The sequence below is a fragment of the Salvia miltiorrhiza genome, chromosome 6 (assembly GCF_028751815.1).
Source record: "Salvia miltiorrhiza cultivar Shanhuang (shh) chromosome 6, IMPLAD_Smil_shh, whole genome shotgun sequence".
Lineage (NCBI taxonomy): Eukaryota > Viridiplantae > Streptophyta > Magnoliopsida > Lamiales > Lamiaceae > Salvia > Salvia miltiorrhiza.
In genome coordinates, this window is record NC_080392.1 from 11,560,434 (window position 1) to 11,632,522 (window position 72,089).

General features: G+C 36.1%; 1 protein-coding gene, 3 long non-coding RNA genes and 1 pseudogene across 9 annotated transcripts; 1 reads left to right on the forward strand and 4 right to left on the reverse strand.

Moving 5' to 3' along the window:
- The first annotated feature begins 2,149 nt into the window (after positions 1-2,149).
- On the forward strand, positions 2,150-23,583 carry LOC130988663 (uncharacterized). Of its 3 annotated transcripts, XM_057912573.1 has the most exons (19): positions 2,160-2,467; positions 2,599-2,775; positions 3,483-3,699; positions 4,154-4,272; positions 5,975-6,020; positions 7,027-7,099; positions 7,266-7,323; positions 8,889-8,984; positions 10,362-10,479; positions 10,552-10,818; positions 12,385-12,486; positions 12,624-12,978; positions 13,093-13,206; positions 15,507-16,132; positions 16,249-16,445; positions 16,674-16,896; positions 18,324-18,443; positions 18,923-19,696; positions 20,072-23,583. In XM_057912573.1, the coding sequence occupies exons 3-19, from the start codon at positions 3,604-3,606 to the stop codon at positions 23,144-23,146; spliced, it is 6,459 nt and encodes a 2,152-aa protein (XP_057768556.1). In that variant the 5' UTR covers positions 2,160-2,467; positions 2,599-2,775; positions 3,483-3,603; the 3' UTR covers positions 23,147-23,583. The 3 variants fall into 3 exon arrangements, with proteins under 3 accessions (XP_057768555.1, XP_057768557.1, XP_057768556.1); XM_057912572.1 differs by lacking the exon at positions 2,599-2,775 and having other exon boundaries at positions 2,150-2,467; XM_057912574.1 differs by lacking the exon at positions 2,599-2,775 and having other exon boundaries at positions 2,159-2,467; positions 16,249-16,303; positions 16,674-16,819.
- LOC130988664 (uncharacterized) lies at positions 13,431-15,011 on the reverse strand. The gene is made up of 2 exons (XR_009090160.1): positions 13,961-15,011; positions 13,431-13,616 (listed from the first exon to the last, which is right to left on the reverse strand). It is a non-coding gene; the product is annotated as an uncharacterized LOC130988664 (long non-coding RNA).
- Positions 23,584-58,991: 35,408 nt separating the features above from the next.
- LOC130988665 (acetyl-coenzyme A carboxylase carboxyl transferase subunit alpha, chloroplastic-like) lies at positions 58,992-64,536 on the reverse strand (annotated as a pseudogene).
- Positions 64,537-67,535: 2,999 nt separating this feature from the next.
- Positions 67,536-69,999, reverse strand: LOC130988666 (uncharacterized). Of its 4 annotated transcripts, none has more exons than XR_009090163.1 (4): positions 69,654-69,999; positions 68,058-69,351; positions 67,886-67,962; positions 67,536-67,804 (listed from the first exon to the last, which is right to left on the reverse strand). It is a non-coding gene; the product is annotated as an uncharacterized LOC130988666 (long non-coding RNA). The 4 variants fall into 4 exon arrangements; XR_009090162.1 differs by having other exon boundaries at positions 67,886-68,170; positions 69,239-69,351; positions 69,654-69,996; XR_009090164.1 differs by having other exon boundaries at positions 69,239-69,351; positions 69,654-69,991.
- A 364-nt stretch (positions 70,000-70,363) lies between these two features.
- On the reverse strand, positions 70,364-71,589 carry LOC130988669 (uncharacterized). The gene is made up of 2 exons (XR_009090166.1): positions 70,970-71,589; positions 70,364-70,602 (listed from the first exon to the last, which is right to left on the reverse strand). It is a non-coding gene; the product is annotated as an uncharacterized LOC130988669 (long non-coding RNA).
- Positions 71,590-72,089: the final 500 nt, after the last annotated feature.

Consider the following 72,089-nt stretch of genomic DNA (forward strand, 5'->3'; position numbering starts at 1 on the left):
AAAAATATAGTTCTCATTAAAATCACACCCTATATATATATTTATTATCTATTTATATATGTATATTAATTTCACATTTAAAATGAATCATAACATAATTAAATTATATTACTATCTTCTTTTTTTCAGAGGGAAAAAAATTATATTAAATCACGATGGACAATATTTATAAGCCAGGACGAGAAACTCGACTTCCAAATCATTACATCATTAGAATAGACAATGAAATTCGTTAGACAACGGGCAACACAATTAGCCTCCCTACGAATGTTGCGAAATTCAACGATAATATTCCCTCTTGCATGCACAAACGTCGCGTAAAGATCGTCACCCAAAGAATTCATACCCTTAAGCTGCTCATGGATGACGTGATTCGCCAACAAAGAGTTCGAATACACCACGAGAGGAGCAAAGTCATGCTCGAGATAGAAACCAATTCCCAAGAGCAAAGCACAAAGCTCCCCCATTAGAGTTGCATTTGTCCGTCCCACACGATGTGCAACAGCAGCCACCACACCACCTTACCTTCAAAGTCTTTGATGATAAAGCCAACCCCCGACAACTCCTCCTCCATCATGTATAGATACATCCACATCTAACCGATAAACACCTCTGCAGGAAGGAATCCACCGACGATCACCTTCTTTCGGAAAATTGTTAAGAAACATCTGTTGCTGGACTGCGACACAATAAAGAGCCTCCTGAAAATTGTTAAGAAACTACTCACTCCCTTCAATCATGTCCAATTTCTCGTGCATCATATTTCCATACTTAACATTACACAACCATTTACACATCCACCATAAACTTACACAAAAGAGCTCAAAGTTTTCCTTGCCAAACTCATCAAAGATAGTCCTGCATAAATTTTCCAAAGACAAAAGGCGTCGGCTCTTAAGACGAGGCCACCAAATTGAAAATTTTTGTGCCTCTTTCACGACATCACAAAAGATGAGGCAGTGTTCCGTCGTACATGAATCTTCTTTTAAATTAAAAAATGTGAAGATTGAGATTCATACATGAATCTTTTGTCTTCGGAGACGAAGGAATGCTACTAAATTTACGTTATTTGTACTTGACATATATTACCATTAATATTTATGAAAAAAGAACTCGTGCATCATTTAAAAAATTTAATTACAAATTAGCATTTGTACTCTTTACAATGCACGTGAAACAATTTTATATTTTTATATTTATTAAGATTGATAGCAATTCAATTATTATATTTGTAAATATAATACAAAATAATTTTAACTGAATATATTTGAGTTGAATATTGAAAAAATTAAATAACAAAGAAGAATTCACAATAATAAAAATTGATATAATAAAAAGGCAAAAAAATAAGTTAAAAATAAAATATAATTAAAAAATAGATTTATTAAAAAAAAAAGATGAAAGAGAGGGAATTTTTTAAAATTTTAATCTTTAAATAATATAAATTTTATATTTTTAATAAAATATTTACATAAAATATATCGAATTAAAGCTCTTATCGTGATCTTAATTTGATATGCATATTAAATATTTTATAATTGGTCAAATTTCAAATTTTTAGAAAAAAAAATTAAATAAAACAATATAAAGAAAAAAGAAATAAAAACAAAAAACATAATTTACAAATAAACTTTCAATTTCATTATAACTACAATATTGCCACTCAATTTTGAAATCAATTTAAAATTAATTTCAAATTAAATCTTAATTTTTTAATATAGTATTAGATGCATCTAAGTTGAATCAAAATATTCTAGGGCCAACATGAATTAATACCCCTCGATCTATAAAAGAACTTCTTAGAAGGGAGTGATACAAGTTTCAAGAAAATATTATTGAGTATTTTGAGAGTGAAGAAAAAGTTATTGAGTGTATTGAAAATGGTAAAAATATGTTGTAACTAATATTGAAGTTGTGAAAAAGTGAAAAGTAAGATAAATAGAATAATATTCCTAAAAAAAAAAGATAAAAAGAATATTTTAAATGGTGTGGTATAGTTAATAAGTAAAATAAAAAAATTTGTAGACTTCTCGGACATTAAAAGATAGGAAGTTTTTTTTTTGGAAGTTTAGTGGACTTAACTAACTAATTTATAGTTAGTGGGGGTTAATCTATTTAAGCTGAGGTTTACCGGGACTCAATAGCAATTGACAACAAATCAACTGAAGAATAGAATACCCCAATTCCGTGAATTCCCAAATTCAATTTCATACCTGTCAACCCCATTTCTTGAGCTCCCAAATTCCATTTATTCCCGTCCTTTGCTCACTCACGATTTCACGTACCTCACACACACATGTTGAGCTCCAGAGAGAGAAATTCAGGGTGACACAAAAGTTAGGTTCGGGCCGGGTCCGGGTTGAGGGGAAGAGAGTTCAAAATGGGGTGTGGGTCCGCGGATTTGGGTGCTGATGGGTTGATTTCGGGCGAGAAGAACGCGGTTTCAGACGGATGAATCCTGACAGAGGTTCGGACATTCGAGTTCTTCTTCTTCTTCTTCTTCTTCTTCTTGTTATTGTTTGTCATTATTTTGTTGTTGTTATTGGATACATCCTATTCAAGAGCTGACGTTTCGGTCGAAAATTTCACCTGATAAAGGATTTGAGATTGGAAATTTTTGGAATTGGGCCGTCGGTCATTTTATTACCAAAATGAGCTGCTGTAGAAGACGATATGAAGATTTGGTTTTTAGTCTGTTGTAGACACAGACTGGAGCATAACTGGATCTTGAACTATGAAGTTAGCTGAATTTGTCAATTTTCCTTGTTTTTGGAAGTGAGTACTAAATAACTGGTTGCGGATATTTTAAATGTGAGTTTGAGCAAGTTGGAATTAAAATAGTCGACTTTAGTTTAGTAGTGGTGAGAGAGGTGGTCTTTGTATGTGAGGCAGGAAGGTAGATTTTTTGGGCGAAATCTTTGTTGAGATTTATAATGTTAGCTGATATATATTTTGTTTGAGTATTAGTTTTATGCTAAGGTCTTCATTATGATTTGTAGTTTAGTCAGGATTTCATTCACCTTTAGGAGAAGATCTTTAACAAAAGATTGCATGAATCTGGCAGTTTTGTTTCACGTGGAATTTGATGGAAACACATTATTATTGTGATAAGTATATTGGACACTGCTACTGGGCTTAAGAACTGGTTTAGGCTTCAAATAAGTTTTTAGCTTGGATGATATATTTTGTTGGGCTTGCAAACCGATTGTTCGGGCTCAACATTTTTTGGAGCTTAACTTTCCCCATTTAAGAAATTACTCAAGTATTTATTATACTTACTCTGCTAGAAGATGCTCTAAAACTTCTAAATTAACAAAACTTGGTGACTGTAGCTATGAGACTAAATAATCTAATGTAAAATAACGTAGTGGTGAAATATATGAGTAGAGTCCATACAATGAATGTAATGTAGGAGTAGGACTTGAATCATAAATTCTGCCTTTTCAGCTAATGTAGCTGAATCTTGCTTTCATATTTTATAGGCGATTTCTGTGAAGTTGCATTTGATTGGGATCATTGATGGGGATGAACACAATGAATGTAGCTATGATGAATTTGTGAAGTTGGGAGCTGTTTTCATTTTGGTATTCAAGTCAGGGAAGAATGAAGGCTGGGAGTGCGGCAAAACTGATTGTCGATGCACTGCTGCAGCGTTTCCTTCCTCTTGCTAGGCGACGCATTGAAACTGCTCAAGTTCAGGTGAGTTTCTTTGTGTTCGTCTATGATAATTTAGTGATTGGTCTCTTCTATTGACAGTATGGTTCTGTCGTTCATTGTATTAAATTGTAATCTTTATATTGGATTATGATGCAAAATACCATTTAAACCATTCAGATTCTACTACAGGTCTTAGATTGGTGAAGGATCTATGATTCACTGTTGGTGTGATATACTTACTACATATAAGGAGGCTTATTTTGGTTTGGCTGAATAAATGAGAGCAAGGGATGAGCTAATTTATGTAAGGAAGTGGTTGGGAAATCCTAGAGAAAAAGATATAATTAGATAAAAAGGCTATCTATAAAATTAATGGTAATTGAGTTATTCGTGAGATCACTATTTGGGGGCCTTTGTGTGTCAGATTACTGCTTCTTGACGCTATATATTTCTTAGCAGTGCTAGCTCAAGTAATTACGGCTCAAACCTTTTGCAGGATGGACAGTACCTTCGGCCATCAGATCCAGCTTATGAACAAGTATTGGATTCTTTAGCAATGGTGGCTCGACATACCCCTGTACCTTTACTGGAGGCTCTTTTAAGATGGAGAGAAAGGTTTCACTTTCCCAATTTTTTTTCTTGTATCAGGCCAACCAACTAAAATAATTATTTCCTTTTATGAGTTTATTGTTAAATGTAAAGTGTAGTCCCACGTAACTATGTTATCTCTTGAATACATAATCCAAATTAACTCCACAAACAAACAAGAAGATGTTAGGAATATTTCAACCATTGAGTAGTTGACTTGCTCATTAGCAGGCCTTTTTTCCTTCCCGTGCTAACTCATTAGATAGCTTCACGTTTAGGGTTTGAACTTGCTTAAAAAAAAAAACATAGCTAATATTGTCCTTGCTATTCTTAATTATATTAGTCTGGCCTAGTGAGCCCTTAAACAATGTGGGGCTACTATAATTTTTCTTTTTGTATCTATATGCATGCAAGCAAATATAGTAGCCCTTGACTAAACAATTATAGCGTTAGATAAGTGGTCTTGTACTCTACTTAAGTTTTTAATATTGTTTGATTATCTATCGAATTACCATAGCTGATGTGAAGTGTTCAACTACTGCCTAATTTCGTCTGTCTCACAAAGAAAGTTTGTCAGTTGCAGACTTCAGTGCATTGTCAGTTTTTACCAGTTTAAGTCCTAAATTCCGGTTGAAACATTTTCTAAGCTCGATAATGTTATTCAGCTAACCAAAGTAACTGTTGAGTGCACCACGGAAAGGAACTTTACTAAACAGGCCAGGGTTCTTTATACAAGATCACATAAAACTATAAAAGGCTCCTCCAGGGCGATGATTTGGATGGTCAATCTTGATAACTGACTTTTCTCTTCTTTACCTCCTTCTGAAGTTTGATTTGAATGAACATTTATATGTTTTGTGAGGTTTCAAATGCACACGTCTAGAAACAGTGGTATAGCAAACACACACTATAGTGATGCTTGATAGATGTCATGCCACCCAACTGTTCACTCTTTATTTATTTTTTCAAAAAAAAATTGTCAATGAGAAAAGAATATCAATTAGGTTGGAAGCCTAACTAAGCCACTGCAATTTTTTTTTCCCTTCTTTATTGGGTTGGCAGAAGGTGTTAATTGCTTGACTGATTAACTTTTCCTGGTACCAGGTCTACATTACTTTCTTGCTAGATCGCCAAACAAAATTCCAAATCATTATGTAACTTCCCTAGGGTTTCCGAAGATTTTAATCTTCCTCTTGGTATTCTAACCTGTTCAACATAATTATATGATATATCTTGGCTGTTTCAGATGATCAAATCTCAATTATCAGTTTGATATGAGAGTATAGAGGCTTGATTAAATTTTCCGATATTAACATGCAAGCTTGACTCGAATATATGTATATGATTATAACACCTTCTTTTACAGTGCCTTTGGCTTGTTATACTCCCTCCATCCACAAAAAATAGTCCCTTTTTGCCATTTTGGGATGTCCACAAAAATTAGCCCCTTTCTATTTTTGAAAAGTTTCTCATATTGTGGGCCCCTTTTTCTCCACTCACAATACAATTAATTATTATTATTAATACTACTTTTTAAGTGGGACCCTTCCTCCACTTACAATACATTAACAATTTTCATTAAAACTTGTGCCGTCCCCTTTTGGGACTATTTTTAGTGGACGGAGGGAGTATGTTTAAATAGTCTAAGGTAGTTGTGATATTGTTATTTCTATTTGACCTTAATAGATTTTCATTTGTATTTAAGAAGGCCTTTTGGGTTACTATGCAGTGAATCTCCAAAAGGTGCAAATGATGCTTCAACATTTCAGAGGAAGGTTAGTCTCTCTTCATTCTTATGAATAATCACTTTCACCTTCTACCACACCCTGAGGGTAGTTGTATCTTGTTATTACTTATTGTTTGTTACTTTGTTTGTTAGTTTTTATTTCCTCCTTTTTTTCTCTTTCCATTTTCCATGTGTTAATACCGATGCGCTGTTCTAGGAAATAGTAAGATGATGCTGAGTGGAATACAAGATTTGAAAAATGATTAGTCATAAGATTACCAGTGAATAACATAAGGATGAATACACTGTGATGAAAGTGGATTAGTTGCATATTGATGCACTTGAAACACAACAAAGCAATTTCAACTGGACCATGCATCTAGTTTTTTATAGTCTAGCCCGAGAGGATACAGCTATCTCATCATGGGAATTTTCTTAGTAAAGGATATGGCATAAAACTTCTGAAGCTCTGGTCTTTTTAGGCTTCTATCTCGTAGGTTCTTCTCAACATAATCTTGAGAAGAGCTTGTAGCTATTCGGAAAGCATCCGAGCAGAAGTCTTTTGTTCTGTAACTGCATGTTGTAACACTTGTGTGCTGGGAATGATTTTGACTTGTGAGAATGCTGGTTTCCTTTGCTACCTTTTGTTGCTGTAACCAATTGTATTTGTTGGTTTGATGCATGTTGGATAGATTGATAATCTTTAAAAAATACATCATGCATGGGTCCATTAAAAATAAGTAAACAATTTGACCAATGGTTAAATTTTATCATGTTGGATAGATTGATAATCTTAAAACAATACATCATGCATGGGTCCATTAAAAATAAGTAAACAATTTGACTAATGGTTAAATTTTATCATTCTATGACAATAATATTGGATTGACAGTATTGTGCTTAAGTGGTATTTTCTTAACTGATATAATATTAATGGTCCTAAGAGAACCATTTTAATTTTTATCTTCTCTTTCTTAAAGCAATAGATTTCAAGAGTTTTCTAGTACACTTAATTCATGATAACTTGAGTTTTCTTATGATGTTTAATCCTTCAGCTTGCAGTTGAGTGTATTTTTTGCTCTGCGTGTATTCGCTTTGTTGAGTGCTGTCCACAAGAAGGACTGACAGGTATGTTCATGCAGTTATGGTCCCTTATATTTATCATGCCAAAGAGAATCCCATTCAAAATACTTCCGTAGTTATGTTTGTCATCTATCTTCCCCTCGCTGGGACTCCCCCTCTGAATGTGGAAAGATGATTTTTGAAAATTCTAATGGGCTTCCTCTATTGGCAGAAAAACTTTGGATTGGGCTTGAAAATTTTGTCTTCGACTGGTTGATTAATGCAGACAGGTAATCACAACTTAAATGTCTAGAAAATGATGGATGATTGCAAATTCCAATCAAACTATCCACTAGGTTCCACACCTGACTCCTACTACATTTATGACTTCTTTGGCTGGTGTATCTTCCCTGGTTGATGTGCATGACGTCTATAAAGCTACATAATTGAGTTAAACTTTTCTGTTGGCTAAAGAAGCTTTCACGGCATGCGCACATAAAAATGCCATCATTATTGTTGATATATATATATATGTATATATATATATACATAGGGAGAAGATCCATGGAGAATGCTAAATATTTTGAGAATGGAGAATGCGTGCGAATAAGTCTATAATTTTGATGAAAAAATCAATGTATCGTATGAACAAGATTTTGATCTAGGTTCGAATCCTGAGAGGGGCGAGATTTTCACTATATTTTACTGTATTTACTGAATTTACTGAATACATCTGATCATTAGTTATGCTGATCTATTCATAAAATTTATTCGTTATTCTCCATTCTCTCGAAAAATATGATTCTTTATGGATCCTACCCGGCTACCCCTATATATATATATGTATAGGGTTAAGTTATACTGAGAAGGACTATTTCGTGATAAATGAGAATAACGAATAAGCCAATATATAGTATTGAATATGCTGTTTGTAATGCATGAATAGCCGCAATTCACTTAATTGGTGAAATTTCAGCCCCCTCTAGGATTCGAACCCAAGTTTGAATGTTTATTCATATGTTACCAACAACTTATTCAACTCTATATATTGCTTTATTCATAAATTACATGAAACTTATTCATAGATTTTATTGACTTATTCATATAAATTCTCATTCTCACATAAGATGACATTCTCACTGGATCCTTTCTCTACACACACACACACACACACACACACATATATATATATATATATATATATATATATATATGGGTAGGTTCTAGTGAGATTGCTATTTTTCGTGAGATCGTGAGACTAATGAATAAGGCAATATATAGTGTTGAATAACTATTAAAAAAATTAGTAAAATTTTCGCTCCCTCCAGGATTCAAACTCAAGTAAAATTCCCCCCCCCCCTCCAGATAAATAGTAGCCATAGGATACATTAAATCAACACTTGCAAATCAATCTAAGATCTCATCACATATAGGGATCTCATATATATATATATAGGGTTAGGTTCAATGAAAAAGGCCTAAATGTAAGAAAGAAGAGAGAAGTAATCTCATCCGTTGATCTTATCTAATCTAACGGGCATGATTTATTCTCATGTCCGTTAGATTAGATAAGATCAACGGATGAGATTATTTCTCTCTTCTTTCTTACATTTAGGCATTCTTCATTGAACCTTGGCATATATATATATATATATATATATATATATATCTTCTTTCTCCAGGCTAAAATGAGAACTTTTGAACTTTCTGCAGGTTAAAATGATACTACTTGCTCAGTGGCTAATACAACTGCCAAACTTTTCTTTTGTCGATGCATCTTAGCTTGATTGCATTTGAATAGCACCCTCAGATATTTTTATTTTTTAATTTTATTTCGATTCTTTGCGAATGTCAGGGTTGTCAGTCAAGTCGAATATCCTTCTCTTGTTGACTTAAGGGGACTTCTACTGGACCTAGTCGCACAGCTCCTTGGTGCTTTATCACGTATCAGGTAATAATATGATAGTATATTGGTCATTGGTGAGGTTCATGTGCACTGCCCGCTATGTTAATGTGACCAAGGAAAAGCTTAGCATAATTTATAGCTGGGGTATCTGCTGATCATTTTCCCAAAAGATGTGAATTTATATTTTCTCTGCTCCTCACTTGGTTTCCTTTTTTTGTATTCTCTCATCTGCCACACAAGTTAAGTTACCATTAAGTATTGAAAATTAAGAAAATGCTTTTAAGCAGGGAGTGAGGTCAGGGCTTCTAGAAATGAGAGATATTTATTCTTTTGTTCTTGTTAATGTTTTTTGTTGTTATAATTTTATGTTTATGATGTGAATTGCAGCACATTTACACTTTGGATATGTCAATATACTTGTCACATAATAAAAAGTGTAAGTATTATGACCTGGGTTTTAAAAAGCGCGCCTAGGCGCGGGCTTTAGGCTGGGCGCAGGGTTGGGGTGTTTTGTAGTGCGAGGCGCACGCACCTAAAAGAGGCGCACAGAAGCGCAGGGAGGCGCGCTTAGGTGCAAATCCTCCAGGCGCGTGCCTTCAGTATTTTTTGAGGGTTTGAAATTGCCTTTTCAGGCGGCGCAGCCTAATTAAAAGGTTGTGTTCAGCCGCAACTTTTACTTTGCCATTAAGTAATATATGGAGGTAAATTTATTATTAATTTATTACCCATTCAGCCGCAACTTTCACACAAATACACAAAGTATTTGCCTCTTAAGTAATATATGGAGGTATAAACTCATAATGTGTATATATTTTTTTATTTTTATATGGTGTTATTTATTGTTCTAAATTAAGTATTGTATGTTTTAAGTATTTTAAGTAGAAAATATATTATAGATAAATATATTAGAATTTTTATATTTTAGGTGCGCCTCGCCTACGAAAAGCCCTGCGCCTAGGCTCCGGGGCATGTTTGCGCCTCATGCGCCTTGGGTTTTTTTAAACCCAGATTATGACATTCCAAATTTATAAAAAGTGGATGATGTCATTCCAAGTTTATATAGTTTTTGTTTCTTGTATATGAGGACTCGGTTAACGCCGTGATTAGCACAGATGGATTATCCTTAAGGAAACATTGGATGAACACTTTTTACACAAAAAAATATTTATGATCATGTATAACCACAAGCTGTTATAACTTCATGCTTAGAAGATAGCTCCATAAATATCTTTGTTATGTGACTGCAAGACTTGAGACAGTCTGTGTCATTGCCATTTATTGGAGCTTGTAGCTTCACTATTAAAATTTCTTCAGTTTCATCATCAGTCAATAAGTTTAATATTGATAATGTGCTTTTGAAGTGTTTATGTTGTGCTGCAATCTGGTTCAGTATTTGCATGCTCTTACTGTTGTTCTCTACAGATTTAGTTCTGTGACTGAACGCTTTTTCATGGAGCTCAATACTCGCCGAATTGATACTAGTGTTGCAAGGAGCGAAACACTTAGTATTATCAATGGGATGCGTTACCTCAAACTTGGGGTATGTCTAAATTATTCTCACTGATCATTAAGCTGTTACAAAACATGTGCATGATGAAGAGATGGTATTCAGGTTAAAACAGAGGGAGGTCTGAATGCATCTGCCTCCTTTGTAGCAAAAGCCAACCCCCTAAACCGTGCTCCTCACAAGCGTAAAAGTGAACTTCACCATGCACTATGCAACATGCTTTCAAATATACTAGCACCACTTGCTGATGGTGGAAAAGGTCAGTGGCCTCCTACTGGCGTTGAACCTGCATTGACCTTTTGGTATGATGCTGTTGCGCGAATAAGAGGGCAGTTGATGCATTGGATGGACAAACAAAGTAAACATATAGCTGTAAGTTCAGTGTTCCAGATTGCCGGTCTCTATTACAAGTCACTTTGATGATATTGTTCGTTTAATAACTTGGAGGATTGAAACTTCATGCCTGACTTGTTTCATCTTTTCAAAGCTTCAATACCGTAAAATACTAATGCTCGTTCAATAAACTCTCTCTGCGTCTAAGAGTAGATCCAATACTGCCTTAGTATCATTATTCTTGAAATTGGGAAATGAAATCCCTGGTCACATTCTTTGTGTTGCAGTTGCTTGGCTTCACTTATAGTAGACAAGTTTTATTAAGTTCTTTTACTATGTGTTTTGTGTCATAATTAAACACTCATTTTCCCTTCTTTTTTGATATGAATTATAATTTCCTTATGAAGAAAATGATTTATATGTACTGGAAAGTCTCTTGCTTCTTGGATTATTTATTATCTACTTCTTTGTTGTCTGATATAATTTTGTATTAAGCGCAACTCACGTGGTAAGACACTTCCCCTCCAACCAATAGATCGGAGATTTGAGTCACCAAGGATGGGGAATCATTGTTGATTCTCTTTAGAAAAAAAAAATATATATATATGTAGGGTTAGGTTCCGTTGAGAAATTAAATATTTTACGAAATTTAGAATCGTTGAACATATCAATAATTTTGATGAACATACCAATAATGTTATTGAACAAGCATTTTGGTTTGGAGTTTGAATCCTGGAGTGCGAGATTTTCAACAAATACGTCCGTTCATCAAAATTATTGACATGTTCATCAAAATTTGGACATTGGATTTAGGATTGATCATATACCGTTAGATTATGTTAATTGAGTGGATGAGACTGTTTCTCCTTTTTACAACATTTACATTTCTCCATTGAACCTTTTCCTATATATATATATTACTCAATCTTAACTATTGCTATTCGGTAGTACCCAATCTTGACCAGTGATAGCGAAAATTTAGACAATCCTGATGCATTTCATGTTGGTCTCACTTTTTTTATTTTTATTTTTCTTTTTTAAATACATCTAGTTGTTCAAATGTTCTTCAATAAACTGCTTTCTCAAAGTACCCTTCCCCATTATAGTATTTTGAACTAGTAACTAGAAAACTAAAATGATATAGTTTTTATTTAATTTTCTTTTTTGATAGCTAACTAGGATACTAAAATAATTTAGTGAAGGAAACACCGTAGGGGACGGTCGGGATTGAACCGTAGAGCTCTCTTTTTTAACACATAGGGTCTTCATTGCTTGGATATCCCCGAAAAGACAGGAAATACCATTTTATTTTTACTTTTAAAACTATTGCTTTTATGTTACCAATGTCAAGATCAGTTGTAGATCACTGATGATGAAGAGATTGCTATTTCGGAAATAGAGATTACATGGGACATCGTGAAGGGAATTTAGAATGATAGACTTGTGTCAAGGGGGTTAATGCTTGTATTTGATAAATAACCATCAATGCATTTGCTTTCATCTGGTTTTGATCTCTATGTCAACCTTATGTTTTATTCTAAAGATGTTATCTGTTTTAAATATATCTTGGATGTTTTGACTGATGTGAGATTTTTCTTTGTTTAGGTCGGTTACCCTTTGGTGACCCTTCTCTTATGTCTCGGTGACCCTAATGTTTTCCTTGGTAATTTTGGTCCGCACATGGAACAACTATACAAACATCTTAGGGTAAGTTTAGCAATGTAGTCTGCACCATTATGATTTATTACCAGCATACTTAATTTTGTGCCATCTATTTGTGTGTTTATTTATAACTTTAAGCTGTCTCTAGGATATTTTAGTGTTTAATTGATTTTATGTTTCAGGATAAGAACCATCGCTTCATGGCATTAGACTGTCTGCATCGTGTTCTGAGGTTTTACTTGAGTGTCCATGGTGATACACAGCCTCCGAATCGTGTATGGGATTACCTAGACAGTGTTACCTCTCAACTTTTGACAATCCTCAGGAAAGGAATGCTCACACAGGATGTCCAACATGACAAACTTGTGGAGTTCTGTGTAACTATAGCAGAACATAATCTTGATTTTGCAATGAATCACACGATACTTGAATTGCTGAGGCAAGATAGTCCGGAGGCAAAGGTGATTGGTCTTCGTGCATTGCTTGCGATTGTTATGTCTCCTACTAGCCAGCATGTTGGGTTGGAAATTCTTCACGGTAGTTCTTAGTTCTTTATCAATTAAGTATGCTGCTGTGTCTTTGTCCTTTATAAAAATAATATATATATATATATATATATATTTCATCTTACAATTTGTGCTGTATTGGCAGTTCATAATATTGGTCACTACATCCCAAAAGTTAAGGCTGCAATTGAAGCCATTTTGAGATCTTGCCACAGAACCTATAGTCTGGCTCTTCTTACTTCTTCAAGGACCACGATAGGTATATTCTAAAGCTCTTGCAAGTCTTTATGCCCAATGTTGGGATATTATCTGGGCATGTTGATCTTCACATCACATGAAGCATTATAAAGTGGACAAAATTTTTCTTTTTCACTGTTGTCAATAGTCACCTACTAAGAAGCATGGGGACGGATACGTAATACGGATACAATACGGTACGGGGACGTAAATACGTCATTTTTCCAAAAAACAAGATACGATACGTCAAAAATACGTTTTAGTTTTTTTATTTAAAATATATTATATATATATATATTATAAATTCATAATTCACCAAGAATATAAGTAAAACACTACTAATTCACTCATCATCGCCTTTCTCCTCCTCCTCTTCCTCTTCCTCTTCCCTCATAGAAGAAGATGTAGAACTAGAATTTGTAGTATTCATGGCTGCCAATTTAAATAAAAAACATAAATCAAACTTCAATTCAAATAAACCCACTACCCAATTCAAAATACCCACCGCCCAAACCAACGAATTGAAGTAAACCCACTGCCCAATTCAGAAAATTACCCACGCCACTGCCAATTTGAAATACCCACTGCCAATTCGAACAAATTGAAATACCCATCTGCCTAAGTTAATTGAAATACACAAAAACCCAGTACCCAATCCAACAAATCAAAAATTAAACTTCAATCCAACAAAACCCAAAGCCAAATTCAGCCAATCATCATACATACCCACTGCCCAAGCCAAATAAATGACTACCCAAGCCAAATTAGAGCAATACCTTCACTTATTGGGGTGGCGCGGCCGCTCCAAGCGTGCAAGGCGGCGCGACGGCGATGGCGGGGTGGCGCAGGGCAGCGCGACGGTGAGGAGCAGGGCGGCGAGACGGCGAGCGGCGAGTGGGGTTGTGCAGGGGCGACAGTGAGCAGGGTGGGTCAGAGGAGAAGAGGGGAGAAGAGGGGCGAAATTGTGGAGGCGCTATTAAGGTTCAGGTTCAAATTCTTTTAAAACGTATTTTTACTTGTCAAATACTTATTTGACCGTATCATCAACGTATTTTTAACGTATTTTTTATTAAAAAAATTAATTTAAAAAAGGGCCGAGAAAATACGTCCCCGGGGACGTATTTTCCGCGTATCGTCCCCGGGACACATACCCATGCTTCATAGGTCACCTAAGATCAGTTTTTTCTAAAATTCTCTCAAGAAAGAGGATGGGCTGGAAATCGAACTGGTGTAAGTTAATCCTTCCTGATATGTTGATTTGAAGAAATGCCTATTATAAGGGAATTCTCATTCTCATTCTCACATGTTGGGTTTGCTCATATGCCTAACTTCCCATGTGTTACTCATGCCTTAATCTTACAATTTTGTGCATTCAGTGAACAAGATAAGATGTCTTGTTGAATCTTGTAGTGCCACTTCAGTTCAATAGGTAGTCACAGACATGGTGGACATAGCAAAGGGGTTAATATATCCTCAGACTACTATAGGTAGCGATGTACAAGGGAGGTGGATAAGAACCTAAGAAAACCCAGGAATGCTACATTAAATGAGGTTGACTACCTATTCATTTTAATTCAATCATATTAACCCCTCTGCTATGTCCTCCATGTCTGTGACTATAGTCTATAGGCTCGTGGTAACCATAGATTCTGCACAGGGTATGACCCTGGAGAAAACCGGTAACTTAATTACTCTATTAGTCTACTCTGAAAATGGAATGGGAAAACGATTATCAGTACTTTGTTAACTAATAGCCTTCTCATTCAGTACGTAGATAAACTAGACTAAGGCTTATAGTAATATTGAAGGCAGCATTGTTTCTGCATCTTCTGCAGCCAGGAAACTTCAGTTTATGATTTTTGATCTGTTTCAAAACCTGATTTGGAAAAAGCACCAGTGGATTAGTGCATATGTTTTTCATCTTCATTGTTTTGTTATGTCTCTAATGATGGCTATTCACTTTTAACTGTCTCATTTTCTCACTAATGTGTGTGTGTGTGTTTCTTTCTTTTTTTTAAAAAAAATGAAGTGCTTACTCTGTATCCAATGTCCTCACACTATTTTTACTGCCTTGTTGGTTTTCTTTGGAAACATTAATAGAAAAAACCAATTGTTTCTTCGGTTTAAAGTAAATGCTATTATTCTTTGAGCATGATATTGGCATGTAATATTGGTAATAGCATAAAACCAAGCATATATATTCTAGACATTTGAACCAGACCTGTGAGATAGTCATATGTCTGCTTTATATGTTTCCCAAACTGCCTCCTATTTGTTGAATATTCTGCACCATATGGACATAAACTGATAAATAGTTCTCAGATGCTGTCACGAAAGAGAAATCCCAGGGGTATCTTTTTCGCTCAGTGCTAAAGTGCATACCCTATCTCATCGAGGAAGTCGGAAGAAGTGATAAAATCACTGAAATAATACCTCAGCATGGTATTAGCATTGATCCCGGAGTTCGTGAGGAAGCTGTGCAGGTTCTGAATCGGATTGTAAGATACCTCCCTCATCGCCGCTTTGCAGTTATGAGAGGGATGGCAAATTTCATCCTTCGTCTTCCGGATGAGTTCCCCCTTCTTATTCAGACATCACTGGGGCGCCTTCTTGAACTCATGCGGTTTTGGAGAGCTTGCCTATTAGATGATAAGATGGAACGTGATGCACTAGATGCAAAACGCTTACATAGAAATGAGGGATTGAAGAGATCATCATTCAATTCTCAAGAGGCACTCGAGTTCCGTGCTTCAGAGATAGATGCAGTTGGTCTTATATTCCTAAGTTCTGTCGATAGTCAGATTAGGCATACTGCTTTGGAGTTGCTGCGTTGTGTCCGTGCTTTACGACATGAAATTCGGGAACTTTGCATGCAAGAACGTCCAGATCATATCTTGAAAAGTGAAGCTGAACCAATATTCATAATCGATGTTCTAGAAGAGAATGGGGTAAGTGACACATTCGGGCTCCAGCTGGTTCTGTTGTTAAGAGTCTGTTTCTTTTTCAAGTGCTCAATATTGAATGTTTCATGCCATGTTTTAACTATGAGTGTAATTTATTGCAGGATGATATTGTTCAGAGCTGCTACTGGGATTCTGGTCGTCCTTTTGATCTGAAACGTGAGTCGGATGCTGTACCTCCTGATGTAACCCTCCAGTCTATAATGTTTGAGAGTCCTGATAAGTATAGATGGGCTCGATGTCTTAGTGAGATTGTCAAGTATGCTGCTGAACTCTGTCCTAGTTCTGTTAAGGAGGCAAAGTAAGTAATATCTTTATGATCAACTCTTCCAGATATGCTATCTAAGATTTTCTCTGAATATATGTGATGACTTCCTATAAAGAAGCAAACATGAGGTAATCATTACCCTAACAATACAATAAAGCGTGGAATCAAAGAATGAAAAAAGCTGCCGTGGTTTATATTGTCGATCAAATGACGTAATCAATTGTTCATATTCAAACAGTTAAGTTTTAACATCTATTGCAGATTGGAGATTATCCAGCGTCTTGCTCATATCACGCCAACGGAATTGGGGGGAAAGGCTTATCAATCGCAGGATACTGACAATAAGCTGGATCAATGGCTCATGTATGCAATGTTTGCATGCTCATGTCCACTTGATAGTCGAGAAGGTGGGGGTTCAGCAGCGACAAAAGAACTATTCCATCTGATTTTTCCTTCCCTCAAATCTGGTTCTGAACTACATGTAGTAAGTAATTGCCACTGCAGACTATCTTTTATAAATTTCAGTGGATATAAGTTGTGATATCATTTCTTCCTTCCAGTTATGCAAATGATGAAGCCAGCCTGTACGAAATATCTGTTGTACATTTATGGATTAATTTCTATAAAAGATCAGTTTATGGACTTAATTCCAATGTAATTGACATCGGTCAGAAAGGACCCTCTGAAGTTGCTGGGGGGGCAATCTTCCACTCAAAGCAGAACTTGTAGGATTTAAAAGAACAGAAAATTTGTATATAGGTAATTTAATACTAAGCAGATTGAGAGTGAATATATAAGAGGTAAATTTAATGTGAAGACATATTCTAGATTCACAGCTTTCCACTGCGTTTTAGGGTGGGGGGGGGGTGTAAGTGAGTTACAAAATCAGCATTTCATGTTGTATAGATTAAGTAGTATAGCTTTGGCAATATCCTTACATTCTGGATAGGTATTCTAAAACTGTTAAAGGATGTTTTGTAAAGTTGAAAAAACACATTTTAGAAAAGTTCTTTGAATTGATCTAGATATATTGCTTCACAAGATCTTAATGTGTGCATAGCGAAGCCATACCTGATGATAATGCTGCTGAGTTGTCTAGAGCACAAGAAGCTAGGGTTACTATGTAAATAGCCAAAAATATAAATGGATGCTTCTGTACAAGGGGAAAAAAGTTTAATTGATAACAGATGCTGGGTCATTCCTCTGCTAGTACGATACTATTCTATCTGCATATTTATGGAGATTGTTAGGGTGATGAAAACTGCCTAGTCTTTGTATTGTGGTTTATTCCACTCCCTCAAGGGAACAAACATTACTTATACACTAAATTTGCAGTTTCTTGATTCTATGCAGTGTTAACTTGGCATCTCATTGCATGGCACAATGTATTTCCTTATCAGGGGTGTTTAGCTAGTTAATAGTTTCATATATGCTGGTTTTTACAGTTGCATCCATAGTAAAATAGAGGTGGTTTCATCAAATATATATGGTATTATTCATGGATATTGGCATCATACTAGAACTGCAAAGCATGCTGAATATTGATAAATAAATCATGATTTTTTCCCTGTTTTGCAAATTTGACTTGACTTTTAAAACACTTAAAAAAAGTACTCATGTCTATCAATTTGTAGCAAATTCAACATTCCCAATCTTTTCACTGATAAAATGATGCCATTTCATTGGTAAGTCAATGTCATTTCAGGGAAAAGTTTCGTTGAAAAAATTGGGGATGTTGAATTTACTCAAAATCGTGTAAAATTTGCAAGAAAGGGTAGAAGTCATGATTTATTTAGCAACCATTATTTAGCAACCATCCCTTCTATTTATTACCTAGCCTCATGACCACAAATTAAAAGGCATGGGAAAACAATTATATGTTAATTAACATTACTATCTCTGCACTTGCAGCATGGAGCCACCATGGCACTTGGTCACTCACATCTGGATATTTGCGAGATAATGTTCAGTGAGCTTGCGTCATTTATAGATGAGGTGTCTATGGAAACAGAGGGAAAACCAAAGTGGAAGGTATATTTCACAACGGAAGACCAGAGACTTTGGATTTCCCGGCCTTCTGTTCTTTAACTCTCTCTCTTTCTTTTCCCCTTCTCTATATTTTATAGTATGTGCATGGATCCCTTGGAGCAATCTTTCTCTAAAAGGAATTGCATGATTGCATCCACTCATTTTCTAAAGATAGTGTATTGTGATTGCTGGTCTATTACACTAATGTTTCGACGAGGATCTTCATGAGATTTAGAAAGTCTTTGCTAAAAAAGAAAGTACACCAACTGGTCGTTAGGTTCGTGTATTTTGCAAGGCTCATCCCTCATATGTACTTACTGTAGAGAAGTAGAGGTCTTAATAGACTGATACACATCAAAGTCAGACCACGCTCTGTCAATACTGAATATAGCACATACCTGGCATATTTCCTTTCTATTTCTCTCTATCTCGCTTGCCTTAATTGCTGCTGTTGATTTGATTTATAACTGGTATTTATGCAGAGTCAAAAGTCTCGCCGAGAAGAACTTCGTATCCATATCTCAAACATTTACCGCACAGTTGCTGAAAAAGTATGGCCTGGCATGTTAGGCCGTAAACCAGTGTTTCGCCTTCATTACTTGAAGTTCCTCGAAGAAACAACTAGGCAGATTTTGACATCGCCTCCTGAGAACTTCCAAGAGATGCAACCTCTTCGATATGCACTTGCTTCTGTTCTGAGATTTTTGGCTCCTGAATTTGTTGATTCAAAGTCTGAGAAATTTGATATTAGAACTAGAAAGAGACTTTTTGATCTCTTCATTTCCTGGGGTGATGACACAGGCAGTACCTGGAATCAGGATGGTGTTGGTGATTATCGACGTGAAGTTGAACGTTACAAGTCCAGTCAGCATTCAAGGTCAAAGGACTCAATTGATAAACTTTCATTCGATAAGGAATTGGGCGAACAAGTTGAAGCAATACAGTGGGCCTCCATGAATGCGATGGCCTCTCTGTTGTATGGACCTTGCTTTGATGACAATGCACGAAAGATGAGTGGCCGTGTTATTTCTTGGATCAATAGCCTATTTATTGAGCCTGCACCAAGAGCACCTTTTGGATTTTCACCAGCTGATCCAAGAACTCCATCTTATACAAAATACACTGGAGATGTTGGGCGGGGAGCAACTGGCCGCGATAGGCATAGAGGTGGTCACCATCGGGTGTCTCTGGCAAAATTGGCTTTGAAGAACCTTCTTCTCACTAATTTAGACCTATTTCCTGCCTGCATTGACCAGGTAAACCATGAAGTCCTGTACTGTACTAAACAATCAGTTTGTAATGTTTTCCATCAGCGTCCTCAAAAGAGGCTATTTTTTTCTACCATATTGTGAACACCACAATGTGTTACTAAGTGGCATAACAAATGTTCCCTCTTGAACTTAATGCTTGAATTAGTTATGCTTTTGATCATTGTTTTTTCTGTTAGTTTTCTTTTATGTAAATATCATGCTTTTACTGCTAGCTAGTAATGGCTACCTTGCCTAAGTGCATTTCATATCTTTGCTTATACTGCTTGCTCTTTTTCAGACTGTGATTTCTTTCATCATTCACAATTTCTAATTATTGATTGTTTATCTGGCACTACTGATAAGAGTGGATATTTGGTGCAGTGCTACTATTCTGATGCTGCAATAGCTGATGGCTACTTCAGTGTCTTGGCCGAAGTCTACATGCGCCAAGAGATTCCGAAATGTGAAATTCAAAGGCTATTAAGCTTGATCCTTTACAAAGTGGTGGATCCATCGAGGCAAATTCGTGATGATGCTCTTCAAATGCTCGAGACACTCTCTGTTCGTGAATGGGCTGAGGATGGTGTTGAAGGTGCAGGTAGCTATCGAGCTGCTGTTGTCGGCAACCTTCCTGACTCTTATCAACAGTTCCAATATAAACTCTCTTGTAAACTTGCTAAAGATCATCCAGAATTGAGCCAACTTCTTTGTGAAGAGATAATGCAGAGGCAACTTGATGCTGTGGACATAATTGCACAACATCAAGTTTTGACGTGCATGGCTCCGTGGATTGAGAACCTCAATTTTTGGAAATTGAAGGACTCCGGTTGGAGTGATAGATTGTTAAAGAGTCTTTATTATGTAACATGGCGCCATGGGGATCAATTCCCTGATGAAATTGAGAAGTTATGGAGCACGATAGCTAGCAAACCTAGGAATATAAGTCCTGTTCTGGATTTCTTGATCACAAAAGGGATTGAGGATTGTGATTCAAGTGCATCTGCTGAAATAAGTGGAGCATTCGCCACTTATTTCTCAGTTGCCAAGAGGGTTAGTTTATATTTGGCTCGAATTTGCCCACAGCGCACCATTGATCACTTGGTTTACCAATTGGCTCAGCGGATGCTTGAAGATACTGTGGAGCCTCTGAGACTTAGTGCTAATAAAGGTGATGCTGGGGGAGGAATTGTCCTAGAGTTCTCTCAGGCTCCTGCTGTGGCCCAAATAACCTCCACAGTGGACAGCCAGCCTCACATGTCACCCTTACTTGTTCGTGGATCTCTTGACGGACCGCTAAGGAACACCAGCGGAAGTTTGAGCTGGCGAACAGCAGCTGTTGGTGGCAGAAGTGCTTCAGGTCCGTTAACTCCTATGCCCCCAGAGCTTGGTGTTGTTCCTGTAACTGCTGGTCGCTCGGGGCAACTTCTACCCGCACTGGTCAACATGTCTGGGCCACTAATTGGGGTGCGGAGTTCAACAGGAAGTTTAAGAAGTCGCCATGTATCACGAGACAGTGGAGATTACCTCATTGACACCCCAAATTCTGGGGAAGATGTATTGCACCCTGGAATTGGTGCTCATGGTGTGAATGCCAAAGAACTTCAGTCAGCATTGCAAGGCCATCAGCAACATACGTTGACACAGGCGGACATTGCATTGATTCTTTTAGCTGAAATTGCCTATGAGAATGATGAGGATTTTAGAGAGCATTTGCCGCTTCTCTTTCATGTGACATTTGTCTCAATGGACAGTTCAGAGGATATTGTGTTGGAGCACTGCCAACATCTCCTTGTGAATCTGCTATATTCACTTGCTGGTCGGCACTTAGAACTGTATGATGTTGAGCATAGTGATGGGGAGAACAAGCAACAGGTTGTTAGCCTGATCAAATATGTCCAATCAAAGAGAGGTAGCATGATGTGGGAGAATGAGGACCCCACACTTGTCAGGACTGAGCTGCCAAGTGCTGCACTCTTATCTGCTCTTGTGCAGAGTATGGTCGATGCAATTTTTTTCCAAGGAGATCTGAGAGAAACATGGGGGGCAGAAGCACTTAAATGGGCTATGGAATGCACATCAAGGCACCTTGCTTGCCGGTCCCACCAAATATACCGTGCATTACGACCACGCGTGACAAATGATGCATGCGTCTCTCTCCTTCGCTGCTTGCACAGATGCCTGGGCAATCCAGTACCATCAGTTTTAGGATTTGTTATGGAAATTTTGTTAACTTTGCAGGTGATGGTGGAAAATATGGAACCTGAGAAAGTGATATTGTATCCCCAACTCTTCTGGGGCTGCGTTGCCATGATGCACACAGACTTTATCCATGTATACTGCCAGGTGCTTGAGCTTTTCTCTCGGGTAATTTATCGCCTGTCATTCAGGGACACGACAACAGAAAATGTGCTGCTCTCAAGCATGCCACGTGATGAGCTTGACACGAGCACATCAGATGGTCCTGAATTTCAGCGTATGGAGTCCAGGATTGGATCAGAAGTATCATCATCAACTGCAAAAGTTCCAGCATTTGAAGGAGTGCAGCCTCTTGTGCTTAAAGGACTGATGTCCACCGTCAGCCATGGTGTTTCTATTGAAGTTCTCTCTCAAATAACGGTGCCTTCCTGTGACTCAATATTTGGTGATGCAGAAACCCGCCTCTTGATGCATATCACAGGCTTGCTTCCATGGCTCTGCTTACAGCTGAGTCAGGATGCAGTGGCGGGACCAGCTTCACCGCTGCAACAACACTATCATAAGGCTTGTGCTGTCGCAACCAACATTGCAATATGGTGTCGGGCCAAATCAGTGAATGAGTTAGCAACTGTGTTCATGGCTTATGCCTCTGGAGAGATTAAGGGTATAGAAAATCTTCTTGCTTGTGTCTCACCACTATTGTGCAACGAGTGGTTCCCCAAACACTCAGCTCTGGCCTTTGGGCATCTTCTCCGGCTTCTGGAAAAAGGACCTGTCGAGTATCAACGCGTTATACTTCTTATGCTGAAGGCTCTGCTCCAACATACTCCGGTAGATGCGGCACAGAGTCCTCACATGTATGCAATCGTATCCCAGCTGGTGGAGAGTACTCTGTGCTGGGAAGCTCTTAGTGTTCTGGAAGCACTCTTACAAAGCTGTAGCTCGTTACCAGGGTCCCACCCACACGATCCAGGTTCTTTTGAGAATGGATTTATTGGAATGGATGAGAAGATCCTCGCCCCTCAGACATCTTTCAAAGCTCGAAGCGGGCCACTGCAGTTTGCCGGGGGACTAGGATTTGGGACAGGCTTGACTCCGTCTGGGCAAGCTAATGCCATTGAATCTGGTGTATCACCAAAAGAATTAGCGCTGCAGAATACCCGTCTGATGCTAGGGAGAGTCCTTGATAGTTGTGCGCTTGGTAGACGGAGGGATTATAGAAGGCTGGTCCCCTTTGTAACCACCATTGGGAACTTGTAGGTCGTTCCGCACCACTTCTCTTCATCCTGCATGTGGTTTATTACAGTCCACTGGGGATGCTTGGTTGGGGGGGTGGGGGTGGGATGGGGGGTGGCTGGTAGATGTAAATAGTTGTTTACTTAGATATAGTTGTTGTTCCATGATGTGAGGTTGATAAGTTTTGTTCATAGGTAGGAGGTAATCTCTTGCATAAGTTTTGTGAAAAACTTTGTTAGTTATATACATTGTATGATCTCAATTGTTGGTACATACATTCAGCTGTCTGGAATGAGATGTACATATAGATATTTATCATGGATTTGTGGGTAGTTAGATATGATTTAGGTTTTCAAGCATTTTTTTTAGCACGGTGTCGGACATTTTTTCTTCCAGGTGCCAAGTGTTGTTCCAGACTTTTGATTATTTATAACTGAATGTAAATTCAAATTTTGGCGTTATTTTTTGTGGTGTTTTGGTAGTGCTATCGCACAGTTATTGGAGAACAAGAATTGCGTGAATTGATGTTTAATTGAGAAATATGAATCATATTTTATGGCAATTTCCTGTACATGTTCAGTGAATAGTAAGTTAGTTTGCGTTTCTTCTGTGATTTAATTTCTTCTTCTACCTGGCAGGATCAAGTAGCTTTGGCTATTTCTGGGAGTGTTTTCCATTGTTATAGTCACGTTAATTTGTTTTCCACTAAGAATATCTTGACAGAAGTTGATGCAATAAGCATTTTTTTTATAAAAACAATCTGCTATATAACTATATACTCTACTAGTTATGCAATTAGAGTAATATGTCGCACAGATCATTACATGTTGATTCTCTCTACAAACTTTTCTCCAATATATAATTATGAGAATATGCACCCGTATATTCAATTTTTGGCCACTCATTTGAAAAACACAAATTATGATCAATTTTTACAATTTCAATTTAAAATACTCTTGACCCTGCGGATTCTATTCCCCCTCCCCCACGCTCATGACCCTGCGGATCCTATTCTACACAAATCAACTCGTACACGTGATTCTACCTCTATCTCCCTCCGTCCCTCTTGGCACAAATGGGCATAATTGTGACAAATGTACCTATTGAATGATACAATTGACACTAATTTATTTATTTGTACTATACCATCATTCAATCTTCAGTCACATTTGGCACAAATGAATATAATTATGCCAAATGTACCTAATGAATAACACAATTGGCACAAATGTACTCATTTGTACCAACAAACCCGCGCGCCCTAACTTAAACTTGAAGCACAACCCACGTGCAAATCCGAACCCGATCCGCCCTAATCAAGGACAAAACTGTCCTAAATCGTAAAAAAAAAATAGTCAAAATTTGTATTTTTAGATGTGAGGCTAAATATTGAATTTCCTTGCTCAATATGGTCATCTCAAAAGTTGACTCTATAATTATTAGAGTAATATCACTTTAAATTTAAAATATTTTTACATTATCAATTACTATTACTTAAATTATTAAAAAATTTTAAACTTGAACTATCAAATTTGTATTAACCGTATTATGTTTTTTTAACTCGGAAAAATTGCCGGTGTATTAATTTTTTGATATGAATGTTATGTCATTAAAAAAAATTGGGGCGAAGGTGCACATTAGCCCCTGGACTACACCCCCCTATAGCTTTTACCCCCCATACTCGGTCAAAGCGCGTTGACCTCCCTATAGTCTCGAAAAAAGGGTGCAAATAACACCCCGCCCCAAACGGATGTTTAACGCCGTTTTTCCCATTTTTTTTTGTTTTTATATTCGCTGTGGGCCCCACCCCACACCGAAATTGTTTAGGGTTTCTGTCTCCATTCATATGTTGGTATCCGATCAAATTAGTGAGCGCCTGAGCGGCTTATGCAGCATTGCGGCGGCGGCCGAGGGCGTCGATGAGGTCGCGAGAAATAGAGATGAATGATAGGAATTGCTGGGAGCCACAGGCTTCACATGGTTCTGCACGAAGTAGATGATGTCGTTGTAGAGTTTCCTCATGTGCGTGAGCTTCGACATGAGTATGCTGTTGTTTCTCCTCAGCATCTCGTTGTCTTCAGAGAGCGCCGTCAACGATGCAGCGGTGTTAACGCTGTGGTATCTGCCGGCGGTGGGGGACGCCAGCGGCGGCGGCGACTCGGCCCATGGATGGTCGTCTGAATCGGTGGGGGAGATGCTGAGGTGGATGGGGTAGGGGAAGAAGCCCTGGCCAGTGATGGGGTGGTGGTGGTGCGGCACCTGCGGCTGCGACGTTTTCCGGCGGTGGATCTCGCAGAGCAGGTGCTTCTCCCATCGATCGGGGACGATCTTTCTGAAACCCTAGATGGTTGGAAAAGAGGAAATTTTAGAAAATGTTTGGCATTGATATTCATGCAGAAGCAGAAGCAGAATCTCACATAGGTGTTGAGCTGGCGGACGAATAAAAAAACAAAAAGAAAGGGAAAAACGGCGTTAAACATCCGTTTGGGGCGAGGTGTTATTTGCACCCTTTTTCCGATACTATAGGGAGGTCAACGCGAGTATGGGAGGTAAAAGCTATAGGGGGTGCAGTCCAGGGACTAAAAAAATTGAGTCTCTCACCCTCCGCCGCGTCCCCACCCCAGGCCAAGTGCCTCATCGAAGATATGAAGGTTGAAGAGAAGGATCCAACAGTCGATGAAGTCGAGGTGTCAACATTGCTCATTCCCAAAAGAGGATTCGAATCACCAATATTATCAAACATAATCACAACCGAGTAAAACTTGGAGATTTGTTTATTAACATCACTAAATATTAAAATAACGTCGTTTTGATTGCTCTTGTCATTAAACAACACTAAATTTGTTAAACGATAGTCAATTTGAGGAGCAATCAATTCGATTGGGGTTTATGGATTCATCAACTACCGTAATTCACAATAATCCACAAACATTTCCATTAAATTTCACGGTAATTACGCGTGTTTATGCTCATATTTATTAAGCGACGAAGAAACCTAACCTTTTAGTGTCTGAATGTGTGTGTTTTTTTTAGTAAGAATTTTTTTCGAAATGAATGTATTCATACTTTTCAAGTGATTGCAATTGCACTATCCACTGTTATCGACCTAAAGTATTCATTGATCTAATCTTTTCAATTACAACTGCACCACTCTACCACTATGTCACCACTAAGGAGATGGAAAATGTATTTGCTTAGAGTCACAATGGATATATGCTTCCCTACGTCCACAAAATTTAATTAATTCACTTTTGCTATTTTTCGATATATATCCACAAAAATTAGTCATTTTTCGTTTTTGAAAACTTTTTTCACTCACATCACAATGCAATTAATTATCAATTTTAACACCACTTTTTAAGTGAGATCTATTTTCCACTCACAATACACTAACCTATTTTTATTAAAATCCGTGTTATCCCCTTATAAGATTATTTTTTGTGGACCGAGAGAGTATTATCTTGTTTTTGCACTCACCTTTGCTCTTCGTTGTCTTTCAGTCTTTCCAGTCTTCAAGCCTTTTGTTATTTTAAGCAGTGATATTTTGATCAATTCCACCCCATACACAAATTATAGGGTCAATTATAGAAAAATGCACAATGAATAAAGTATATATAGTTGAGAGAAGCAACAAATTTGGTGCAAAATTATCTGTTAAATACTTGGAAACGCTGATAAAAATATTTGGCACTAAGTAGAGAGATAATGATGAATGAAAACTGAAAGGTAGGGTGTTGGAAAAGATGCAGTAGGGTGTGAGTGGTAGGAGGTGATATGCTCCCTTTATCTTGTACATTGCTAATCTTATGATGTCTTTCCTCTTCATTTTCACATTTTTCTATGATGATTCTCAGGCATGATACAATGATCATTATTTTTTGGCAAATATTTTCCTGACATGATAAGAATAAAATCGTGTTACGCCACGGGCTATCATGATAAATATCTTTGGAAAGAGACCTCGTTCCATATATAAATATATTGGTCGATGGTTAAATTTCTAGAATATATAATCAAGTGTGGTACTAAATTTCAGTTTATAAATCGTTGAGAACAATGTAAATTAAATGCCTGAATTTCTCAGGGGCTCGTTGTGTGACAGAAAATTAACGTTAAACGAGAAAGATGTGATCTTGTGTACAATCGGGTTGCATCCTCATGTAGACCCTGACTTGCATCCTGATCTAAACCCTTATTCTGACTCGAACCTAAATCACTATTTTAAGTGCGGGTCAACCCGATTGTACCCAAGTTTTTGTGAATGAGAAAAGTTACTATTGGGAAAATGAGAATGGATTCTAGTAACTTCTTTATCTTGTGTTTGGAAATACAAAAAATAACAGTTAGAATTCTAAATTTGTATTATTAGTTAAATATAGTTAATCAACATATATAAGAATTCAATTATAATTAACATACATATAAAATTTCTCTAATCACTTTTTTAGTATAACAGTGCATAATTATATGATTCATAATTTCTAAAATTAAATTCAAATTTTCATTAATAATAATAATAATAATAATAATAATAATAATAATCATAATAATACACAATGCAAAACACCTACTAAATAAAAATAATAGTTTGTACTATAATAAAATAATAAAAATAATATTAAATGCTTAAATAAGTAAGAATTATGAGAATGAGAAAAACTAATACTCCCTTCGTCCCATTACAAATGTCACACTTTCCATAATGGGATGTCCTTTTACAAATGTCTAATTTCTTTTTTGACAATATATTCTCTCTTTATCCCTAATATTTAAACAATTTTACTAACCCACTTTATCTACTTTCTACATATTTCTTAGTATTCGTGCCCAAAAGTAATGAGACATTTGTAATGGGACGGAGAGAGTGCTAAAGAAAAACTAGGAAATAAAAATCATGAAAAGTTGCACTACTTTCTTTATTTTCAGTAGTCTTATTATTTTCACTATTAGAAAAAAAATTAATCAAACACAAGAATTTAATATTTTAGAATTATACTCACTCCGTCACACTCTAATAGACTCGTTTTCCATCTTGAGTAAAAAAATGTACTTAATTGGTGTAGACCACACCACTATCCTCCTAAAAAGTAAGTTTCTTAATTTTCGTGCCCAAAAAAAGTGAGCCTATTAGAGTGAAACGAAAGAAGTATTATTTTTCAATGATAAAATCAGTGCCTAATAATTAAACAGGCTCTAAGGAATTTTTTTTTTCTTTCTAAAAATTTATAAGCATATAAGATCCTCTATGTCCTATAGTATATTTTATCTCATTGTTAATTTTATTATTTTATAATTGTTAGAGTCAATGTTCACTCTGACAATGTTAATAAAAAAACCATAATCATCAAATATACTTTAGCCTGAGTCATTCACACCTACAACTAATAAAATCCAAAATATTACACAACACACCATCATACTAGTAAACGTCAGTGACTTTGGAAAGTGGGTGGAGGGTAGATGGGTTTGGGAGCCGAAATGGAGACGGGATCTTTTTGAAAGGGAGAAAAAGATGACTAACGATCTTCTTGCAGCCATTTCCACTGTTGCCCCTAATGCAGGAACCGAAGACACATGGTTGTGGAGTGCAACCAAGGATAGAGCATTTTCAACGAAGTCAGCCTACCGCATTATCAAAGAGTCAAGAAGCACCGTGCCATATGCAAGCTCAAACAAAGAAACGTTTCAGAAAATGTGGGACACCCCGGTTCCCCAGAAGGCAAGAGTCATAAATTGGAGAATTTTTAGGAACATGTTGCCAACATGTGACAACTTAAGGAGACGAAACATCTCTATCGGAGAAGTGGAGAATTTGTGCAATGGATATTGCAATCAACAGGAAACAACAAAGCATGTCCTCATTAGCTGCCCAAAAGTCGAAGAGGTCTGGAACGGAGTGCAAAGTTAGCTGGACGTTCAAGCTCCATGACCACAAGGTATTTTTGAACATTTCGAAGCTTTTTCTAATCTGGGAAAGAAGAAGAGTTTGAAGTTTTTGAAGGCTTTATGGATGTGTACAACTTGGATTTTATGGAAAAATCGTAACGAGAGCAGATTTGATGGGAAGACTTGGGAGCCACAAAGTGTGATTAGGGAGATCAAAGCAAGGATGTGGAGTTGGAATACAATTTTTAAATTCTTAAGTGAGGAGATCTGTTTTTCCTCTTGGATGTGTGAGACCTTATCTACTGTTGTTGTGTAATCTATTCGGTACTCCTGGTACCATGTCTCTTCTAATAAATTATCTTTTCTGATTAAAAAAAAAAAAGCAATTCATAAGTTTACATCAAAATCTATCATATATAACTTGAATAGACTTCAGAAATTTAGAGTAGTTTGGACAAATCAAAATGTGCCATACATAACTACATTAGCCTTCCTATAACAATGCCAGTCAAGACCAACATATATGAGACCCATGAACATAAATGCAACCTGTAACTCAATGTCAGTCCTCAAACGCAGTCGGCGATGTTGCACACGCACTTGGTCCGTAGCATGAACCTGGCTAGTGGATGAATCAATAGCTTGAGTCACCATCCTTGGGCTATACACCTGTTCCCTTACAAAGGTTGGTGTCAGACCAGAATCCAGCTTCGCATGGTATTCATCACACCACATGAAAGACTTGACATGTTTGAGGTCCGCAGGGCACTTGTAATAGTACCACCCACTGTACATGGCATTCTTTCCCGCACACCTAACATCCATCTTGTCGTTTCCACACCGACAATAAGGAACAAGAGTTGCATCCATGTCATTGGCTTTCATTACCCTTAAACACATGAAAGAACAACATAAGTAATTAGTAAACAACATATACCAATCATCACACTTTTGCAACATGTAACTTTCTTGTGGTAAGATAAACCCACAATACAAGATGATACAAAACAATATTCACACAAATTTTCAATTATATTTAAATATGGCAGACCTTGAGGCATCATTAGATAATTATATGCCACATTCACTGCGCTATTTCATCCATTTTCACATTCCATTCGGGAGACGACTCAACTCCATCTACATAATCATCATGTTCTGCTTCTAGTTCAATGTTCTCAGCATGAAGTTGGTCAAATGCTTGTTCTATGGGATCAGATGCCATCTCAGATCGAATAAAGTTGTTTATTAGTAGAAAACAACACATTATCAATTTGTTCTGAATCTTCATCGGATAGTAGGTCATAGTCCGAAGAATGTCCAATCGCATCTTCATCACTCCAGATGCACGTTCGATGACATTACGAGCCTTGGTATGCCGCATATTAAATAATTCCTGAGTGTTTTGTGGTCTAGCCGCAGCAGGACCCCACTCCTTCAAGTGGTACCTAACTCCTTTACAAGGCGCTAAAAAACCTTCACTATTTGCGTACCCATTATCTGTGGATTAATCTTAGGCAACCAATCTGTAAAGGTTGATCAACAGAGAGATCTTATATATTCTCTATCGTGCGTGTAATGTTGATGATCATAGTGGATTAAGCCATGAAGCACTCACTGGTTGAATTTATTTAACCCATGAAAAAAATATTTGAGTGTTTTCTTTAATTTCCACTGCATGTTAACTTGAATGTTATCAACATTCTTACTAATATTTCTCTTACGAATTACACAATATTACTTGTTGTAATTTGGGACACTAAATTTTTTCAATAATTATTATTAAGCATAAAAATATTATTTATATAATTAACCCTAGCTATTAAAAAGTAAAATTTCAAAAAATTATAGCCCCTAAATGATAAATTCAGGGAAAAATATTTTTGAACAGATTATTATTATTATTATTATTATTATTATTATTATTATTATTATTATTATTATTATTATTATTATTATTATTATTATTATTATTATTATTATTATTATTACTCCCTCCGTCCCAGTGGAATAGTCATGTTTCTTTTCAGCACGGATTAAAAAACTTACATTTTGAGTGTAAAAGTGTGTAAAGGTGTGTGAGACCACATTGTTTGTAGTGTAAAATCATTACCAAAAATAGAAACAAGACTATTCTAGTGAGACGTCCCAAAAAGGAAAATAGTACTATCAGAGTGGGACGAAGGAAGTATTATTATTATTATTATTATTATTATTATTATTATTATTATTATTATTATTATTATGCGTGAAAAACCAGTTCTATAAAAGGTAAAGGGATACATATTTTTTAGGAACAACCATTTTAGCTCAAAGCCTCAAACTTGTTTCTACATCATGCACGTGAGTAATGTTTTGCTACAAAAAAGAAAAGGATAAAGAAAAAAGACAAAAACGAAGAAGTATTCCACTTATTTGCGAGACATACCAATGCTATTGTTAGTATTTGTTGAATTCAGTTTACTATTAAGCAAACAATTTGTTTTTTCTTGTAATAGCACAGGTACTTCGTAGTTTTCTTTCATATATAGGGTTTGGAAACTCTCCTTTTACGACGTGAATGTTTTTTGTAATAATTTATTCTGAATTTTTTTGAGAGATCTCTCACTACAAAAAAATTCAAATTTAACGACAGAAATTTCCAAATTTAAACAGTAAACAATCAAGATTAATGACGGAAATTTCAAAATTCACAACGAAATGATAGGAGTCGTGTTGTGCATGGTGGTACTGTTCATCTACGACGGAAAATATAGTCGTAAAATTTAACGACACTTTAACGACGGAAACCGTAGTCGTTAATTAACCTTTTTTATTATTGTTTTTTTTAATATTTCGTCGTAAGTCCGTAGCAATATATATATATATATATTCTTTTCTTTCCTTTTCTCAATACACATTCATTCATTTCAAATATTTCCTGTAAGGATTCGTTCAGCCGCAAGGTAATATCTAGGGTTCCTTAAGTTTATTCAACATATATGTCAGTTTTAGTCTTGTTTTACTTAGTGTTCTCATAAACATTCCGTGTGTTTGTGAAAAATATGTTCTCTGTAATTTAATCTTGAAATTTTTTGATACTGAATTATTTATAAGGTGTTGTCGAGACTGAGTTGTAATTTTCGGTAGAGATTTCTTGTAAAAACACTAGCCCCACTCATTCCATAATGACAACATTGTACTCACGTTTATATATGTAGCATGTGGTGCACACTTTACTAGCTTTCATTGTCGATGTAGTTTTGAAAAGTTACTTAGTATTGTGATTCGACAATCATTATAATTTCTTTAAGTAGTGAAATTTTTTCCCTAGCCAAAGCTTTTTAGACGTAGGTGTATTTATACCGAACCGGGTAACTAATTTTTTGTGTTAATTTATTGCTTTATTTTTGCTTATATCGTAATAATTTTAGTTATACTTGTTTCATAATTGTGAGTGCCAAAGCCTTGAAAACTATTTATATTAGTACAATAAGGTATTGATCTTTCTTTTAGGTTTGATTCCAGATTTCTTAAGATCAATCTTTCTTATATGACTTTTCCAAAATAACTAGGCTCTATTGTTCATCCTCCTTATTTGAATGGAACAAATTAACTATGGATACTGCACATCATGTCCTTCATTAGATCTCTTGTTAAAAATGTCTATATATATATATATATCAGTTTAATTGGAACCAGTTGAAATGCTCCCAATGACTCTCAAGGAAATAAAAATCTCCCAACTCCATACAAACGGTTGTTAGTCTCATCTCTAAGCGTGAGAGCGTTAATTAATGAGGCATGGAATGTCCTTCAAAATACTGATGAAACTTCAAGAATTAAACAACTAACCATTTAATTCGAGATGCTGAAAATTGAAGAAAGTGAAGGGATTACTGAGTATCATTCAAGACTTTTACTCATTGTTAATGAAAGTTTCTCTCTTGGAGAATTTTTTTTCAAAAGCAAGTTAGTTGAAAAGTCATGAGATATCTAATTGAAAAATATGATGTTAAACCACTCTAGAAGCAGGAGATCTTTCTGACATATTACATAAATTTATTGGGTCTCTCAGAACCTTTCAAATGAATAGAAAGCCTGACAAAAATGATAAAAAGAAAAATATTACGTTTATAATAGATTCAAAGATCATAGAATTAGTACTAGTACCACAAGAAAATGAAACTCCCATTAAATTTTGCTTTTGCAATATTCACATCTAAAAAAATATCCTTTAATATTTTTAAATGTAAAGGAGGAGTATCTGGAAAAACATTCAAATTTAGTAAGCCCAAATCGTCAAGTTGTGACACTATCTTCTTTATAATAGGATTAAGCCTTAACTTATGTGGCATGCTTAGAATTATTTCACTTTAATAATTTACCATATATGGATCTTCATCATTTATTAATTAATTAACTATTACATTCCATATAAAGATTCATTAATCTTAATAAATATTTTATTTCGATAAAAATTAATCTTAATAAATATAATTAATAATAAATGTATATATAATAATAATAATAATAATAATAATAATAATAATAATAATAATAATAATAATAATAACTTACATATAATCTAAATTAATAAATTTTATTATTTATTTTATCTCGATAAAAATTAGATTTACATGTATGACAAGAAAAAAAATTATAATTTATATACAATAAATGATTTTAATTGAATGTTAGTGATTAGATGTATATTTGTTATTAATTTTATATTTATCAAAAGCGTATATATTATATGTATATGTTTCAATATATTATACTGTATGAATATATATATATATATATATATATATATATATATATTCTTAATTTTCAATAAAATCAATTTTAAATTGAGTTTGAATTGAGACATACACGTGTATGTAAATTATAAACGGGTTCAGTTATTGATTTACATGTTTGAATAATAAGGCACAAATTCTATAACCTGATTACTTTAAAACAAAATCTTATTTTATGTCTATCAAAATAATTAAAATTTTATTTTTATTTTTTAAAAATATATCCGTAGATTTTAGGGGTAATTGCTTGTAAATCCTTAACGTTTACACGGAATTGGTTTTTGCACCTAATTTTATTTTTCTACTTTTAAATACCTAACCTTTCGTTTTTTTTGTCTCAAATTTTGTCCGGTGACCGATTTTTTCTTAAGCCGGCGCCGAAAATGCCACTGTTGCTGCCGGAATTGATGAGGTGGCACCCGGAATTGACACCTAAACATAATTTTTACATGTAGAAAAAAAAAATTTAAAAAGAAAAAAAATTCCAAATCATCATCTAGTCCCCAACCTAATTCACCTCTCCCCTCTTCTTCCCCCTTCCACCCACCCGCCGCCACCACACGCCGGCCGCCCCCTCCCCCATCGCAACAGAATTGCCGCCACCATTGTCCTCTCCCTCAACCCCATCTCTTTCTCTCTCCCGAAAACCCTAGATACCAAAATCCACCTCCCTCTCTCCTGCTCAATTTCGGCCGACAGCAGCAGTTCTCAGCCTCCATTGTTGCCCTTTGTGCGCCGCCGTCTGTGCTTGTGAATGTGGTGAGAACGGTGTGGGGTGGTGCCGACGTGTGGTGGCGGTAGGGGGGCAGCGTTGGCGGGTGGTGACCGCGGGTTAGAGATCGAGCTCTCCAGATCTAAGCTCAGTCGCGTGTATGCCTTGAAATCGAAGTCTAGTTTTTGTTTTGGTGTGTGAAGCTTGTGAATTACTGGAGAAAAAAGCCATCTGCAAAAGTGAATCCATCTGAACTTGCGGAAAAAAATTGGGGCACAGATTCATTATGTTATCATAAGGTTAGAGGAATTTAGAAGTGGAAATTGCGAGAATCACAAGTTCATCTTAGACGAGGGAGACAGGAGAGGTTGAGTGGTGAGAGGGCGGTGGTGGCGATGGTGGCAGCATGGGAGGCGACGGGTTGGGGATGGGGGAGGGGCAGACGGGATTTAGGGGAGGGCCGATGGGTCTGGGGATGGGGGAGGGGGCGGCCAGTGCCAACGTGTGGTGGCGGCAGGCGGCGCCGGTGGCTGGGGAGAAGGGGGGAGAGGTGAATTAGGTTGGGGAAGATGATGATTTGGATTTTTTTTTCTTTTTTATTAAATTTTTTTGCCACATGTAAAAATTATGTTTAGGTGTTAATTCCGGGTGCCACCTCATCAATTCCGGCTGCCACAGTGGCATTTCCGGCACCGGCTTAAAAAAAACCGGTCACGGGACAAATTTGAGACAAAAAACGAAAGGTTATGTATTTAAAAGTTGTATAATAAAATTTGGTACAAAAACCAATTTCGTGTAAACGTTATGGATTTACAGACAATTAACCCTAGATTTTATTTGTATAGGGAAGAAAAATATATTTTTCATATCTAAAAACTTTATTTGTTTCAATTTCATCAATAATAATAATAATAATAATAATAATAATAATAATAATAATAATAATAATAATAATAATAATAATAATAATAATAATAATAATAATAATAATAATAATAATAATAATAATAGTAGATAAATTATGAAATTAGTAATGCATAAATGAAGAATTTAAATAAAGAACAATAGAGGATATGATGTTAAAAGAGTGGATTTTTAAAATGGCCACTATCATATTGTAAAATTAAAAATTGTCCACTAAGATAAAAATATTAAAAAATGGCCACTGTTACCAAAATACCCTTCCACATTAAAAATTTAAAAAATGTCCACTTTACATCACCCCTTTAAAAAATCCCGCAATTCACAACCAGTGTGAATTCACAACCAAAATTTTTTGGTTGTGAATTCACACTGGTTGTGAATTGAGAATTCACAACTAGTCGAATTCACAACCAGAATTTTTTGTTTGTGAATTCACAACTAGTCGAATTCACAGCCAAAATTTAATTCACAACCAGTCGAATTCACAACCAAAATTTAATTCACAACTAGAATTTTTTGGTTGTGAATTCACAACAAACGAATTCACAACCAAAGTTTAATTCACAACCAGATTTATGTTGGTTGTGAATTCACAATCAGTCGAATTCACAACCTGAATTTAATTCACAACTAGAATTTATTTTGGTTGCGAATTCAAGTAGTTGTGAATTTGAGTTTTTAAAGTTTGAATTCACAATTAAAATTGTAATTTATTTTGATTGTGAATTTATAGATTTGGTTGTAAATTCAAGAATATTAAGTTGTTAATTCATCGAGCTAGTTGTGAATTCAAGAACAATAAGTTGTGAATTCATCGACCTGATTGTGAATTCTTAAATCTAGTTGTGAATTCACAACTGAACTAAAACACTAAATTCACAACTGAACTGAACTGAAACTAAACTGAACCGAAACATTAAATTCACAACTAAACTGAAACCCCTAAACCCTAGTTGTGAATTGTTACGATTGTGAATTCACAACTGAACTGAAACACTAAATTCACAACTGAACTGAAACTAAACTGAACTGAAACATTAAATTCACAACTAAACTGAAACCCTAAACCTAAACCCTAGTTGTGAATTGTTACGATTGTGAATTCACAACTGAACTGAAACACTAAATTCACAACTGAAACTGAACTGAATTTAACTGAAACATTAAATTCACAACTGATCTGAAACCCTAAACACTAAACCCTAAACCCTAAACCTAAACCCTAGTTGTGAATTCACAACTGAACTGAAACTGAACTGAACTGAAACTGAAACTGAACTGAATTGAACTGAACTGAACCCTAAACCCTAAAAACTAAACCCTAAACTCTAAAACCTAAACCCTAAATCTAAACCCTAGTTGTGAATTGTTACGATTGTGAATTCACAACTAAACTGAACTGAAACACTAAACCCTAAACCTAAACCCTAGTTGTAAATTCACAACTGAACTGAACCCTAAACCCTAAAAACTAAACCCTAAACCCTAAACCCTAAAACCTAAATCCTAAACCTTAAACCCATTCTAAACCCTAAACCGTAGTTGTGAATTGTTACGATTGTGAATTCACAACTGAACTGAACTGAAACACTAAACCCTAGTTGTGAATTCACAACTGAACTGAAACTGAAACTGAACTGAAACTGAACCCTAAACCCTAAAAACTAAACCCTAAACCCTAAACCCAATCTAAACCCTAAACCCTAAACAGTCGAATTCACAACAAGAATTTTTTGGTTGAAAATTCACAACAAGTAAAATTCACAATCAGAATTTAATTCACAATTAGAATTTATTTTGGTTGTGAATTCAAGTAGTTGTGAATTTGAGTTTTTAAAGTTTGAATTCACAATTAAAACTGTAATTTATTTTGATTGTGAATTTATAGATTTGGTTGTGAATTCATAAATGTGGTCGTGAATTCAAGAACATTAAATTGTGAATTCATAAATTTGGTTGTGAATTTAAGAACATTAAAAAAATACAGCTCAATCAAATTGTTGTACAACACCAAAATACAACAACTCAATCTACCATCAAAATACATCAATTCCTCTAAATCAACAATCAAAATACAACAAAATATTATCCGAATCAATTCAATCTACAATCAAAATACAACAATTCCTTCGAATCAACAATCTCAGTTGTGAATTAAATTCAACATATCACCCACACGCACACTGCCAGTTGCTAACAAGTGAGATGCCAAATGTGTGTGTGGTGTGCATCACTCGTGTTTAGATTGAAATGTTGTTGACAAAGCTTTGGTTGAAGGGGGTTCATCCACATTGCCAATTAGCACTGCAAACGGTGGAGCTCTTCTCTTCCTCAATCATTCTACACAGAGAAAATTCTGTCATTTCCATTCTCCAAACGAAGTCGAGCCATACACACAGAGATAACAAAACCAATTCAAACAAGAGCTTAATAACACTACATATTCCCGCAAATTAGCATCAAAATCATTTACTCTACTCCCTCCCATCCCTGTCTCGACTAATAGGGGTGAGCAAAATATCCGAAATCCGAATATCCGATCCGAACCAAACCGAAATTTAAAATTTGGTTCGGATTTTTCGGATTTTCGGATCGGATCGGATTGAATTTTAAGTAAATTTCGGATTTTCGGATCGGATCGGATTGACACCTTAAAAATCCGAAAAAATCCGAAATCCGAATTATATTTATAATATAATTAATATTATAATATTATAAATAAATATATATAATTATTAGTTTTTAAATAGTTAAATATTTCTAAATTCTAACCCTATACTCCCATTTTGGTTGATTATAATTAATGGCTTGTTAATTATGACCTTAATTTGATTGTAATTATCTAATATGTTAGATTGACATCTATTTCGGATTTTTCGGATTTTTTCGGTTTTCGGATTTTTTTTTACATTTCGAATTTTTTTTTTCACATTTCGGGTTTTTCGGTTCGGATCGGATTTTATCCGAAATTTTTCGGATTTTCGGATTCGGATTTTCGGATAATACGGTTCGGATCGGATTGAATGTTAGGAAAATTTCGGATTTTCGGATCGGATCGGATCAGGCAAAAATCCGATCCGAAATCCGAATGCTCACCCTATGGACACATTAGACACAATAACCCAAGCACTCCACCAATTTCACAAACCAACACAGAACAAAATATATATTGAAGAACACAGATAGTTATGTATATATTTTTGTATCATCTTGCATTTCTCACTTGTGCAAATTTGGTATAGTTAAATGATTGAAATACAAACAAGTTATAGCATTTTGCAGAAATAGTATGATTTGTGCATTAGTATATTGCCACTATACTTAGAACCAAGACTCCAAGAGGCATAAGAACTCGAGCAGGCTTAGTATGATATGTCTCGATTAATAGTATATGAACTCAGAAAATCGCAGCAACATCAAAACCACAAAAGATCCTATCTTGCTTAAGCCTACTGCGTAACCAAGAATTCACAGCAGGGTAAGATTAAGACTTAGCTTCTAGAAGAGGAGAGGCCGACTGCCCTGTTCAGTCCAGCCGCAACGGCGATAACAACGACAAGCTCCTACTGCCTCGGCGAAGTCCGAGAACAACAGCAACGGCGTGACTCGAACTCGATAACTCCACCAGAGCGGAAGCGGCGGCGGCGGCGTTTTCAGGCGGAGCAGCGTCGGCCTTGGGGCGGCAACGTCGCCTGAGTTTTCAGAACCGCGGCGGCGACGGCCGAATTGAATCGGCATGAGAAGAGTTAGGGCTTTCTTTACTCCAGGCGCCGGAATATCAGGAACAACAACGGGAGATGCTGACGGGGAAGAAGACGGCCGGAGAACCTCGGCAGTAACCATTCCTAATTTGGGGAAAAATTAGGTCTTTCTTACCCCATACCTTCATCTGACTTGAGAGGGACAAATTGAGGGAGGAAGATCGACGGACAAGTTGTGATTTTCGGTACGATCGCCATCATATGTGATTGTGCTGGCGGCGATCGACAGCAACGCCACTCCAGCTGAAGATGCACCGCGGCTGAGCGAGCGGCGATTGAGTGGGGGCGGAGCGGCGCGGCGGACGGGCGGCGAGAATCGCCTGAGCCGACTCGCTGAGCTTCTGGATTGAGGCGAGCGCCTGCGATTTTATCGGCGAGAGCGATTCGTACGCAAAAATTGACTCGATTTTCAGTCACAGATCGGAGACGGTCTCGAACAGATTCACGAGGAGGAAAATCTTCTCCGGCGATCACTTGCTCTTCGGGAACGGGCCGAGAGAGAGATGGAGCAGATCTCGTCGGCCGTTGAGCGGAGGAGCTGGTGGTGGCGTGGATTTCCGGTGTGAACAGGGGAGAGAGAGAGAGATACCGAGAGAGAGAAGAGAGAGGGGGAGATAGTATTTTTGACTGGCCATTTTTTAATATTTTAAGAGAAGGATATTTTTGTCTTTACGCTTAAAAACTGGCCAGTTTTTAATTTTTTTATTTCATAGGCCAAAATTTAATTTTACAATATGAAAGTGGACACTTTGATATATTTGTTCATGTTAAAATACATTAGAAATCTTTAATTATGTATTAAATTTATAATAGTCTCAATCGAGCGAATAATTCATTCATTTCACATTGATTTTTTTATAAGTTTTCAATAAAATAAAACTTAAACAAGAAGAAGTTCTTGCTCTCCAAATTAAAAATCTATATTTAATTGACGGAATGATTGAGATTAATACAATTTGAATTGCTCCAAGCGAGATGATTCTAGGAACCCAATTAAATGATGATACTCACAAGTTAACTTTGTTCTTTCAAACTCCAAACGAGATGATTCTTGGAACCCAATTATAATATTTGAAGCTAATAATGCATAAAAATTTGTCAAGATTTTTTAAAGTTCCATACAAAATGATGTTTACAAGTTAGTTATGATATTAGAAGCTTCAAATCATACAATCTCACAAGTCAAATTTGATTTTTAAACCTCCAGATAGTGATGTTAAAAAAATTGACGCATAAAAGTTCATTTTTTGTATTTTAAGGTCTAAATGAGATGATGCTCAAAAGTCTGGTGTTCAAACATTAGATGTCGTCTTCCGAACTTTAGATGATGATGTGATCCTACAGGGTGGTTCAGACGAGATGATGCTCAGATGAAATAAAATCTTCAATATTGACATTTTTCCAAAATATTATTAAATAAAAATTTATATAAAAAGAATATTTATTATTCTAACAAAAGGTTAACATTTAATTGAAGAATATGATTCAGATTAATATAATTTCAACTATATTACCTTAAATTAAATAAATTTAGAAATAATTTATATATAAATAATTATTTATACAAAAATACTCTCTCGTTCTCCAAAATTATGCATGGAAGTTTGTAGTAATGATAGTGGAGAAAAGGTCCTACAGTGAGAGTATTGTAAATAGATTATGAGTAAATAGTATAAGTTAAAAGGGTAAAATTATAAGAATTATATGTGGGGTAGTGTCTAAAAATAGGGTATGCATAATTTTGGGGATCGTATCAAAAAGGAAAGATATGTATAATTTTGGAGGATGGAGGGAGTATCATATAATTTAAATAATAATTTAAAATAATTTCCCGTCGAATTTCGACGGGTTACGCACTAGTACTCTTTAACAGAATTAACACGTATACTCCCTCCGTCCTAATTCAATAAGCCACAAGGCTTGGGCACAAATATTAAAATTGAATAATTTATAATTAAATAGGAGAGTGAGAGTAACTTTTGTTGATGATATATTTGTCAAAAAAATGAGAGAAAAATAAGGAAAAACTAATTATGTATGAGATACAATGATATTTGATGTAATTAATGAGTTATGGTGGATATTTGCTATGCATTAACTTTTTATTTTAAAAAATAATCTATTAAATTAAGACATTCAAATAAAAAAAATATGATCCAACGAATTGGAAAAGAGAAAATATAAAGGATGTGGATATTGTGAAATAACAACAAATATTATTGGAAAGTGAAAATTAAGGTTGGCTGCTAAACCAAAGTGCAGGCGCGCACGATAGTTTCTCGCTGCTGGGCCCTTGCTAGCATGAGCGCGTGCGTGCAACTATCCGCTTTTCCCATTGGCTAAAACTGCAAAAACTACACGTGCAACTATCCTTGCTCTACATTCTATTTTTGTCCACTGTAAAAATCTGTGATATCGTGTCTTATGTACATAAATTTCATTCAAACCATAAACATAAGTAAATGATATCGTATATTTATAGTTTGTATTACCATAAAGTATAAGTATACTCGTTCATATAAATTCTAATATTTTCCAGAGGATATACTAATTTTTCAAGTAAAGATTTAATTCTAATTTTCAATTTTGAGTTATATACAAATATTTTTTCTATATATTTATTTGTACGATTAATTATTTAGTACGATGTATTTGTAGGAATAACAGAATCAGACGGAACTCTATACAATCCCCCTTTTTCCTTTATTTTTTGTGAAAAATAGAAAAATGAGATTAAAAGGTAAAGGCTTTTAAAAAAAAACAAGAAACAAGAGTAGAAAGCAAAGACAATGAGGTGACATCCGTTACAATTTGGTAATAAAGTTAATGGAGTAATATATATGTTTAGGCCTATTTAAAATTTGATTTTATATGAAAAAATAAAAATAATGAACAATATCAATTAATTCTACAAATAAATCAATATAATTGATGAAGAAACGTATCTATTTAATATGTTGAAAATCTCGCCACCTCCAAGATTTGAACACCAAAATAAAATGCTTGTTCATAAAAATTATTACTTTATTTATCTAAATGAAATAACTTGTTCGCGACTATTTAGACGAATTCTCAATTCTCACACTACTTGTGAATTTTCAATAGATCTCTTCTCAGGCTTAGGTTCTATTGAGAATTTGATTTTCGTGAGAAATGAGAATAATGAACAATATCAATAAATTCTACGAATAAACAAATATAACTGATGAACAAATGTATCTATTTAATATGTTGAAAATCTCGCTACCTCAAGGATTTGAACCAGACCAAAATGTTTGTTCGTAAAAATTATTAACTTGTTCATCAAAATGAGATAACTTGTTCGCAACTGTTCAGATGAATTCTCAATAGATCCTATTGAGAATTTGATTTTTCATGAGAAATGAGAATAATAAACAAAACCAATAAATTCTACGAATAAACTAATTATATATATATATATATGGTGAGCTAAAATAAAAACATCTCTTAAAATATAAAATAGGAACCATTTTCAACCCTTAGATCATCAAAATCTACGGTTGATTCATCACCTTGTTGGATGAATTCATGGTCCCGAGTTTGAATTAATCTCATATTAAATAGATACATCTCTTCATAAATTATATTGGTTTATTCGTGGAATTTACTGATATTGTTCATTATTCTTATTTCTCACAAAAATAAAATTTTCAATAGAATCTTCTCACAGAAAAATATAATTCTCTATGGAACCTAACCTTATATATATAGGGTTAGGTTCCATAGAGAATTACATTTTATGAGAGAATGGAGAGAATAACGAACAATCAATAAATTCTACGAATATACCAACATAACTCATGAACAGACATATTTAGTAAATATAGTGAAAAATCGCCACCCTGAGGATTCGAATCCAGGCTAAAATGCTTGTTCATATGCTGCATTGATTTGTTCATAGAAATTATTGACTTATTCGCTATTTTTTCACGCATTCTCCGTGGAACCTTTCTCTCTCTCTCTCTCTCTCTATATATATATATATATATATATATATATATATATAGAAATTTTCAATCTTTCAAAGTTGCAGAAAAATCTTGTTCCGACAAAGAAGAAATCAATGACTGCAAAGTCATGGAGTGGGAGAATGACGCTCACATACTTGGTCTTCATCGGACCCTTCCACTGGATCTCAACGTCTCTCTGACATCAAAGCTTGCTCTATTCTCACTTGTATCCAGCGACGCGAGTGTCTTCCATCCTCATGCCCGACCCATACGGTTTGAAGTACCTGTCTCAAGAAGACGAACTTCACGTGGTTCCCAGACGAGCTTCTCACCTTTTTGTGAAGCTTCCGTGTGGTGCAACAACAATGAGCAGGAGCTCGTTGTCAGCCGGCGCAATATCGACAGTGCTAGTCCTCACATCCGTTCCTCTTATGTATGACGAGCCGCCTCTTGCCCTACTTCTTTCACCAAAGGCTCGCCATGCATTTCTTTCATCTACCTCCTCACTTCTTTCACTCATCTTCCTCACCACCCCTTGTCTCTCACCCTCTCCATTAGGTTCGTATGCATAGCTGCATCTCATGAATATCTCCAAGATGCTATGCATACTTTCCTTTCCGTCTCATCCCTTTCTTTTCACTGGCGTCGTCCTCTTCTGTATCTCTGGACTCATCCTCTTCTCAAGTTCTCTCATGAGTGCTTGTGAAACGGAGTTGAGTTCTATCCGATCATAGCTTCCATCATCAGCTCTCTTTTTTATGTTGCCAAAAAGGGGGAAAGTCGGAAGTCAGAGGAAAACCTTTTCAAAGGTTTTTCCCTGCATTTTCTCGAAAGACTGAAGATGGTAAAGCAAAAGGATCACCAGAAGTTGTAAGGATGACGTTCCAGTAAAGACCTCAAGTCAACGGAAAACAAGTGTGAATGGAACAAACTTAGGAACATGAAGACTGAAGATGAAGATCAAGAAGTTCAAGGCGGTTCAAGGCGCAGACAAGCAGACTGCTGGAGTCCATGGGTTTCCCATGTGTTTATTTTATTTTTACTCCCTTGTAAGTCTTGCTCTGTACCTCAACTGATGTCTCATCAGTCTTACTTTTAAATGAAAAGAACTTCTTTTGATCTCAACCTGAAGACAATGACTCTTTGTGATATGGATAGAAGTGGACGAAGGACCCGTTGGATATAATGACCCAAGAACCCGACGTATGTGAGTAGGCCGCGGACTCCCTAGATCGAGAATCTAGTTTGATCAACCCCTAAGAGCGTAGAAACCTCGACCCGTTGGCTATATAATCAGCCAAGAACCTCGGTATGGATGAACGCCACAAGACCTTGCTCAAGTGTCTTGATAAGTTCTAAAATAAGTGAAAAACTCAACAAAGAGAATTCAACTCACTAAGCATAAGCAATTTTCGTTTATATTAATCGGGTCTCTAATACAAGTGATTACATGCCTATCTATAGGCTCAAAAGGTCTCTTAAGAGCCCCACTCCCTTACCACTACTTAAAACCATTAAAAAGGCACATAAAATCACAAATGTAACTCCAAAATACTTGGTATGTCTCTTGGGCACCAAAAGTCACTTATTAAACATAAAAAAAGTAACTTAAAATTAGTTTTTTTGTGGGCTGCACCCATTTGGACGAAAATGTGGAGTTTATTCTTTAAATTGGGCCTCCAAAATATGATAGCTTAATGAGCCCAAACTTCAAGTAGCATCAAGCCCACCAACTTGCATAATATTCACCATTTGGCCCAATGTAGAATTGTCTTGGACTTAGGCTTTAATTTCACCAACTAAAAGCATCATGGACTCCTTTATTCTTTTGGCTCTAGTTCTTGTGATTGGCCCACTTTGAATAATCAAAGGATCCATCTTGTCCTCGGCCAACTTGGATGCGTCTCCATCACTTTGTCCAGGCTATGATTAATGTTTTTCAGTCTTGTCCTTGTTCTATTTTGAACTGTTGTGTTCTTTCTCTTAGTACAAGTTTTTAGGTTCTATTGTTAAGGGGGAATAGTATTCACCCTGTTTTAGAACTTGTGCTCTGAGTTAAGTCTTTTCTTACCTAGAACTGTTGTGTGGTTTTGGCATCATCAAAAAGGGGGAAATTGTTGGGAACTTAATGGAATATACTAATCCTTGTTTTGATGATACCAAAATCCATAGGCTTTGATTGTAATAGACTAGAACTGTTCGAACTCAAGTGTTAGAGTTCTTTTCTAGTTTAGTTTGCTGTTCTGAAAACCACACAATTAGTCATGAACTGATTACTTAATGTCTGCCACGTGGAATCAGCGGACTGATACTAAAGTCAAGTATCAGTTAAACATTCTTCCTCGGACTGAACCTCCAACGTTCAAAGGAAGCCACGTACTCCAAAAAGTACAGCCGCATTAAATGCAGAGATCTCAGGATCATCCTTTCTCTGCAGAGGTCATTCCTATTTGGTGGCTACTTTATCAGAGACGTCGCATCTCCTGCTCTTCAACATAGCCGTTCTCACCAAACAAGGAACCTCGAAGATTGAAGCCTCAGCCCAAATTCAAAATGCTCTCCAATGGAAGAAATCTTGAAGACCTTCTCCGCCAACAGATCTATTCAAGACCTCTCCTATAAATAGCGCTCGAGGATCACTTCAATCTTCACCGATTCAACGACATAAGCTGAAACTCTGCCAAAATTGTTTCTCAGCCAAAGCTTAATCTCTCCAAAGCTTGAATCGAAGAAGAGAATAACAACGCCAAAAATTAGTCACTGCTGATTACATATATTCTCTTAGACCTTAGGCAAACCTGTTTAGTGTTTACCCAGAAGCCTAGGTCAAACTAACTCCAAAGAACTTGTTCTTTGAAGTTTAGTTGGCAAGATTTTAAACCTCCCTTCGACAGATAGAATCGAGTGTTTGAGTTGAAAAGGAGTTCAGGAAGGTACTCTGACTCCGTGAGATCCTAGTGCCAGTTCGTGCTAGGAGTGAGAAATCCAACAAGGTGTGTTGGTACTGAAGATTGGATCTACAGTTGATTCGGTTGTGTGCACCCGACAAGCACACAGATAGGTTTGCAGTGCACCCGTAAGCACTTGTAGAGTGAAGTTATTGGTCTGATCAACCGACCATGGATGTAGGAAGTGTTTTCCGAACCACGTAAAAATCTCTGTGTTATTTACAGCTTTCAGTTTTACTTTCATACTTGCGTTCTTATCATTCGATAACCTGAATACTGATTAATAGCAAAGAGAAACTTAAGACTAACAACGTGCTCAACAAAGGCTATTATGAAACAAAAGTATTTCCGCTGCAGTATGTTATCAGTCTGGCTGATCTATCCTCTGATAGTCAGGAAGACTTATAACATCTCTGTTTTAGCAAACTCGACTGAAGCCTTACTTGGATCAGTTAAGTTCTTGTGACTTAACTGATAACTCATTATTGAAGAGTCTTTCAGTATCAGTCGTCAACCCTGTTTCGGTCAAAACTCTTTTCAGTAAACAGGTGTCTGAGTTTGTGTGTAAAGTTTCATTTTGATCTCTTTCTTGAGATCCTTCTGATTTTGAAAATAGCCTATAGGTGTATTCCCCCCCCCCCCCATACACCTATTCGAGACCCTCCGGACCTAACACTCTAGATGATGCAAATACTTAGGGTTGAAGAAGCAACACGACTGTAAGTAAATGATTCAGTCAGACCAATTCTCCGCTAGAAGTGAATTCCCTAATGTGATCACCTTTATAATCAATATCTCACTTTACTACTATTTCATCTTTCACAATTTTTTGTGTTCTCTTTAGAAGTTCTTTCTTTAATTTCGACAGTTAAGCCAAGATTCATGAAATAAAGTCTTCTGGAGGTAATCCAAAGTCTTTTCACGTGGTTTCCCATGCTCATAGATTTTCTAGAGGAACAAAGACTCAGAGTTGTAAAATATCTCAGAATTCAAACACTTTACACAAATAGATACGATTGTAGGCAATCACACTGACAACACTCCCTCTACCATCTACCGGACAAATCACGTTTCAATTGTTTACAAAAGTGTTGTAACAAAAAAAACTCATAATTTATTTGCACCAACAAGAAACATGTATAAAAAGAAAAACCAGAATAACCACCAATCAGCACTAACCCAAAAATCACATCGAAAACCATCACTTCAAAAGATCAATACGGGCAAGCTCAATTTTAAACATTCACTAAATGCAGGGGGACCATTTGCCCACCAATTAAGCACGGAAATAAACTCTCCCGCATTTAACCAGAAACTCTCCTCCCCCCTCACTTAGAACAAAGCACAAGAGTGTAAGAGAACACTTCCCTGAAGCATTAATGAAGGAGATGAGCTTCTGGAATTCGCGTTACCATGCATTCTTCTTTTTCACACAAAAATCTCTCCCAAAAGAACAGAACTTGCATCAAACACCAGAACACAACCAAAACAAAACATCAACAAAACAGCAAGAAAAACAGAAACAACAGGAAACTAAGAAGAAAAACATGGGTTGCCTCCCATGCAGCGCTAGTTTTAAAGTCGCCAACCCGACTTAGAGAAACCCTTAACCAAAATCACATTGAAGCTTCAGCTGCCTTAATCCCTGTGAAAACACATCCTCTTTAATTGCAGCTGCGGGTCCTCCTAATGAGCATACAACGCTCATCGCATTCAAAAATTTTCCAACAACTCTTTTTCGGGAGCCAGATCGCAAACTCCCCTCTTCCTTCTTCTCCAAGGTAGTACACACTGCAACCCTTACACTACATCATCATTGCATTGCAGCATGTCCAGAAATTCTTCTTCAATGGCCGCCTCCTTCTCCAGGCGAGTTGGGCATTCTTGCACTATTTTCTCTTTGGGTGGCAGCTTGTCCCCAGCCATAGTTGTGGCTACTTCCATTAAATTTCTTGTGCCACCGCCTCTGTGTCCCACCCCAATATACATAGTTGTCGCTGCCATCAAGATTAACCGTTTGCATCAATTTTCACACCAACATACCACCCCAAAGTCCAAGTTAATTAGCGTGGTGTTTTGTGTGTTAGAATAAAGAACCACGTGTGCTAGAGTTAACAAATTAACATGTGCATATGTTGTCACCTGTGTTAAGGTTTACAGTACAATCTATGCTAATATGGTTCATTAGTTTTAATGTTGTTTTCAGCTTTGATGGATTAGGACTCGTTTTTTCTCTGGCTCAATTCAAATTTACTTTTCAACAAGAACTTATATCATCCGTGCAAAGTGAGCACCACAACGCTGGAAAAAAAATCGTGATGTTGGTTGTTTGCACTCCATTTCTTATCAATCTTCTCATTGTCCACATCTTCTCCAAAATTTTCACTCTTTAAATTGTCTTGAATCGATACATGCAATTGCAAGAACTATTATTGAATATTTAAATTATGAAATGAAATTATGAAATATCTTGATTGAAAAAACATGATCTATTTTTTCTAACATGAACATCAAGAAACATTGATACATGTTAGAAAAAAATCGTACACTTGTTGGTCAGATGGCCTAGCTCGAAAGTTTAGAGTTTGGCCCAAAAAAATTTAGCCCGAAAAAAAAAGCTCGATTTTCCTAAATCACAAATAGCTCGAAACTATGGAATGGAATTTGGACTGAGCTTCAATATCGTGGTCTTTAGGATGGGCTTGGATTTTTGGTTTATACGTGGGGTAATTATATTCATAGCCTTCTTTTTACTCAGTATAGCCTCCATCTAAAATAATAATAATACATAATTATAGCCCCTAAATTTAATACCTTATATCTATAGCCCCAAAATCAAACGATTGTCTTCCTTGTAAGAATCAAGATTATAGGGCAAACTAATGCTCCCAACAATCCTCGGAGAGAGATTCGTTAAGATCTCAGCTTTCTAACTTCACCGATGTCGTGATGTAGAAGAAAGTGTTGAGTTTGTTTGAGTAAGCAATATTCTCATATTTTGTACTGCTATTGTCGAGCAGCGTAGCCCACTCGCCGCTGCGGCTAGGCACGCAGAAAGTCAATCTTTGATTGGACAGTAAATCATCGATGCTCGACAATCTTGGTCCTCCGCAAGCAGTAGATGATCCACACACATGACCTGAAACGTCAACATTGCGCATCTTAATTTTGCCGACGACCAATCGGCTCTGTGAAAATCAGACCACCATAATCATCAATGCAAAACGAAAATGGTGAGACCATGAATAACAACAACCATTCTAACCACCCTACCATCCAACCTTATTAATATTTAATTAATTTCTCTTTCTTCCACATCATCAATAATCATCCCAACCCAACCACATCTATTTTGAATGATTTATCCATGACCATCCAACCACAACATTATATATAATTATTTATATTTTAATTTTAAACTTTAAAAATTATTTTTGTTAAAAATAATATATAAAATTATCTATCTATTATACTAAAGGAAAGTTGTGAGTCACAACTTTTCCTGCCAAAACTACTATCTAATTTTCTTTTATTATTAGTTTTTCTTCAAAAAAGTTGTCCAAGTTAATAGTCCTCTCCGATTTTCCAAAATTGTAATTTCTTGAATATTTTCATATTATCCAATTAACTTATTTAATTTGATGGCTATACTGAGTAAAATAGGGGCTATTAATATAATTACCCTTATACGTGTTATTATTCAATGGCTATAGCTAGGGCAAATCGACAGTGGTAACTGAAAATTTAGACAAGATTTTCCAGAAAATAGGAGAGCTGTTTTTCCATTTATTTATTGTGATTGTGCATTTTGTAGTTCCAATAAAATTCAAAAGTTCAAAACTAAATGCTTTCATTTTTTAAATTTTTGTGTATTATGTGGAATTCTCCATTATCTATATATCTTCTATATATTTCAATTTTGTGTGTTTATACATGAATTTGCATATCATTTTGTGCATCTCATAAAAGTTCAAAACTAACTGGCTTTTCTATGTGAAACTAGTACGCGCTCCCGTGTGATGCACGGGTCACGATATATTTATTTATTTTTAAAATTTTAAATTATATAAAAATGTTAAAATGTCATTATTTATGATTAGGTTAATTGGTATCAAAAAAATTATGTTAATTTATATATATTAGTATTTGATTTGAAATAATGTATAATAACAATATTATCAACTTACTTAGTATAATATTAAATTTAATGAGTATTGGATTATAATAACTAAATACGAATAACAATATTTTAATTAATAGATTTTAAAGCAAATAATTTAAGTTAATCTCATTTTGAACAAATAACACTAAATCATCAATATAACAAAATTAATAGTTACTCCATTCGTCCCGGCCAAGACGCTACATTTGCTTTTCGGCACGGGATTTAAGGAGTTGTAGATTAATATTTTAAGTGTGTAATAATATAGTGATAAAGTAGGAGAGATAAAATAATAAAGTGATAAAGTAAGAAAGAAAAAATAATAAAGTGATAAAGTAGGAGAGAGAAGGTAATAAAGAAATACTTAATTAGTGTTAATTAAGTGTTTAAAATTTCTTATTTTTGCCAAATATAGAAAAATAGCATCTTCGTTGGGACGGCACGAAAAGGAATATGTAGCATCTTGAGCGGGACAGAGGGAGTATAATTTAATATAATAATTTTGGGCTCTTAAAAATTCAAATTGTATTATTATTAATAGTTCACATTTAAACAGTCAAAAACTAATTAAAAAAGTTAAGAAAAATACAAATAATACAAAAAGAAAAATACAACAACAATTTGACACTTTAAATGATCATAACTTATTCATTTTGAAATTTATTATCTATAATTTTTTATGCAGCCCACGGTTCGTCGTTGAAGAAACAGGAGTTGAAGAAGAAGCCATTTGAAGATGGTGGAGTTGGCGCGTTGATTTTGATTTATTTGCATTTGGGCCGAAGTTGGAAGACTTTATTTATTTTATTTTCTGCATTATTTTTTTAGAGCCCAATAGTTTAGTTTTTATGTTATTTTCGAAAATTAGGAGTAAGGGCCTTGTTTGGCTAATTAGGATTTTATTTAAAGTTGTTTCCTTATTAGACTAGGTTTAGTTTTTTCCTATAAATAGGCTTTATGTGTTGGACGAAAATTAGACATTATTTTTATCAAAAACTATGAGTTTTATTCTCTCTTGAGAGTTTTCGAATTCTTCTTGAAATTCCAAGTCGAATTCATCTATCGGCATAACGGCGAGTCAACCAACCCTCGTCGGGTGTCAATCATCGTCCCCGAGTTGCTGCGTCAACGTCACATTGGGATATAAGGATTTCTTTCGCCTATATAATTTTGTGGGGGTTAGATTTAGAGGTGTTGAGATTCCATTCATCTATCGTTCGTTCTTCAGTCTTCCGCTTGCGTGTTCGTTTGAACGATCTGGCAAGGATCGTATCATTTGGTATCAGAGCCGCGTTTCGTATCCAGGTTTCGTTTTTCTATCTTCATGTCAAGGGTAGACGTTCCGCGTTTGTCATATTTTTTGGCGTTTTAGGATTAACAAATATTCTGCATTTTTATGTTCCGTGTTTTTCCAGATTTTAGGTTTCGTCTTTTCGGTTTTAGAGTCTCCGTGATTAGGGTTTCTGTATATCTTCCATATATCTTCATATGTGTTTACCATATATATTTTCTGTGTTTCCATATACTTATGCCATATCTGTTCGAGTTTTCCATCCATCTGTTAGAGTACCATAACATACAACCTTATCTACACGTCCATAAACATCATAATTTTTTTCGTTTCTTTCTTGATATTTACATAATATACAGTCTGTGATTAGGGTAAAAAAAAAGTATTGAAATTTTTGAAAATCATCTTGGCAATTTTTGTTCCTGTGTTTCCTTGGGTCGTTTAGAGTCTTGTTGGGGTAGTTTCTGCGTGCACTTTTTTCAAATTTTGATTAAATCTCGTAGTATTTTTTGGGTTCCTTGGGTTGTGTAGAGTCTGTTGGAGTATTTTCTGCGTGTACTTTTTTTGAATTTTCAATTACATCGTAGTGTTTTCTTGGTTCTTTGGGTAGTTTAGAGTGTGTTGAACTCGTTTCTGTGCAGCACGTTTTGGTTTTTCAGTTTTCGTTTCTTTGTGTCTTTCGTCTTCGTTGGGTAGTATAGAGCCTTTAGAGTCCGTTTTGTTGCTGCGGTGATCTTGTGGGACGTTTCTTTTGGTGGTTCGTTTGTTATTGTTGGGGTTGAATTCAGCTGGTAGATTGAGGGAGTTCGTTTCCTTGACGGAGAATTTTAAGTGGAAAAAGGCAAGAGAGTGAGATTATTAGAGGGAAAAAGCCATTGTTTGAGTGATACACGAGTGCTGAGTGGTTCATTGTTGAGTGATACACGATTGCTGAGTGATTCATTATTTGAGTGATACACGAGTGCTTGTGAGGTGGTGAGGTCCTTTTTGTTTTACTAACTTCTTTTTTTGGTTTCTGTGTTAATATGTCAAAGAAAGAAGAACATGGTTCCAATTTTGGAGGATCAACCTACTCTTGATCCAAAGACGAAGTTCATAATGGAGGCACTTCGATCAGAATTGGGCAATATTTTGAGATTCGAGTTGGAAGGGGTGCATGAAAGGATCGACCAGATCGAGCAGTCTCTGTAATACCCAAGCTTTCGATGACGTGTTTAAGTGCTTAAGTTTCAGTAATTAGGGTTTAGATCCCTTGTTTGTTTTACTTTGTAAAGAGATGATGAGTTATGTGAAGTTTCTTGTTATATTTTAAAAAAAGATGTTGTGATGTCCTTTTAATGATGTGAGAATGATGTGGGATTTTATATTCGTAATTGAGTTTGAGTATTTGAATAATTAGAGATAATTATTTGAATGAGAACGATGAACTCGGAATTGAAATCTGAGTCCATTTAGACGTTTTTGAAATTTTAGACTTTTTGATGATGAATAGTAAATACTGCTATTTCGTCTTTTTGTTGACTTTCAAAATCTTACGTGCACGTCGTCGAGAAATATTCTTAGTTTTTCGATATGAGTCTAATGATGAAAGTTTTTATTTTTGGACGACGAGTGAATAGTAAACCAGAATTTCTCGATAAGCGAACCTAGCTCGTTTATCAGAATTTCAAGAACGAGCTTGCATTTTCTATATTTATATAGAATTAAGAGTGTAATGAAAGTGAGTGAGAGACGAGAGGGCGAGTAACGAAGAGTACGGGTAGTTAATCGTTAAAACGAGACGAGACGAGATGAAACGAGATATTTAACGACTAAGTGGGATTAATATCCTAAATATCTAAGCCTACCCTACCAAGACCCCCCCCCCCCAACCGCCCAAGGCCTTGCCTTTTAAAAAGGTGGTTGTAGCAGCCACCATTTCATTTCTCTCTCTCCCTCACGCACAAACACACACTCACTCACGCATTCCTCCATTGAAGCACAAGTCAAGCTTTTGAGCTCCGATTTGAGCACTGAGACGAGCGCCGATCATCTTTTCGATCACGTATCTAAGTAGGTAACATCTCTACCTATGTTTTGATGGTTTGTTTTTCGATTTTAGTCGACGTCGAAAAATGTTGATTCTCGACTTTATTTTGAAACGATGCCGGATCGTCGTGAGTTTTTAGTATGTTGTTCTTGGGTAGTTGTTGAGCATGTTTAATGAAAGAGTTAAGGACGGTTCGAACCATAGCTAGGGAACCCAGGAGGGCAGTCCGTCTATGTTCGTCGTCATAGCTCGTCCTTCGATTTTTATTTAATCGTTGTGACTTGATATATATGTTTAGGAGCATGCTAGGATTGTTATATGTTAAATTTGTATTTTTCCAAGCATGATAAGTTGTAGGTTTTGTCGTGCATGGCTGATTTGAGTCTTGAGTTTTGAGCGTTGCATGAGCTATGTTAGTATGTTGTTGTGTTCTAAGATGGAGGTTGAGCATGATAGTTTAAGTTTGAAGTTTTGAGGAATGTTAGATAGAGAGAAGCATGAGAACTCTTTGTTTGTTGAGCATGAGTGGTGAGTGTTGAACTTTTGAGTTGGTGCGTGAATTCCAGCTCTGTCGAGCTAGTCAGCTCTGTCGGGTTGGTCAGCTCTAGCGGTTGAGTTCAGCTCTGCCGGGCTGGTCAGCTCTGGCAGTTGAAGTACTGTTGAGTTTAGCTCTGACTGTTGAGTTCAGCTCTGTCGAGTTGAAGTTCAGCTTTGGCTGTGAGTTCAGCTCTGTCGAGTTGAAGTTCAGCTCTGGCTGTGAGTTCAGCTCTGTCGAGTTGAGTTCAGCTCTGGCAGTTGAAGTTCAGCTCTGTCGAGTTGAGTTCAGCTCTGGCTGTTGAGTTCAGCTCTGTCGAGTTGAGTTCAGCTCTGGATGTTGAGTTCAACTTTGTCGAGTTGAGTTCAGCTCTGGCTGTTGAGTTCAGCTCTGTCGGGTTGAATTCAGCTCTGACCGCTGAGTTCAGCTATGTCAAGTAGGCAGCGCTGGAATGAAGTGTCCAGCTATGTCGACTAGGCAGCGCTGGGATGAAGTGTTCAGCTTCGCTAAGTAAGCAGCGCTGGAATGAAGTGTCCAGCTATGTCGACTAGGCAGTGCTGGGATGAAGTGTTCAGCTATGTCCAGTAGGCAGCGCTGGAATTAAGTGTCCAGCTATGTCGACTAGGCAGTGCTGGGATGAAGTGTTCAGCTATGTCAAGTAGGCAGCGTTGGAATGGAATGTCCAGCTATGTCGAGTAGATAGCGTTGGAATGAGATGTCCAGCTATGTCAAGTAGACAGCGCTGGAATGAAATGTCCAGTTATGTCGAGTAGGCAGCGCTGGAATAGAATGTCCAGCTATGTCAAGTAGTGGAATGGGATGTCCAGCTATGTTGAGTAGTCAGCGCTGGAATGAGATGTCCAGCTATGCTGTGTTGTCAGCTCTGACTGCCAAGTCAGTGCTGGCAAGATTTAAGTGTTAAGTGTTAAGTTTTATTTCCCTATTTGAGCTTAAGTTAGGAAGTGAGTTTTCTGTTATGATGACCCTTTTTCTCATCGATTCTTCATAACAATGAATGTCCGTTTGGGAAGTGACGACTAGAGAGAGAGAGAGTGGCGTTACCTATTTGCAGAGACACAACGAGGTGGGATTTTCTACACTAAAATCAAGATGTTTATGCGTTTCATGTATGATGTATGATGTATGATGTATGATGTATGATGTATGATTAAAATGGATGTTAAATGCATTGATGTTTTATTTTCCTTTCAAAGCATGAACTGAAAATTATTTTGAAGTTATTGCATTGCCAAATATTTGAGATTTTAGTATGTTATCTATCTGTCTGAGCATAATGATATCGGTTCTATGCGAGGTAGAATTAGTGTACACAGTGATCGTGAGTCAGCTTTTAGGTTGGCCGATTGCAGTGCTGCAGAGGGAGGCCTCCCTCTCAGTACATGAATTAACAGATATGGTACTTACTTGAGAACATAGACTGGCCAGTCAACTTTGAGAAACGAAAATGAGTTTAGCAAACATAAGGCTTTAGATAAATCCCTTATGCTTTGTTTAAAGTGTGGCAATGACAATATTTATAGCTTTATAAGCATGAGATGTGATGTTTTGACATGTGTTCACTGAGTGCTTTTGTACTCAGTCCTGCATATGTTTTTTTTCAAAAATGTGCAGGTTGAGCCGGTGTGATGATGGTGCTGCATTGAGCGGAGTTACAGGGTTGTTAATAAATATGTAACCTGTCTAGAATATGTCTTCATACATATGTCTAGCTACATTTCCGCTGCAAAACACTTTTGGTACTGTGATGTCATACTTTAAGTTTAAGAGGATGGTTTCTGTTGGTATAAAACTTGTATTAACGTTTTAATTAAGTTTTATGTCTTCTTTGAGTAATGTTTTCAATTGAGCATTAATGAGTAATTATGACGAGTCTTATTAAGATGAGTAAGTTTTACGGTTAAATGGCGCCCCTTTCTTCCCCTTCTTCTTTAACCCCATCCCTAGTCGTGGATCACTCGGCCTAACTATCCCTAGTTGGGGCGGGCTACGACAGTCTCACTCCAAATAGACCAATTTCATTCGAGGATGAGGTCGTGGTGGTAGAGGAGATCGAATTCAGTATCGTCAGTATGATAAAGAGGACACAGATTTTGGTGAGGAAGAGGACTGGCAGAGAGTTGGCGGTAGGACTTGGCAAGATAACAATCTGGACAACACCAAGATGAACATTCTCTCATTCCAAGGGGAAAACGATCCAGAATTGTATCTTGAATGGGAGAGAAATGTGGAGCTTCTGTTTGACTGCCACAACTATTCAGAGCTCAAGAAGGTGAAGCTGGATGCGATAAAATTATCAGATTATGCACTTGTTTGGTGGGATCAGATGGTGACGAGTAGGAGGAGAAACAGTGAACCACCAATTCAGAATTGGCATGAGATGAAGGCTGTGATGAGGAAACGATTTGTGCCTAATCATTATTACCGAGAGCTTTTCAACAAGTTGTAGAATTTGAAGCAGGGCAGTAGGAGCGTTGATGAATATTACAAGGAGATGGAGATAGTCATGATTCGAGCCAATGTTGTGGATGAACGGGAGGCGACTATGGCGAGATTCCTAGCTGGTTTGCATTGGGATATTCGTGATAAGGTGGAGTTGCAACACTATGTTGAGTTGGAGGATATGGTTCACATGGCCATCAAGATAGAGAATCAACTCAAGAGGATGGGCAACAACAACAGCAACCAGAGGCAGAATCAGAACAGTTGGAGGCAATCCCAACCAGTTTCTAGTGGTTCCTCGTCAGAAGGAAACTAATGGAAGAAGGAGACGCCGCCGCGAGATGAAAAAAAGCCGTTCTTTAGGTCCCGAACCGAGGGTTTGAATTCAGCAAATCCGGCAGTTTTTTATGATCGAAATCGAGATAAGAAGGGCTTCAAGTGTCAAGGATTCGGGCATATTATGAGTGAGTGTCCGAATAGGAGACTTATGATCATGAGAGATGATGACGAAGTCGTGACGGATGGTGAGGAGACCGATCCGAATATGCCAGTTTTGGAGAATGTCGACTATGAAGAGGAGATTGAGGAGATTTTCGCACCTGCTGGACAGCTGATGGTTGCTAGGAGAGTTTTGAGTGTTCAAACTCAATCTGATGAGAGCCAGCAGCGGGAGAATCTTTTTCACACGAGATGTCTTGTTCAAGATAAGGTGTGCAACATGATTATTGATAGAGGGAGTTGCACAAATGTGGTTAGTAAAGCCATGGTTGAGAGATTGGGGCTGACCGAGGTGAAGCATCCTAAGTCGTACCATTTGCAGTGGCTGAATGAGACCGGCGTCATCAAAGTTACGAGGCAAGTGAAGGTTCCTTTTCGCATTGGGAAGTATGAGGATGAGGTGTTGTGCGATGTGATTGTCATGCAAGCGAGCCACATCATGTTGGGACGACTGTGGCAGTTCGATCGACGTGTGACTCATGATGGATTCACCAACAGATATTCCTTTGAATATAAGCAGAAGAAGGTGTCACTTGTTCTTCTTAGCCCTAAACAAGTTCATGAGGATCAAGTGCAATTGCAAACGGAAGCAGAGAAGGTGAAGTCCAAGGAGCAGCCCATAGTTAGAAAGGAGAATGGATTTATGCATAAGTCCCTTCTTGCAAGACTAGTGATTGGAAGTGGGCCATGAAGGAGGAAAGGCCGATCATTGAGTTGTTGGCCAAGGGGCGCGTGAGAAAGAGTTTGAAGGTGTTTGAACCTGGTGCTTGGGAATGGTTGCATATGTGCAAGGACATGTTTCCTTTTGATGTAGGTGACGACTTGGATTTGAGGACAAATCCTCTTCAAGAGGAGGGGAATGATGCAACCCAAGGTTCGTCATTGAAGAAGCAGGAGTTGAAGAAGAAGCCATTTGAAGATGGTGGAGTTGGCGCGTTAATTTTAATTTATTTGCATTTGGCCCGAAGTTGGAAGACTTTATTTATTTTATTTTCTGCATTATTTTTTTAGAGCCCAATAGTTTAGTTTTTATGTTATTTTCGAAAATTAGGAGTAAGGGCATTGTTTGGCTAATTAAGGTTTTATTTAAAGTTGTTTCCTTATTAGACTAGGTTTAGTTTTTGCCTATAAATAGGACTTTTGAGAGTTTTCGAATTCTTCTTGAAATTCCAAGTCGAATTCATCTATCGGCATAACGGCGAGTCAACCAACCCTCGTCGGGTGTCAATCATCGTCCCCGAGTTGCTGCGTCAACGTCACGTTGGGATATAGGGATTTCTATATAATTTCGTGGGTTAGATTAAGAGGTTTTGGGATTCCATTCATCTATCGTTCGTTCTTCAGTATTCCGCTTGCATGTTCGTTTGAACGGTTTGACAATGATCGTATCAGTTTTAAATCAAATTAAAGATTTTTACGTAATCTTTAATTTAACATTAGGAAAAAGAAAATTTGGAGGCAAAAAACTCTTCCTTTATATTATAGAATTTTCTTTATTATATTATTAGTTGGCCCAAAATTAAAATAACAATGATAAATTTTCCTATTTTATTTAAAGGAACAAATAAACAAATAACGCCCTAGTGCTAGACAATATTTAATTGATAGTCTAATAACTCTTCAGTTTCGCAAATGAGTTCAACAAATAACTGCAACAAACTCAACACAGACATATTTAACGGAAATTTTGCTAATTTCAATTGATTGAGATGAATTTTAAAATTTGGCGGTAATATTTTACCGTTAGAAACTCCTATTATTGTTCATCTATTAACTGAATTGTATCTCATAGACAACATATGGTTTGTGTACTCATGGATGAATGTATATACATGATTTTGTATCTTATAGATTAATTTCTCACATGTGTATTAAGATATCAATCAATCAGTCACCGATTAACAACATTGATAGGAAAAAGAAACAAATATCACCAACCCATTTTATTAAAAAGTTTTCCACATACGTCGTAATATCCTTTTATCTAATCTTATCAAAGTACAATATATGTCTCAAATACTACCAAAGTTCACAAAATATGCCCAATATTTGGATGGAACTGAGGTCATCTATAAAATGTGTCTACATCCATCTACCACAAACTGCAAATCAAGTCGATTGAAAGTCACGTATATCATTCAAAGAAACACCCAAGCAAATATGAAACCGGGAAGCAAATCCTCTTCTAGTTACCAGGCTCCTACGAATGCCAGCAACTGATGCTAGTAGACTTATGGTAGGTTTCTTGAGGATGCTGACGTGCTTCTTACAAACTCTTAGGCACGCAACCCTAGTAATGCTTGAAATATTATGATCACGAAAATAACCATTCATAAGTAACAAAAATGGAATGTGAACTTACATTACATCAGGTGAAGCTGCGGTTGGTTTCCAGATTGACATTTACTTGAGAATCGTGGAGCTTGGATTGGTCATCTTCGGATTCAGTTGCAGCTTCTATCATCTCAGCCACCAACATCTCGTGTTTTTCTTTCAATTCCGTGGAGTTTATGGACTCAGCAATGGCTTGCTTTGTTTCTGCAACCAAGGCCTCGATCTTGCTTCTTGATTCTTCATCTGGTGTATTTCCAGCTCTTGCCACCTCTGCCTTCAGCAGCTCGATTTTGTTTTTCAAATCTGAGGACTTGATGACATCATCTATAGTCATCTTGACTTCTCTGTTAAAAGCATCTAATTTTGCCTTGGCTTCGGAAGGTACCACGTACAAACCCAAAGATTCAAGAACGTCTTTGAATTCCGAATCTAACTCACTGCTCAACTTAGCAACCTTCTCATTTAGCTCCGGGTTTGAGCTAACATCCGTTACTCCCGAGTTTGATAGCTCAGCCTTCAGTGTTTCAATCTTTTGTTTAACATCAGGACGTTCTACAAGTTCTTTGAATCTCTTATTGATTTCACTTTTCAAGTCAGCTTTGCCGGGGCTCTTCTTTGAGAAATCGAAAGCTTTTGACAAATCATTCAGCATGTCACGCTTATACATCAGGCTAGAGTAGTTGGGTGCCGAAGGAAGGCTATCCTCAAATTCGTCTATCAGCTGTTCGATCTTCTCCTTTAAAGCGGGATGTGCAAGTTGATCATTTACATTCCTCGATTTTACAACTTCTTCACGGACCATCATGATTTTTTCCTCCATGCCTAGAGCTTTTGCAGCCTCGTTATATTCATAGTCGAGCTCTATCTTAAGTTTCTCAATCATCTCCTTTAACCCTCTCTCGGGGGAGCCTGTGGATGACTTGGAGGCTTCTAAAATCTGTTGTTTCAGTTTGTCGATCTCATCCTTCAATTCCACCTCCGAAGTCTTACTCATCTGAACTATAGGTTCTTCTTTCTTTTTCATGTTGATCTTCCTTTTGGGATCAATTGGGATCCCCTCTTGGAATCCACCGATTTTCCGAAACTTTTGAGCCCTGTGTTTTAGTAATGATTCAGTGTCCATCTTTACGAGTTCCTGCAGATTCCAAGTATGTTCTAAGTTCTAGATTTCAGACAAACACTACGAACACTTGCTAAAATCGAAAGTGAAGCACCACTCACATCCATTGTTTCAACAATTGCAGTTTTTATCTGTTGAGAAGTCCAATAGGGATCTGCATGTGCACCTCCAAGAGGTTCCTGTATATCAATACGAACTTTTAAAACCTGAATGAATGCAAGATAGACTATACAAACAACAAGGATCAATCAAATCATTAAAATAATAAGCAAGCGATTACCAACGGTATACAACCCCAATGATGTTAACACATGAGGTATTAGCGTTATTCTTTATCTTGAAAACTATGATGTTCCAATTATTATGGCAGCAGAGCAAGAAGAAAGAGACGAGTGGTATGACAATTTGCAAGTAGAGAATGGAAAAGGTGAACGATATATTACAGGTATGATGCCATCGGCAATCTGCAGCTTTGTCAACTCTTGCTGTTATCTTTAGTTTCTCAGCAGCCTAAAAATAGGGAGAGAAAAAAAAAAGTCGATAAGTTATAACTAGAACATCTCTTCTTGACATGTATACCAGATATGACCCTCTTAAATCACCTTTGGAGAAGCTTTTGCAGTCTTCCACAAGATTGCAGCGCATGCTTCAGGGCTATCACGTGAAGACGGAAAGGAAAAAGTCAAGATGCAGAAAATCGGTTAAACAATCATATCTTAGTTGTAAGTAATATTTGACTCATGATAAAAGACACCATTGTATCTTGAATTTGAAGACGTAAAGCATCTCAAAATACGTAAGTATAATGATATTGTCGTTTACGGCACCTGGCAACATAGAAGACTGCATTTTCAAGCATTAGCAGCTTATTAGCACAACCAATAGCTAGAGCTCCGCCAGAGCCACCCTCGCCCATAACAATTGAAACAATTGGTACTTTTAGACCAAACATGGTTCTCAAGTTCTGTGCAATTGCTTCTCCCTATAAACGAAAGAAAAAGAATCAGGCTGCAAACATTTGTCACCAACAAATATTTTGCATCAGAGAATAACAAAACAGTACTTGTCCTAGTTCTTCAGATTTAAGGTCAGCATATGCCCCTGGAGTGTCAATAAAGGTGACGATTGGAAATCCATGGTGATCAGCATAGTACATCATGCGTAGGGCCTTCCTGTAACTGTTGACACCAGCATGTTAGTATTATACAAAATGCATAATTGGATAATGAACTTTCAAAATCGCAATACGACGGAGCAATTTGACATTGGAACGCAGAATGGTACTTTATCACATTGCATTACTAATAAGACAATATGTTAAAATGAGAAAAATACATGATCTATACACATACCCATGAGGGGTAGGCATCCCGAAGTTGCGCTGAATATTCTCTTTCGTGTTCCTTCCCTTCTGATGGCCCATGAACATGTAGCTTCTGCCATTTATGGTACCAAGTCCAGTGACAACAGCAGGATCATCATATCCAGCTCGATCACCATGAAGCTCTACAAACTGGACATAGACAATTGAAAAAAAAAAACCTTTTGAATGGCTACTCATTGACCATGCATTCAAACTTTTATCTAGCCAACAATTATATCCAATGTATTGAAAACTTTGCAGAAAAAAGTGTGGACCTTCTCAGTAATATTGAAAACATGATCAAGAAATGTTGGCCTGTTTGGATGTCGTGCAATATTGACACGTTGTATAGGAGTCAGATGCGTGTAGAGATCCTTCAGAGCCTGCAATCAGAATGGTGAAAAAATTAACAAAATCGTTAGCAAACAAAAGAAAATGAAAACTTGAAGTAATAAACTGATAAAATAACATGATAATGCAGACATATTACTGGATATACCTGTTGATATTTATTTTCTAGTGAAATAATTTGATCGCTGAAATCCAGACCAGTATCATTTGCCATCTTTTGGACCTGCATGGCATAACCAAGTGATAACGTTTTTTTGGATTGACGAGTTTATATACATCGAGGGAGTTAAATTGATCGTACATCAAATATATTTTTCTGGAGATCCATCAGAGGTTTCTCAAAAGCCAAAGTAACTGGCTTTGGCTTCTCTTTCAAAGGCTTGAAAGGTGACAAGTGGCTAAGGACTCCGCCCTTCACGTTCAGGTCTGGATCTTCTGGCCATGGGTATTCATGCTTCTTCGTTTTCCTAACCTTTGCAGATATAGTGAAGTCCCTCCTTTTCGCTCCCAGTTGAGCCCTACCAAGGGCTCTTAGGGGAACACCAGAAGCACCATTATTTGAGCTCCTAAGAAGATCAGAAGCAGTAGGCTTGGAAGACAAATTCCCAGAAAATGATGTCGGACACTGGGTCATCGAAGCCATCTTTTGACCGGTGCAACCAGAAAAATCTGGATTGTGACAAGAGAGAAAAATATATCACAAAATGGCCAACGCAGTGAATTTCAGAAAGCACAATTCTTGGGAAACAAATGTGACTTAGATTTATGAATCACATAAACTATAACTAAGTGTCTTTGCTAGTACTACTAGCCGTTGCACAAACAAACGCAACAATCTGAAATTTCATGGTTTTGAATAATTCTCCTCAAACAAACTGATAAACATTATCTAAACTTTCCTGCAACTGAACTAATATGACAGGACATGCAGCTAATCCAAGCAATAAATATGGAAAAATCTCAATGATATAAACGAAGCAAGTAAATTGAAACAAACTCAGCTCCAAATAAACAGATATCAACAAAAATCCAACAACCATTAAGCAAAAAAAAGATCTTCAACTAAAATAAAAATGTCCCTACTCACCTAAATCAATCCGAACCGCCACGCTAGCTCAAAGTTCCTGTAACCACAAATTCAGATTCAGATCAACATAACAACATTGAAGCAATCTGATTCTTAAACCAAAAAAATAAAATTAAATAAATAAATAAACAATCTTTGGAAGAAATGATTAACAAAACAACCAGTAACCTAAATGCAGCTAACAAGGAAATGATTCGTACAGTCATGAAGATGTAAATGAGAGCAACTGAAGAGAAGTTGGAGTGAGGAAGAGAGAAACTAATATGTAAGGCGGAGCATAGGAAAGATCGTCAAATTGAAGCTTTTCACTGAAACTACAAGGAATAAATTAAAATACTGATTTTTATTATTTTCGATGATTTCTATGCTCTGTGTATTTGGTAGCAGAGCTTTAAAAGCGTGAAAATAGAGTGCAGTTGTTTGGTAATTACTGTTGAAATCTTGAAAAACGCATGAAATGTCCAATATATCCTTATTATATTTACACCCCTCGACACCTCAAAAATGAAACTGCAGAGGTTTTCTTTATGAATCACATAAACTATAACTAAGTGTCTTTGCTAGTACTACTAGCCGTTGCACAAACAAACGCAATAATCTGAAATTTCATGGTTTTGAATAATTCTCCTCAAACAAACTGATAAACACTATCTAAACTTTCCTGCAACTGAACTAATATGACAGGACATGCAGCTAATCCAAGCAATAAATATGGAAAAATCTCAATGATATAAACGAAGCAAGTAAATTGAAACAAACTCAGCTCCAAATAAACAGATATCAACAAAAATCCAACAACCATTAAGCAAAAAAAAAGATCTTCAACTAAAATAAAAATGTCCCTACTCACCTAAATCAATCCGAACCGCCACGCTAGCTCAAAGTTCCTGTAACCACAAATTCAGATTCAGATCAACATAACAGCATTGAAGCAATCTGATTCTTAAACCAAAAAAATAAAATTAAATAAATAAACAAACAATCTTTGGAAGAAATGATTAACAAAACAACCAGTAACCTAAATGCAGCTAACAAGGAAATGATTCGTACAGTCATGAAGATGTAAATGAGAGCAACTGAAGAGAAGTTGGAGTGAGGAAGAGAGAAACTAATATGTAAGGCGAAGCATAGGAAAGATCGTCAAATTGAAGCTTTTCACTGAAACTACAAGGAATAAATTAAAATACTGATTTTTATTATTTTCGATGATTTCTATGCTCTGTGTATTCGGTAGCAGAGCTTTAAAAGCGTGAAAATAGAGTGCAGTTGTTTGGTAATTACTGCTGAAATCTTGAAAAACGTATGAAATGTCCAATATATCCTTATTATATTTACACCCCTCGACACCTCAAAAATGAAACTGCAGAGGTTTTCTTTATTTTGATGCCGTAATTCAGGAAGCTTTTGGTTGAGAAAATGACAGAATGTAACCAGCCCAACTCAAGACAAAACTCTTGCTCAAGAAGGATAATTAGCGGCTAATCAAGAAAAACTCTTGCTTGCCTCAAAAAAAAAAAAAAAAAAAAAAAGAGAGAGAGAAAAAACTCTTGCTTAAGATTATCATTCCAAACCTCCCTAATTTGAACGAATCATCTCTTTGGCAAGCGGTAGTGTTGAATATTGCAGGGAATTGGGAGTGGTGGTGAACGGTTGTGGTGTTTGGCAGGTGGCAGTGACGTTTGGCATGCAGCGGTGGTGGTGAAATAAAATTGGAATCAGGCGATGGGAGTGGTGATGTTTGGCAAGCGGTGGTGGTGAAAATATTGCAGGGAGGCGGCGGTGGTGGTGAACCGTTGTGGTCTTTGGCAGGCGGCGGCGGTGGTGAAATAAAATTGGAATCAAGCGACGGGAATGGTGATGTTTGGCAAGCGGTGGTCGTGAAATATTGCAGGGAATTGGGGGTGGTGGTGAACGGTGGTGGCGTTTGGCAGGCAGTGGAATAAAGTTGGAATCGGCTATGGGAATTGGGGGCATTTGTGAGAAGAAAAAGTTAAACAAGGAATACTGTAGCATTGAGTGTAACTAGTACGCCTAATCGAAATTAAATAATATTTTAAATAAATAAATAAAATTATTAATCAAAACCAAAATATAAACAAATGTGAATTATTTAAAAAATAATAGTAATTCACATCATTTACAAAATAAATAACATGAATATAAAAATATATAAAATTTTGGGTAAATATCATGAAAATCCCTCAAGTATACATCAAAAATACCTTGAAACTTTCAAAATGTTCTATTAACCCTCAAACTATTTGGTTTTTATCAAATATATCCCGCATCTATTTTTCGGTCACCAAAAAGATGATGTGGCTCGCCGGATGCCACAATGTAATTTATATTTTATTTTTTTAATGCAATGGCAAAAACGATGTTGTTTCGTACCATAAACCATATCCTTTAAAAAAAATCAACTCTGAAATTTAAAATTTACGCCTATCGTGTTTGAAATTCACGCTAATAACCTAGAATTAGAGATAAACACGATAGAATATGGTACGAAACGAAGTTGTTTTTTTCCATGTCATTTTAAGAAAAAATAGAATATAAATTACATTGTGGCATCCGGCGAGTCACATCATGTTTCTGGTAACCGAAAAATAGATGCGGGATATATTTGATAAAAGTCTGATAGTTTGAGGGTTTAGAGAATATTTCAAAAGTTTCAGGGTATTTTTGATAAAGTGGTATAGTTCAGGGATTTTCATGATATTTACCCTAAATTTTTAATTTTGTACTTCCAATAGTTGAAATACCAAATTATCATTTTTAATTGATACTCTTTATAAATTAGTACTTCAATAACTGAGAATACAAAATTAAAAATTGTTATGTTTTTAAATTTAGGTTCTTTCTTGTGTAATTGTTGTGAATTATTTTATTTAAAAAAAAATTCCGCATTTAATGTTCGTCGTGCATCTAATGGACGGATGTATTAATTAGTTTATATTAAAGGAGAGAAGTAAAAAACTAATGGACGGATATATTTTTTCAAAAAAATGGATATATATATATATATATAATAAAGAATTTCTTTATATAATAAAGAAATTTAAAGATCGCGCCACATGAGACTCGAACTTAAGACTTTTGGCCTCATGCATTAACTCATTACCACTTAGCCAACACACGCACACAAAATGAGTATATTTTAAAAAAACTTAAAATGAATAGTTTTTATTACCAACATAAAATTAAATATATAAAATTATTTCAGCTCATGGTCCAAATAAATTAGTCCAATAATATTAAGAATTCATAATTTTTTTTTATTATTTCTACACCGCTTATGAAAAGAAATCATTTGTGTGCCTCCTACCGTATTTTCAGTGTTGGACATGTTCTCGGAAATGACAAAAAGCCAATTCCCTTTAAAAAAATGTCTGCTTTTTTCCTGCAATTGCTTAAGAAAAAAATTGTTGGTGTCACTGGCGAAATTTGTTATTTTTAGAGAATTAAGAGAAGTTGTATATTTAAAAAAGAGAAAAATTATGAGATTTTGGGAGAAATTAAGAGAGGAACAAAATATATACACATTTGATGAAAATGTTACTAAATTTATGGACTGAAAACTATAGAAAAAATTCCTGAAAATTTTTACTGTTAACATTGGTATTTAATAAATAAATAAATTTAGATGTTAAAGAATTCTCCTCAAAAAAAGATGCTAAATAATTAATCATACCAAATATGTCAATTTTAAAAATCGAACTTAAAATAACAAAAAATAAATAAATTACAATTGATTCTCTCCAAAATTAAAAAGAAGCAATAACTACAATTGAAAGAATTACGATGCAAAATTCTCAAACAAACACGTATCGTTAATTGAATCCAAAAGTACCACAAATCAAAACCATGTGCAGTTCTTTGAAAAAAAAATAGTGATTAGCTCGAAAAAGAAAAATAGCACATAAAGATGAAGTTTCTGTTTCTTTTTTCAACAACATATCGAGGCCAGCTAATAGCAGATAAGTATATCCTCTTTTCAGAAAACTAAAAAACAAAAAAGAAAATGTTTCAAAGAATCAATAGTTTTCCAGAGCTTCCTTTGCTTTCAACAATAACAAAATTGATGAAGATTATTTCATATATTATGGTACAATCAAAGCAGTTATGTTGGATAAAACTATATAAGAATAAGAGTATAACCAAAGCTGTAAGAAAAGTACAAACTTGAGAAACTACCAAAACTGTAAAAAAGTGATAAGCCTATATATCCCTCTCATAACACATATCAAATCAAGATATTAACGTCTTAATTGTTCGCCTCACCCTATATAGTATAATGGAATTAAAGCAAGAGAACAATGTGAGTGAAATATTTTGTTACTAATCTTATTCACAGTGTAGGGACGATCCTTTCTAAACTCACTCTCATTTATATGTTGAACCTTGAAGAGAATAACTTGACCAATCAAACTATTTTCAATATCAGGGGCACTTACATCAGATTTTTCAACCTGGTAAACACACCATGATTTAGAATGTAAGAATATAACAATAGGTAAACAAAGTAGAAAAACATTAAAAAATATATATACCTCATGATATTGAGCAATAACTTCAGTTGCTTTGCTGCCCAATAACTTTAAACTCTTTCTATCCTACAAATATATACCTACATAGTATATCACAATCCATACATAAATACTATAAATAAATAAATAAAACATTTTAACTCAAAAAAAATGCAAGAGGATGTTCTTTGTGTACTCGATATAGCCTTGGATGCCATGATGTAATCTCCACATCTAAACATCTCGACTATGGTCCTCTCCAACCATGCTAGCACCTATGCCTTGGTGCCTTGGTGGAAGAGCTCACATCTAACTCATTTTAGTTAGAATCAACACGTCAATATTAAGATTGATGATCAACTTATGGCAGAGAAAAGTATCACAATTTCTATCACGGTTAGTATAGGTAACTCTTTCAAAATGCAATATACCTTTCCATTAAATCTTGAGTAAGATAGATGGGAGTCAGGTTAATGTCATTTGTTGGACTAAAAAAAATTGCACAACACGTATATCATCAAAACTAAGAACAACATCAGCGTGTTCATGTGTTAAATCTACAGAAATTATAAAATTGGTCAAGTCGAACAATTAGTTCTCGATTATATATATTAGTCAATAAACCTAAGACAACATCCTGGCTATTGGACTATTTCCCAGATCAGGTAGTGAGCCTACCTAAGTATGTAAAAAACAGAAGTTCGGCTCAAACTACCAAAATCCTTTCGAAATTATACCAAGTGACAAACAACTGAAAATCATTATAGATATCCATCATTTTACAAACATTCAGAGGATGCAGTCTCCATAAAATCTAAACTTATTGTTCAAGATAAATAAACTTTTACCACTTTTTTTTCATTCCATTTCTATTTTGTTCCTATATGGGAAATAAGAAAAATAGTAAGTATCATAAATCAAATTCGAGAAGAAATGTAAATGATGACAAAATATATGTAAAACAGTTCATATTTTAACCACATTCCAATAATATCATAACATATACTCATCTATTCTAAAATACATGCATTATTCCAAAAAATTATTCTAGACATGTTTCTCAATGTTAGTATCCAAAATATAATCCACATGAATTGATAATGAAACCATACATTACAGAACTTGTAGAGGCTTAAATAGAGGAGTTTTAATAACAAAGCAACATTCCCAATTTTGTTTCAAATAAAGAAGATCACACCGCTCCTATCGGCAACACTACTGGCACTCTATTTGTTTAGAAAAGAAGAAAAGAAAAGGGAAAATAGATCCATGATTATACCACCTTCATCCTTGTTAATTTCAATTGTTTGATGCCAAAGTATATAATGAAGAATATTCAATAAATGTAAATAAAAAGAGATGCGAGGCAATAATTACCTCTTTCAATTTCTTGAACATACTCCACGCCTCAAAATTTCTCCATCTTTTGTCATCAACTTTACAATCCTTAATGCGAGTTCGAACTTTCCCCTCATTTTATTGCTGGAAGCCTGGAAACAACAAACAGATTGGTCGATTTTTGGATTAAAATTTGGGGTAATCCCTATCAACTTTAAGATATAAGGGTTAATTTCATATGTGGCCATCGCGATTTCCGAAATTGGAGAGATGAGAGGTTGTGCTACGGGAAAACAGAGACAGCGAGACTACGAATCACAAAGTACCTTATCTATGACTTGCAAAAAAGACCAAATTTTGTAATGTTCGCTCTATGTGACTGAATAGGGTGTATGTTTTCCTTACTTTCGATTCAGAATCGAAGAGAATAGGGAGAGATGAGAAAGAATCTAACCGATAGATCTCTTCTTCCTCGGCAATGTGGCATCTTGATCATCCCCATATGTGTCTTCCATATTGTCGCTCTTAGATCTGGTCTCATGCTCTGTATCTGTGCTTCTTCTTCCATTAAACATTTACTGTGCTTCAATTCGAAACAGTTGCATCCTAGTTAATACATATATGGATGGAGAATAGTAGGAGAAATTAAATTGATTTTGAGAAATAATCGTATTGTGATCGAACCGTCTGAGAGAGATATCAAATTGCTATGGGGAGAGAACCGTGGGTGAGAGAAAACTGTTGTTGACTTGTTGTGATAGAACGTGTGAGAGAGAATTTTTGGCGGTAAAAAATAGCCGTTAAACTCATTTTATATAGATTAACCGAGGGTGACCCTCGTATCTGTTTCCCTTGAGTAACAGTATTTTTAGCTCAGGCCCAACTCTAAATACGGGCTTCCCTCTTTATTTTACTTATCTATCAAACAGAAAAAAAAAAAAAGCCCAGCTAAACATGTAATGAGTAGAGATGGCAATGGGCCGGATCTGGGCCGGATTCGGCTTGGTCCAGATCCAGATCCATGTTTTTTTACTTAGATCCAGATTCGGTCCAGATCCATTGGATCCAAAAAAATGAGATCCAGACCCAGATCCATGAGATCCATTGGATCTCGGGTCCAGACCCGGATCCATATTATTTTTTTTTAAATAAATTCTAAGCTAATTAAACATTAAAATAAAAATCATAACAATTGTCTAAAGTTTCAACAATCATTCAAGAATACAAAATACACCATAATCCATTTAAAACTAAACAATCCAAAATAAATAAGAACATCATAATTCATTTAAAACCAAACAATCCAAAATGAGAACATAATAATCCTAATATTGAAACGATCAATTTCTGTAATCCTCAAAGATGTCTTCCATATTGCAGCTACTTTCGACATCATCAACATCCTAAAAAATTAAGAACAAGATATAATGAGAAATAAAACTTATTTCAATTGTAAAAAAATATAAAGATTGCTAAATACAAATGCCACCAATTGCATTAAAACATAACATTGCATTAACCACAACACAAGTAGCAGAATCATCTCATCAAAATCAAGAGCACAGCATATGCCACCAATTGCTAAATAAAGATTAGCTAACAAAACATCACTAGGCAACAACAACTCCACATCACATGTTCCAGATATTATTCTTAAATACAAATGCATCATCAACTTATCATCTAGTGATATACAAGAATTGATACACAAATTTGAATAGACAACAAAAGTAACAAAAGTAACAAAAGTAAAGCTGAATGAAGGTTTACCTGATGAGAGGATGAGCAGCGGCCGGAGAGGAGCGGTCGGAGAGGACGAGCAGCGGTCGGAGATGGATTGGCGTTGCCTTGCGCTGCTCTGCTCACGCCGAGAACCTGCTCTGCAGCAGAGCCTCCGCTCAAGTCCACAGATTTCGGGAAAGGCTGAAGACCGGAGACCGAGACCGGAGGTGGACGAAGGTGGACGGAGATGGAGCGGCCGTAGATGGATTGGCGTTGCCTGCTGCTCACGCTGCTCTGCTCACGCTGCTGCTCTCAGGTGGGGAAGGCCGGAGGGGCTGATTCGGAGGTGCACGGCCGCCGGCCGAAGGATAGGCGAGCGGCGCGGCGCGGGTGGCGTGGAGGATAGGTGAGCGGCACAGGTGAGGTGAGACCGTGAGATGATTAGATGAAGTAGGGTTTTGATTTTGAAATTGAATTGTAAAAGTTAGATATGTTTAGGGTTGGATAAAATTAAAAAAATAAAAATATTATATCTATAATATTACCGGGTCCAGATCCGGATCTGGACCGGATCTGGACCGGATCTGGGTTTTATACCTTCTACTCCAGATCCGGATCCGGTTTTTTAGAGAGTGGTCCAGATCCGGTCCAGATCCGCCGGGTCCAAATTTTGCATGGTCCAGATCCGGAAAAAGGGTCTGGATCCGCGGATCTGGACCGGGTCCCGGATCCATTGCCATCCCTAGTAATGAGGGTTTAACTTACCTATCAAATTGAGCCTTAGTTGTCTGCAACTTTCGCCCAGATTTCTACTTAACAAAATAATAATAATAATAATAATAATAATAATAATAATAATAATAATAATAATAATAATAATAATAATAATAATAATAAGTAATTGAAGTTCGATTGCTCCTGTGTTGGGTTTCCTCGGCGAGGCGAGGCTTGCGTGATTTTGTTAGGGATGATACATTGTTGTATTAACTTAATTAATTTTTTAAATATAAAATCCATCCTTAATAAATGGGTTTTGTATCTATTTCTTGGTACTGAAAAAATAGAGTCGAACAAAAATCATGAAAAAATCAAGATAATGTCATTGCAACGTTTACATATTGTGTTGTAATTGCAAAATTCGAATAACTATTGTTTACTTGATATAATT

What these genes read in the sequence shown, in the direction of transcription:
- LOC130988663 (XM_057912572.1), top strand. Translation starts at nt 3,604, where the DNA reads ATGAAGGCTGGGAGTGCGGCAAAACTGATTGTCGATGCACTGCTGCAG. An exon ending in ATGTTCTAGAAGAGAATGGG is followed by an intron (nt 16,133 to 16,248) that starts GTAAGTGACACA and finishes AATTTATTGCAG; the next exon opens with GATGATATTGTTCAGAGCTG. An exon ending in TTCCTGCCTGCATTGACCAG is followed by an intron (nt 19,697 to 20,071) that starts GTAAACCATGAA and finishes TATTTGGTGCAG; the next exon opens with TGCTACTATTCTGATGCTGC.